This window comes from Terrapene carolina, unplaced genomic scaffold, assembly GCF_002925995.2.
Source record: "Terrapene carolina triunguis isolate 2854851 unplaced genomic scaffold, T_m_triunguis-2.0 Scaffold130, whole genome shotgun sequence".
Classification (NCBI taxonomy): Eukaryota; Metazoa; Chordata; order Testudines; family Emydidae; genus Terrapene; species Terrapene triunguis.
Window position 1 is genome coordinate 17100905 of NW_020664481.1, and position 72089 is coordinate 17172993.

The window sequence follows — 72089 nt, forward strand, 5'->3', positions numbered from 1 at the left end:
ACCTTGCATGTCCTCTCGTCTTTCTATCTACTCTTTTATCTAACCATTTCCCACCTTTTTTTGGCTACCGTGAACCGAGCAGCACAGCTTCCGCTGCAAACTCTGCTCTCCTGCTCTTGCATCGCTAGCTAATTTTTCCATGTTATCAGTCCTGGGCTCCCATGGAAGCTACAGACGGCAACAATTCCCCACCGTTTTTTGACCATCGTGACCTGAGCCGCACAGCTTCTGCCGCAAACTCTGCTCACGCCTCCGCCACAGACTCTGCTCTCCCGCTCCTGCAGCTCTAGCGAGCTTCCTGACTCCATGAAAGCTACAGAAGACAACCATTTACCGCCTTTTATCTGCCATCTTGAACTGAACAGGCCTCCTACGTTTCGCGCCCTTTTTCCAGGATTACCCGTGCAGGCGCCATAGCACAGCAATCATGGAGCCCGCTCAGATCTCCGCTGCAGTTTTGACCATTGTAAATACCTCGCGCATTATCCAGCAGTATGTGCAGTACCTGCAAAACCGAGCGAGGAAGCGACGACAGTGCAATTACTATACTGATGAGGACATGGACTCAGACATTCCTAGAAGCACGGCATGTGGCGATTGAGAGATCGTGGTGGCATTGGGCCAGGTTCATGCCATGGAATGCAGATTCTGGGCCCAGGAAACAAGCACAGACTGCTGGGACTGCATAGTGTTGCAGGTCTGGGATGATTCCCAGAGGCTGCGAAACTTTCGTATGCGTAGGGCCACTTTCATGGAACTTTGTGACTTGCTGTCCCCTGCCCTGATGCGCAAAGACACCAAAATGAGAGCAGCCCTCACAGTTGAGAAGCGAGTGGCCATAGCACTGTGGAATCTTGCAACGCCCGACAGCTACCGGTCAGTCGGGAATCAGTTTGGAGTGGGCAAATCTACTGTAGGGGCTGCTGTGCTGCAAGTAGCCAATGCAATCATTGACCAGCTGCTATCAAGGGTAGTGACTTTGGGAAACGTGCAGACCATTGTGGATGGTTTTAATGCGCTGGGGTTCCCTAACTGCGGCGGGGCGATAGATGGAACGCATATCCCTATCTTGGCCCCGGCACACCGGGGTGGCCAGTACATAAACCACAAGGGGTACTTTTCCATGGTGCTGCAAGCACTGGTGGATCACCAGGGACGTTTCACCGACATCAACATGGGATGGCTGGGAAAGGTGCATGACGCTCGCATCTTCAGGAACTCTGGTCTGTTTGAACAGCTGCAGGAAGGGACTTACTTCCCAGACCAGAAAATTACTGTTGGGGTTGCTGAAATGCCTATAGTTATCCTCGGGGACCCAGCCTACCCCTTAATGCCATGGCTCATGAAGCTGTACGCAGGCACCCTGGACAGTAGTAAGGAGCAGTTCAACTATAGGCTGAGCAAGTGCAGAATGGTGATAGAATGTGCTTTTGGACGTTTGAAAGCGTGCCGGCGCAGTTTATTGACTTGGTTAGATCTCAGCACAACCAATATTCCAATTGTAATTGCTGCTTGTTGTGTGCTCCACAATATCTGTGAGAGTAAGGGGGAGACATTTATGGTGGGGTGGAAAGTTGAGGCAACTCGCCTGGCAGCCAATTTCGCAAAGCCAGACAACAGGGAGATTAGAAGAGCACAGCAGGGCGTGCTGCGCATCAGAGAAGCTTTGAAAGCCAGTTTCATGACTGGCCAGGGTACAGTGTGACAGTTGTGTTTGTTTCTGTTGAAGTTACCTGCCCCCTATATATATGAAAGGAAATAAAGTCAAAATTGTTTAAAAACTGTTCTTTATTATTTGTTGCACAACACATTGAGAGAAATCCGAAGGTAGACCGGGGGAGGGGAGGGTATAGTGTTGGGGGGGTGGAGGAGGAGGAAAGGACAAGTCCAGAAACCAAATTGAAAGTTCGCATATGCCAGCTTTCTGCTGCTTGGGCGATCCTCTGGGGTTGAGTGTATGGGTCCCCGTAGCCTCCTGCCTCGTGTTCTTGGGCGTCTGGGTGAGGAGGCTATGGGAACTTGTGGAGGAGAAAGGGCAGTTATACAGGGGCTGCAGCGGCAGTCTGTGCTCTTGTTGCCTTTCCCGCATTAAATGCACCATAGAGCGGAGCATGTCAGTTTGCTCCCCCATGAGCTTGACCATAGCGTCCTGCCTGCTCTCATCACGCGTGTCCCTCCTCTCTTCGTGTTCCTGTAATGCTTTACAGGACTCCTCAATTGTTTGCCTCCACGCATTCAGCTGGGCCCTATCAGTGCAGGAGGACTGCATGAGCTCGGCGAACATGTCGTCCCAAGTTTGTTTTTTCCGCCTTCTAATCTGGACCAGCCTCTGGGACAGAGTAGATAGGGGCCGCGTTGAAACATTTGCACCTGGGGGAGGAGAAAAAGGGAGGACAGTATTTTAAAAGATACATTTCAGAGAACAAAGGGGACACTTCGGTGTGAATAAGCCATCATACACGGCCGGGCAACAGAATTCAGCTTGCAGGCAGCCTAGGGGCACGCGGGGTTCTGCTTCTTCTACATTCATTTCAGTGCTTTCAAACTGCTGGGCCCCCTTTCCCATATCAAGCAATGCCTGGTGGGTTTGCCATATAAAAGGAGGGCCTGCGGGCTCTCTGGGATGATTGTTTCACACAACCCCCCCGCCCCCCCCCCCCCCCCGCGTGGCTCCAATGAGGCTCTCAGCAGGGATGAGCCCTTTAAACTAAACGCGAACAGTCCAGCATGGCTGGGTTTCCCCCCCAACCCCCACCACGTGGCTCCGATCAGGCTCTCACTCACCAGAAATACTTTCTCCAGGGTCATGGTCCGGGAGCCCGCCTTGGGAGTGGGGGGGAGGCTATTGGCTCCAGCCTTAAGAATAGTTCCTGGCTATTCCCCACTTGCCGCCTGTGCACTGTCCTCCTCCTCTTCGTCCTCCAATGACTCTCTCCTCGCTCCGTGCAACTCCCCCCTTGCAGGTGTCCACGGACAGTGGAGGGGTAGTGGTGGCGTCACCCCCCATAATTGCATGCAGCTCACGGTAGAAGCGGAATGTATGGGGCCGTGACCCAGAGCGCTCATTCGCCTCCCTGGCTTTTTGGTACACTTGCCTGAGAGCTCCTTGATTTTTGTACGACACTGCTCGGTGTCCCTAGAGTAGCCTCTTTCCGTCATGGCCCTGGAGACTTTAGCGTACGTATTTGCGTTCCTTTTTTTGGAACGTAGTTCTGCCATAACAGACTTGTCTCCCCAACATGCGATGAGATCCAGTACCTCCCGTTCGGACCATGCTGGAGCTCGTCTGCGAATCCGGGACTGCGTGATCTCCGGCGATGGTGGACTCTGCATGGTCGCCTGTGATGGTGAACTGTGCTGATGGTCACCTGTGCTGATGGTGACCAAACAGGAAATGAAATTCAAAAGTTCCCGGGGCTTTTCCTGCCCACCTGGCTAGTGCATCGGAGTTGAGAGTGTTGTCCAGAGCGGTCACAAGGGAGCATTCTGGGATAGCTCCCGGAGGCCAATAACGTCAAATTGCATTCACAATACCTTTAACCCGGGATTGCGATCTCGATTTAAGCGCTACTCCACTTGCCAAGGTGGAGTACAGAAATCGGATTAAAGAGCCCTTTAAATAAAAAAAACGATTGGTCATGTGGACGGAATCTTTTTTTTTTTTTCGAATTAACTCGGCTAATTCCGAAATAACAGACTAGTGTAGACCAGGCCTTAGAGATTCAGCATGCCTTCATCCGAGGTCTGAGAAAGCACACATACCTGTTTCCTGGTTGTCCTCATCCAAAGAATCTGGCAGCAAAAGCAGAGGAGACAAACCCTGTATTCCTGCCATTTTGTAGGTAAAAACAAGTAGAACAAATGTTTGGAGGGAGAAAGTCAGGGTTTTTTATATATATTATAAAAGATAATCCTTCCTGCATCATTAAAGTTAACTTAATTACTTTAAAACATCTTGCCATATAAGGTTCTCCTCTTACCCGAGATTGTAAAATCTTTGAAGCAAGGAACCTGTTTAGCTATTTTGTAAAGCACCATGCAAGTTATTTTAAGGTTATTTTCTCATAACAGTGGTTTTCAACCTGTGGTCCGTGGACTCCTGGGGGTCCACAGACTATGTCTAAGGGAATGGTTGTCATTACCACAGAGCAGCAGTTTTCAACCTGTGGGCTGCAGACTCCTGGGGGTGTTTAAGATTTCCAAAGGGTTCCACACCTCCATTTGAAACTTTTTGGGGTCTGCAAATGAAAAAAACAAAGGTTGAAAACCACGATTCATGGCCACTTCAGTGGCGTAGGCCGACAGCTTGAACCATGGAGCTTTGGACAGATGTGGAGAATGAACAACAATTTCTGTACAAGTTTTAATTTTTAATTGAAGAATGACGACCTCTCAAGTACATTGTTAGTTTGGTAAGCCAGGCAAGTTAAAAACAACTTGCAAATTATGCTTCACACAGCTTACATTAGCACTCTTGCATTATTTTTATATATATATATATATATATATACACACACACACACACACACACACACACACAATCAAAGACCTGCCTAGCCCCATTTCTGATATAAGATTATTCAAAATAGACTGCTTGGAAGTGAATATGATGCATGGTTCCTAGCTTTTGTCAGGTTATTGTTTAATTGCCAGGCCATAAAAAGGAAGTATAGTGTTGTGATTAAAGCCCAGGAGGGGAAATGAAGAGACCTGGGTTCTATTCCCAGCTGTGTTACAGATTCACTGTTAGTCTTGGCAAGTCACTTAATCTCTTTGCCTTAGTTTCTGCAAGAAACTTTGGGGGGGGGAGGGAAGAGAGAAAAAAAGTGCCATTGAGAATCAGTTAAGTAAAGTGATTTGAGACTTTTGGATGAAAGGTGCTACAGAAGTAAAAACATTAATATTTAAAACCATACACAATCAAAGTGTCAGAAACACATTGTGGTTTTAACGCAACATAACTTTCATAAGTTCATAGATTCCAAAGCCAGAAGGGACCATTGTCATTATTTTGTCTGACCTTCTGCAGAATAGGCCATAGAACTTCCCCAAAATAATTCCCAAGGCATATATTTTTAGAAAAATATCCAATCTTGATTTAAAAACGGTCAGTAATGGAGAATCCACCACAACCCTTGGTAAGTTGTTCCAATGGTTAATTACACTCACGGTTAAAAATTTACACCTTATTTCCTATCTGAATTTGTCTAGCTTCAGCTTCCAGCCATTGGATCATATAAATTCCTCTGCTAGATTGAAGAGTCCATTATTAAATATTTGTTGCCAGTGCAGGTATTTATAGACAAACTGTCACCCCTGAAACGTTCCTCTTTGTTCATATAAATACATTGAGCTGTTTGAATCCATCACTATAAAGCACATTTTCCAATCCTGTAATAATTCTCGTGGCTCTTCTCTGAGCCCTCTCCAGTCTATCAACATTCTTCTTGAATTGTTGACACCCAGAACTGAACACAATACTCCAGCAGTGATCACACCAGTGCCAAATACAGAAGTAAAATCATCTCTGCTCCAATTTGTGATTCCTATTTATGCCTCTAAGGATTACATCAGCCCTTTTGGCTTTGGTCTCAAAGAGGAAAAAACAAACAGTTACAAAACAAATAACCAGACAATCTAGAAACTTCTAGAAGTGGACATAATTCAGATTTGTTGAAACACAGGGATAACCAGATCAAATCAGTGTTCCATCTATTCCAATATACTTACCATTTTCTGTACTAAGTGCAAAGCATGCCTCTTCAAAATTTGACTTTACAAATTAAATCACACAGCTCCTCAAAAAAAAAAAAAAAAAAAAAAAAAGTCCATCCCCACATGCAATACTCCTCCTGGGAGGGTGAATGGAGGCACCTCACGTAACATCTGGTAGTCACATTGTTTATGCATCATTAGCACTTAGATGGATGCAATACAAGAACTTGGATAGAACTGTATCCTGTGACAATACCCAGTACCAGATGATTCAAGAGGTAGAAGCAAGAAGCTATGAAGTAGGCAGGTTTATTCCTGTCCATAAGAGAAGAAACCCCTTATCGAAGGTTGCCTTGTGCCCCAAAAGCAGGAGGATTTATTATCTTATCCAAGGTATTAAAAAAAACTAAAACTAGTATTTCCATGTTCCTTTAGTGAGTGATTTACCTAGCCACTGTGGATTCTTCAGGAGAAATTTTGCTTTCAGTAATTTGCCACCAAGCATAAAGGCCCCAAAATTTTATTTTATTCCTTAAAAGTTTACTTCCTCCCACCCCCTACCCCAAGACATTGTTAAAGCTCCGAGGTGTTCTCTCTGGTTCCTTTTTGCAGAGTTCCCTGATCCCATCTCAGGAATTCAAAGCCAGTTTTATTTGTCTCACTACAGTATTAGTGCTCTAAGGGCCTGATTTTCAGAAGTTATGGGCGTGCAAATTGGGCATTTGAGAATACAAATGAGCGGAGCATTTAACCGTACATTTGCATGCATGATCATAAGTGCATGTCAAAGTTAGGCATAGACTGAGATGCACCTAAAATTAAAACCCCCAAATTTCAATTTTTTCAATATAAATTTGAAGGGATGGGAAAAACACTTTAATCAAGTGCACAAGAACTGTTTTATATGACTGCAATTTTAGTACAATGCATTAGTAAAAACCCATTTAAAGAAAAGAATCTACTAGTTTTATTTAAAATTTTAAGATGGTGGTTTTTGTTATGTTTTTACTACATTATGCTATTAATCATCGCCGAAAAAGAAGGGGTGCTTTATAAGCACAATTACTGCTTCCTACTTCTATTTTTATTACTAAAAGAGCAATACCTTGATTTGAATTTTCCTCCAAATATATTTTTAGTTTTCCTCCAAAAAAACCCCAAAGAAACCTCCAAAACTTTGAAGTCCCACTATTATTATCTGTACTAAATTTTAGTTATTTTCTGATTATTAGATTACCTTACAACAGTAAATGCACAGTTCTAGACATTTTAAACAAGTGTTTCTTATTTATTCACAATTTAGACAGTTTAAAGAAAGACACAAAAGAAATACAAATGACAACATCAAAATGAAAAGGAAGTTTAGTGACAGAAAGTGAGTTTCTATAGCCAGTGCTTTCCATACATTTCAAAATATTATCCAAACACTGCAGATGCAGAACTCAAATCAATGCCACACGATAAACTGCTGTTACTATTCTCTTTGAAATTAAAATGGAAATGGAAGTTAGCTGCCTCTTTATTTATGATCACATGAACCACCTAATTTTCCATTTCTGCTTAAAGCAACATTTAATATCTTTTACAAGATGAATTCTGCAATACATTTTGAAGTAGCAACTTCATTTTGTCTGAGCTCTGCTTAAAAGAAAGTCAGTGTCAATTTTCTTTTTAAACAAACAGTTTTCCATCTTGCTTGTCAAACATGCAATTCAGAGCAGCGTTACACTTGCGGCTTGGAGGTATCCTTGGAGATACTGCAAGGCTTCTGCATTCAGACTAGTACTCAGCATTGATGGAACCTTAAACATAAATAAGACAGAGGCATTAATATGTGTATGCATTAACCAAATACCACTATATTTCAGGATTGCATCAGTCTGAGGGTATAAGGTACGGAGCTAACTGAAGTCCTGACACAAGGAGTTTTGCAATGTGAAAGCACTTCTTGCAACAGACATGCCAGTGTCTGCCAGCAAAAGAGATTAGTATCAGAGATCTTAATTCCCAGCATTTTTCAATACTGCACCTTGAAATTGAAATTAATATGAGCAGCTTCGCTTATATTGTTGTATTACCAGTTTGAGTAGAATGTGAAAAATGAAAACAAACCAAGTACAAAAATCAGGTGCCTTACACAGTAGGCTGTACCCTGATCTCTCTCCTCCTCAGAAATCTTGAAGACTACTAAGAGTTATGAAAACTTAAAAATATTATATGGTCTAAGGTATTTTTAACTGCAGCCTATTAGTATGTCCAGGCACGAGACTCTTCATCCTGAAAAGGTGTTTTCCATGCCAACAGTAACACAGCTTAGTGTTTTTCAAACCGTGGGTCGTGACTCAGGACTGGGTTGCCTTGCTCTGGTCAGCATCACCGACCGGGCCGTTAAAAGTCCCTTCGGCAGTGCTGCCCAGCTAAGGCAGGCTAGTGCCTACCTTTTCCAACACCGTGCTGCACCCCGGAAGCAGCCAGCAGCAGGTCTGGCTTCTAGGCAGGGGGGACACAGGGCTCTGCATGCTGCCCCCACCTCGAGCACTGGCTCTGCACTCCAATTTCCAGCCAATGGGAGCTGGGGGGGAAGGGTGGACGGTGCCTGTGTGCAAGAGTTGTGCACCTCCGCCTAGGAGTTGGACCTGTTGCTGGCTGCTTCTGGGGCGCAGCACGGTCCGCGGTGCCAGGACAGGCAGGAAGCCTGCCTCTGCACCCCGGCTGTGCTGCTGACCAGGAACCGCCGGAGGCAACTCCACGCCCCAACCCCGTGCTCCAATCCCCTGCCCCAGCCCTGAGCCTCCCCAAACCTTGAACCCCTTCTTGCACCCCAAGCCCCCCATCCCCAGCCCCACCCCCACCCCAGAGCCTGCACCCCCAGTCCAGAGCCCTGACCCCATTCCCCACCCCCTTCCCCAGCCCAGAGCCCCCTCCCACACCCTGCACCCCTCATTCCCGGCCCCTGCCTGCAGCCCTCACCCCCGCACTCCAACCCTCTCCCACACCCCAAACCCCTCATCCCCAGCTCCGTTGGGTTGCAGGCATCAACAATTTTATTCAACTGAATCCCCAGGAAAAAAGTTTGAAAACCACTGACATAGCTGAAGACACTGATTTGGAGCTTTACCATTCTATTTAATTCATTAGTGGCATTTTTTCTCTGGATTCTGCTTCCAGTCCAGGCATCATCTTCCCCAGAAGATCAATAAATGCATTAGAATCTAATTCAGAATAGTTCCCCCCCTCCCCAAACCCACCCTTTTCCCAAGAGAAGATAGTTTACCCTAAGAGGTGACAACATTTTAAACTCTTCTCAGAATCCAACAGAAGTATTTGGGCCCTTATTAGCCTAGCAAAATATACCTTACAGAAAAATACTTCAGTTGCAAACTAAATGAAACATTCACTCAGTTTTTCTGGCTAGCAAGACAACTTGCACAAAAGAAATCCGTTGTCAAAAGGGTATCTTCTCTCTGTAGAAACGGAGATTAATGTGCCTTACATTAACTGTTACCTACCCTGCCTGGACATGCAGTAGATAGTTTGTGAAGAGACTGTGCCAGGTGGATTTTAGGATTGTTCACCATTTGACCCACAGGATCATGTTCTTTTTTCCCAGCAAAGGCAAGCTGAGAGAATGCAGTCTGGTATCCTGGGGTATCTTCTATATCAATGAAGTGTTCTTCATCAGGGATGGTATCATCTTCAGGCAGTTCAAAGAGACCAATTAGAGCCTGCAGTAAAGGAGTCCTACAACAGGACGAAAGAAGATAAAACCAAAATAGACACACATTATGTCAGCATGGATGGATTTTAAAAGAATACTGAAAACTCAAATTTATCTGAACCTGAGTGAGAACTAACAAAGGGCCAGGTGTTCATAGATTGCGTCCTGACTTGTGCAAATATGGGCTGTGTAGGTGTAATGGATGTGCACAAAAATTTACAGGCACAACTTGGATGCTCTTATTAAAGAGATGGAGAACGTATTCATCTTGGATTGTCTCAAGTTCTCTTAAAGTGTCTAAGGAAAGCAACTCTTTTAGACTACTCCATTCATGCTGCCATTTAATTTTTTCCTAATATTCTAACATTGAGATCAAATCATTTTAAATATAACTTAAGTTACTTGCCATTTGGACAATGGAATTTCTACGAGGCTTGATGGCAAACAAGAATTTTATTAATGGAACAATGGCAACATCAGAACTAAAGTTATATATAGGCTCAATTATATTGCCATTCTGAAGACCAATGAGTAAAAACCTGGCTTGATTTTTCATAAGTAATGCAAAGGTAAAGGAAAGTAATATTCTCTCAAGCAGGGTCCTAGCTGACCTGTCCAATGCTGCATCCCTGTCAGATAAGTTTCAAAACAATACTGACATCTGCTCTGGAAGGAGCAGTATAATATCTCTCTTGGTAACAGCAAACAGGCCTGAACACTCACTCCATATTGCAGCAAGCATATCTAAGACCACAAAAGACATTTTTATTTTTTTTAAAAGGGATTTGATTAGTTCAATTGCATAAGCAACACTCCGTATCTTCACCAACAAACCTTCAGGAGTTGTTCTGCACTTACCACAGTTTTGTGTATTCTGTGTCCATCATGGGAGGACACTCCGTTAGTATTTTAGTAATACCAACAGCACAGATTTTCTTCTCTACTTGTCCAGATACTTTCTGTATTTCAGGAATTATAATTTTCTCCAAAACCATTCCAAACATCCTATTGTGATGTTATAAACAGAAAAATAAGTATAAATAAAAATGGTGAAGGGGAAAAATCCGCCAATTATATTTAAAATAAACATATACTAAAGCTGTATGTAATCTTCAGGGAGCGATCTAAAGAAAAGCAATGCTATGCCATCACTGAGGTGACCTGAAATGGGTTCATTCAAAAATCCAAACCAAGCCAAGTTTAATTTCCTAACAGGAACAGAATCAAACTTCACAATTCCCCACGATCATCAGTGAAGTGATCTAATTTCTAGTAATAGAAATTACATGGAAAAGTAGGTTAGATACACTAGGAAGAAAAGAAAGACTAGAGGATATGAGAACTACCCAGTCTTAGAGAACAAATAAGGACAGCAACAAGAGGCATCAAAAAACCATACAAAAATGTGGAATCTAGCATGACAGAGCATTCCCAGAGGACCCAAGCTGGAAATTGTGTGTAGGCAGCACACTCTTCCCATGGATCGAGGTGAAACAGGGAATACCTCTTGCCCTCTTCAGGAGATACTCAGACAATCAGAATGATTCAGGAGGAAATCACAATCAGCCAGTCTCAGAAGAAGAAAGTATTACTGCTACATGGAGCCTTTGATATGGTAGCAGAAATCTCAGCGGATAACCCCTCCTCCAGGATGGGGGGGAATAAAATGACTATTTAGTTGAAGGGACAAGTACTTGTTTTCTGATTTTTAAGTAGCAGACCAACTATTTCCCACTTACAAGTAGTAAATATACAAAAAGTCTTAAGTAAGAATGATACTAACTTTGGCTGTATGCTGTCAAATATTTCTTGAAGTGCTAACGCCCCATATTTTACACAGTACAAATTAATGAAGACTAGGAAACCTATTGAAAGAAAAGGATCAAGTTAAAAAACTATCTAAAGAATATTTGTACATACTATTGTATAACAAGAGAATTCTCTGAACTAGCTTTAGAATGAGAAACAGACTGCACCATTACTACTCAACCTGGCATAAAACATCTGATTTCAAAAAGTGGCATTTTTTGATAGGATTAGAAATGGTGATCCAAAGAATGTAAAATTTTAGTTATAGGAACTAGATTCATTCCAGTTATCGAGATTTGTTCAAAAAGTTATGCACAGGGTACAATTTTAGATATCTAAAAAGAAATGAACAAAGATTGATTTTCTCATGCAATGTGTTCAAGCTCCTGCCATAATTAGATAAACTAAGAATTATGGCAATTGTAACACAACAACTGTCAACCCTCTTTCCTATGTGGCTGTTAGGAAAATCACTTAATTTCAGTTTGATGTAGGTTGTTATAACAATCATACCATTCTCATTCCTGCCAAAGACACACATTTAACTACAAAACTAAAGTTTTTGTGGCATATTGTATTTACATAGTGAAAGAACACAAGATTTTATACTGAGTAACTATGATACTCTCTAAATTATGGGGTAAATCACCAAAACACATTTCAGTTATTTGCCACACAATTTGCTTGTGCAACGCAAAACCCTAACGATGACCACAGCTGTGTTAAGGCAGAATAACGTCCCAAATGCATGAAATGTGAGAGTCCTATGTGCTGATCTGTTGATATAATTGACATACAAGCACATCGGGTCACTGTAAAATTTCTGTATTTAGAGTGCAAGTTTGATGAAGCTGAAATATATATTGCTTCTCAGTATCAATTTGAGATGAAAATGAAAAGTCTTATGGAGTGTTTTATCAATAGTGGTGTCAGCAATATGAAGGTGGAAAGGAACACACAAAAGTCTTTCCCCATAACTTCTTATTTCCCTTATTTTGGATGGATGGAGTGCAGCCTTAACTGCCTCAAGATGTAGTTTTTGTTCGCTAATAGAAATAAGTTGGTATAAATCACAGAAGTTCGAGATGCAAAAGACCTGTTAGGTCATGTACTCATCCCCCTTAGCCACTGCAGGATTCTTCCCTATGGTAAGTTCATCCAGCCACTTTTTGTGTTCCAAGTTATAGGGATTTCTGTATATCAGAATTCATATATGGCACAAAACTTACTTTTGATAAACTTTGTTGTTTTGGAATTTTGCAGTCTTTGGAATAGTAGAATGAAGATTTGCTTCCTGTACTGGTCAACTGATTCTCTAGAAATTTAAAACAATTATTCAAGTTACAACTGTATCTTGCTAATGTAGTTTTATAGAAAGCGTATATAAGAGTTTAATTTAAAATTATGACATTTGATTGAATTTAGCACTAGTATCTTTCAAATTATATAAATATGTCTGGTCTTCAGTAATTAGGCTTGAACCTAGTTTCACGCAGTTATACTCACGGAGGCATATGCTCTATAATACTGTTGAGAAGATAGAATCCTTGATGGTCATTAGCTTTAGAGGCAATCAGCTTCTGGAACACACCTAATAATCCAGGCTGTAAGTGAAACAAATGAAAGACAGCATTTTTCTCTGGTGTGACTTAGCAGATATGATGAGAACTAGCAAAAGTCATGCACCTATTTTCCTAAAAGTATATCAAGGAGAATCAAATCAATCTAATAGACAATTTCATTTTTGCAGTTAGGGACAAAAAGATTTAGCAAAAGGACATTGATGGAACCAAGTGTTCAAGAGTTAGAGCTAACTTTGAAAACTACTTGAAAGCCAAAGCTAATTCAGAACATGGCTGCCTGCCTGTTCAATGGCATTATCTGCTCAGGCCTGACTCTGTGAAGCTGGGTGGTGACGGAGGGTCAGGACACGCAGAACAAAGCTGCTGCTGGAAGTTGCAGGGAGAAGCATGGGGGGCATATTTGTTCCTCACCATTCCAATGCTCTTTCTGGGAGAAATCTTTGTCCTTTCCTGTTCCAGAGCTCTACTGAGAGGCAACAGCTTCTCCCATCTCACCAGCAGAACTGGGAAAATCTATTTGCCTGCCAAGAGCAGCAGGGTCTGGGCACAAGAATTCTGCATCTACAGTGGTTAGCTGTGTGATGGAGTGGTTGCCATCAATAAAGAAAAATAGAATGAAGAGGATGTGCAGTGTACATTGTGTTGTGTACATTATTCTTCAGTTTACTATATGAGAAGTTTGAGTTTACAAAGGGAGTAAAAACTCTGCATTAATCTTGCTACCTACTAAATTTGTTAAGCTTTGGAAAGTGTGTCAGTATCTCATTTGTCTGAATTAAAAAATGCAGTGATAGGCATGTTGCAGTCAAATTAACCCAACTTACAATTTTGTCAGCTGCAGCACTTGCTATTGTATTGGCACCCTTCTCTAAGTATGCCTGGAGGAGTCTCACCAAAGGAGGAATGTTTCCTGTCCTTTCCCACAGTACTGGCTGGAGGAGATGAGGAAACAATGCCATGTAGGATGACGGGATGTCATTTTTATGTATTTCCAATAGCAGAGACATCACTTGAAACACGTATGGAATAAATTCTGTTATGAGGGAGTAGAAAATGACATTTACACACAGTTGAAAGGGTCACTATCAATTCATACAAACATATTTCTGTCTAAATTATTTTAAAACCTACTATTGTTACAAGTAACACCTAAGATCCCTGTAATGAAACCTAGGAAAAAAAGCTTTTCTGCCCCCACATTTACTTATTGTATACATTTGCAAGCACTTTGTGTATAGTCAAATTCAAATTTTCTCCATTTGTCAATCTTTCACAGAGAGGAGAAAAACTTGAAGACTGTGTAGATGTTAGAAAGCTGCAAAAACTGGTAGGATGATTCGGGGGTAAGAGTAGTAAGTAGGGCTCTCAAACAATTAAAAAAATTAATCGCGATTAATCGTGCCATTAAAAATATTAATCACGATTAATCGCACTGTTAAACAATAGAATACCATTTAAATATTTTTGGATGTTTTCTACATTTTCAAATATATTGGATTACAACTACAACACAGAATACCAAGTGTACAGTGCTCACTTTATATTTATTTTTGATTACAAGTATTTGCACTGTAAAAAAACAAAAGAAATTGTATTTTTCAATTCACCTATTACAAGTATTGTAATGCAATCTCTATTATGAAAGTTGAACTTATAAATGTAGAATTATGTACAAAAATACTGCATTCAAAAATAAAACAAACAATGTAAAATTTTAGAGCCTGCAAGTCCACTCAGTCCCTCTTCTTGTTCAGCCAATCACTCAGACAAACAAGTTTGTTTACATTTTGGGGAGATAATGCTGCCTGCTTCTTGTTTACAATGTCACCTGAAAGTGAGAACAGGCATTCTCATGGCACTGTTGTAGCTGGCGTCACAAGATATTTACGTGCCAGATCCGCTAAAGATTCATATGTCCCTTCATGCTTCAACCACCATTCCAGGGGACATGTTAATGACGGATTCTACTTGGTAACGATCCAAAGTTCATTTTCATTATCTGAGTCAGATGTCACCAGCAGAAGGTTGATTTTCTTTTTTTGGTGGTTTGGGTTCTGCAGTTTCCGCATCGGAGTGTTGCTCTTTTAAGGCTTCCAAAAGTATGCTCCAAACCTCGATCCTCTCAGATTTTGGAAGGAACTTAAGAGTCTTAAACCTTGGGTCGAGTGCTGTAGCTATCTTTAGAAATCTCACATTGGTACCTTCTTTGCGTTTTGTCAAATCTGCAGTGAAAGTGTTCTTAAAATGAACAGTGTGTGCTGGGTCATCATCCGAGACTGCTATAACATGAAATATATGTCAGAATGCGGGTAAAACAGCAGGAGACATACAATTCTCCCCCAAGGAGATCATGCAGAAATTTAATTAACGCATTTCTTTTTAATGAGCGTCATCAGCAAGGAAGCATGTCCTCTGGAATGGTGGCCGAAAGATGGAAGGGCATACAAATATTTAGCATATCTGGCACATAAATACCTTGCAATGCTGGCTACAAAAGTGCCATGCAAATGCCTGTTCTCACTTTCTGGTGACATTTTAAATAAGACAAGGGCAGCATTATCTCCTGTAAATTAAAACAAATGTTTGTTTTAGCAATTGGCTGAGCAAGAAGTAGGACTGAGTGGACTTGTAGGCTCTGAAGTTTTACGTTGTTTGTTTGAGTGCAGTTATGTAAAAAAAAAAAGTCTACCTTTGTAAGTTTTCACTTTCATGACAAAGATTGCACTACAGTACTTGTATGAGGTGAATTGAAAAATACTATTTCTTTTATAATTTTTAGTGCAAATATTTGTAATCCAAAATAATATACACTTTGATTTCAATTACAACACAGAATACAATATATATGAAAATGTAGAACAACATCTAAAATATTTAATAAATTTCAGTTTTTTTTTAACAGTGCGATTAAAACTGCGATTAATTTTTTTGAGTTAATCATGTGAGTTAACTGCAATTAATTGACAGCCCTAGTTGTAAGTTAACTATTTTTTTTTAAATTGGTTAAATTTTCAGTTGGCATGTCCTGTATGAACAAGGAGATGTTGGGATACTGTATTTTATAAATAAAGCTCTTTGGAACTGTAGATATAATATGTAACTCAGAATTACTACATTAACAGATACGTGTAGTAAGTCATTGCACATTCCATACACTACAACACAGGATGGGAACACAGACAGCTACTTGTTGCTTTTAGTTACCTTGCACATCATTCTGTAGTATCTCAGTAAACACCATAAACAAAGCCTCTTCGAAGCTTCCAACAGCAGCAGGGTTTGCTTTGCAAGTTATCCTTATCGACAAGCATATTGATTCAAACATGTAATGGTTAAAGTGAGGTTTGCTTGGGTTCTAAAAACAAGTTATGAATAAACAATCAACTCAGACTTTGAGCCAAGTCAGTTATTTAACACAATGTAACTTATATTTAAATAGAAATCTACAGCTTCTTAATCTAATTTTAGTCAAAGAATAAGTGCATTATGCTATATTTTTCTAACAATAATTCCACTGACACCATGGGATAAAGCAGCAAGATCCACTAATATTCGTTGTCTAAGTTCTTATCAGTTTTGGAAATATACAAATACGGTTTTCATAACTAGACAAACCAAACAAATATAAAAAAAGAAACAGCATGGGAAAACATCTCCTGAAAAAAATAAAAAATATATTTTGCAGTTACGTAACAATGTTCATTCAATTCTTTATCTATACAGAATGGCCTTTATTCCCTGCAGCAAAATGTAGGCTTTAAAAAAAAAAAAAAGTTTATTTGGTTAGCAGTTGAAGGTGGTCTGTAGTCTTCACAGGATTGTCTACATAAAGTATAGCAGTCCAACTTGAACTGAAAAAATCTGTTAGTGATCAAGAGATTTAAATATATCAAGAGTTAATTTCTTCTTTTATAAATAACATTTACAGCCTCCATATTTCATTGGTTTAAACAACTGCCTGAGAAGTCCCCAATACAAAGGAAAAACAGACAGTTTTAAGATCTATGTGAATATCTGTGAAAAATCCAGATTTATATACTCGCCGTTTGTGTATATACAAAAGCTTGTACTAAAATAATTGTTATATTATAAATACACTTAAAAAGTTTTTTATAAAGCTTGTATTTCAAATGAAAGAGGGGAAACTTTGCAGGAACCTGTGTCTACAAAAGAGGATATTATTTCACTAGGTATGAAGAATGAGTTCCTACCAAATGTAAAAAAGCTGCTTATTATTATTTTAATTGGCAATTTGTTGTGCAACAACCAGTATTTTAACAAACAAAAAAAATCATTTTTAAGAAAAACAAAACAGATTTCTGCCTTAATAAGTAGCAGAAGCAGCTAATAGCGAAGTGAACATTGTGCTCAGATAGCCTTCTGTTTACCTTACTGACAGCCAGCAGTTTCTGTGTAAGCTGAGCGATGAGAGAAGGGATGTATGGGATTATAGCTTCCTGTAGCAGAGAAAAACTTCTCATGACAGCTGTAAATAAATTGAGATAGAGAATTTTACATCCATGAAGATGCGCCAGCTTGCCAGTTATACGTATAAATCCTTTGATCTTGTATTATAGTAGAGCCTAGAGGCCCCAGCTAAGATCAGGGCCCATTGTATTAGCTGCCACATTCCTCCTCTGAGGCCTTGCTACGTTTTTGTCACATACAAGCCTGCTATAGATACCATATTTCCTGGGTTCCACATTTGGGCCATGGCAAAATTAGCTTTGTTAACTTGACTAATAAGCACCTGCATTTAGAGTGTGTATCCACTTTTTTAAAAAAAGCTGCATAAAACAGGCGTTTCAAATCAGACTTTCAGAGGCCCATAGCTAGAGTAGCTTCTTACCTCAAGTTAAGTCAGTTTCTCAGTGCACAGTATGGAATTTCTTACCTTTCATAATATACTCATTTTCAGATGAGCCAGGAAACGTCAGGGCTTTAAAAAGGTTTGTCAGTAGCACTTCTACAAATGGTGCCATTTCTGGAGCTGTAATGCTGTAGATGAAAAACACAGTTTTGCAACACTTCAATGTTTTATTCAAAATACAATTTCTGAGCAACTTAGGATACTCTGATATGAAGAGAAAAAAAATCCCCTAAAATGCTGATAAAAACCCAGAGATAAAATTACTTCTAACTGAAAACTTACAGTGTAGCATTGTTAGTTCCTCTCATGGTAAACAATCTCTCAAGAGCATGGGCTGCATAAGTATGAACCACAATACTTTCTGCTTGCAGATGATTGATTAAGAGAGGGATAGACACCAAAAGTTGTTCTTTAGGTACCTACAAAAATAATAGTGACAACATTTATATAATATTAAAATTGACATTTTAGAATCAGACACCTGTATTTTGAGAAAACATTCACCTTAGAATCTGTTTCATTGAGACAACGCAAGTTCTGCAGGAGATCAGAAAGAATCTCTCGCAGGCTTCTCCAGTAGTTAATATCACACCCTGACCACCTGATATCCATAACCTTTTTTCTGTCATCACCTATGTATTGCTCCCTATCAATATAATATGATTTTTTTAAATAATATTTTTCTTCCGCATTTTATTATGCAAAGAATCTCTAAATTAAGATCTCAATATTTTTTCTCCTCTTAACTGTCTGTATGATGATCATTTTTATAGACTTCTCTAGCAGCATTTGATATACCTAAAATACTTTTCTCCCCCATTATTAGATGAAAAATAGCTCTCTGATATCCCCTATGGTATCAATTTGACCAGGAATGCTTGGGGAATAAGGTACTACTCACCATGACTAAGGTAGCAGAATCAGGCTGTCTGATTTTATTTTGGGGCCCAATCCTGCTCCCATTACAGTTAATTTAAAAAAAAATAAAATCACATTGACTCCAATGGTGTGGAATCAGGCCCTTTTGTCTTCTGAAATAATACATAGCTGTGATTTGAAAAGCTTAGCAAAAATAGAGTATACAACTGAAATACCTAATGTCTTCTCTTGCTACATCTCAAAAGTCAAAGGAGAGAGCGGAAACATTATTGTACTTCCTGTAACAACAGATGTCATGACAAAGGCAACTGGGCAAGCCCTAGCTAAAAGTCACTTCACTTCTCTGTGCACATGGAAGCTTAAGAGTGGAAAAGAAATCCTAAATGTTCCCTATTCTAAGAGTAACTGAACATTAACAAGCTTTTTATACCACTAATATTCACCTTCAGACTTAATTTATCATGGAACATGAGGTTACTGAATATCTGTTGAAGTAATTTATTATATGTTGTGTAGAAATTAGTTCATTAGGCTTGGTAAGTATAAAATGACTGCAAGCTAAATGACACTAGTAATGGAGGATTAAGAAAACAACTTACTTGGTTCCTGAAAATCATGATATACTTGATGCCATCAGCTTTAAGCACAGGAAATTCATTCACTACAAATGAATGGGATGTTTAGTGAGCTTTTGGGCATTATTGTATATGGAGATTATTATTTAACATAAAATTACATACAGAGTTGACAGCAGCTCAAAGAATTCTTCATGAGTTATCTGTACAATATATTTTCAAAATTTTATAACGTGGACTTTGTTGTAGGAGAACTTACACAGCATGTAGCAGTTGTAAGAACATAATGCTCTCTCCACATTTGCTTCTTTTTTGCTTTTTATAATTTTACGATCAGATATGTTAAACTCTGGATTTTGAGTTGGTCTGATCAGTTATTCATAGCCCTGACCTACAACAATATGACATGGCACTAGCCACCACACTGATCCTATTAGGAACCAGGAAGTGGGTGGGCAGAGCCCGCCCACTGCTAAAGGACCCTCCCCCCAGCTTAAGGGGAGGATCCACAGGGCCTGGAAACCAAATAATTCCGGGGGACAACTAATGAGATAACAGGGACGGGAGTGAGGTCAAAGGGTCAAACAAAGGGAACCTGACGGGGACACCGAGCACAGAACCCCGGACAGCGCCCACTGCTCCTTGAAGGCGTCAAGGGAGCCAGCGGACGCGGCCCAGAGGAACTCTGCCCGGATGTGTGAACGGACCACACTGATGGTAGGCCATGAAACTGATCAAGGTAACCTCGTGACACAGTTTAAAGAAGTACTTAAAAAAAAAGAAAAATCTGAGGTAGTTTGTACATGAATAGCTAACTGTATTTCTAGGCTGAAGACAGCAGTCTATCCTGGATCAAATGGGAATATGAAAAACCTCCCATCCTCAGCCCCACCAAATACTTCCACAGAATAAACGGTTGCAGCAGAATACAAAACATTCAGTCTCCTATAATCAAATTTTTGACTTTGCTACCTTACTCAAAAATGGGTGGGTATACGCTGCAGGCAAGGCATCAGTATTGTTACTCTTAAAACTTTTGTGCATCTGAAAAATCATCAATAAAAGTTAACGGCCACCAAAGAAGTTTTAGGTATGCTACAAAAGGAGCGTTATGGCATACGTAACCCTGAGCTTACCATTAGCAGACTTTAAGTCGGGTTGAATATGATTAACAAAGAATTCTGTCAGATTTACAAATTCATTGGCTTGCGTTATTCCATGCTAGAAAAAAGAAAAATCTTTATAGACATCAACATTCATCTATTTTTCTAACTTATTTCCAAGTGGTTATACAGAAGGCACCCAAATTTATCTAGTTATTTATAAAGTGCTCAATCACCACAGTCTAGGTGCTACATAGGTATTCTCATTCAGAACATCCTCTCCAATTATTCTGCACACATTTGTTTTGGCATCATTTCTAGCTGCAATGTTAAAAGCTCAACATAAAATAGCCCCTGAACTGAGAAAGTACTTATGACACTTGCTAATCCTATAACCCCTATATAGAGGTGAAATCAAGTTCCTCTTAAATCAAGTGGAGATGTGTTCCATGGCAGTTTCGTAATCCTTGTAATCCTTATCTATAGCACAACCATCTAATGTATCATAATTGAGCACTGCTATTCAGATGCTCACAACTGGAAAGCAAGAGAGCTATAGAGCAGAATTGGGGTTCTTTGGCAGAACAGCAAGAAAGAAGCGTGCATAACATTTTTCACAATGCTTGATTGCAGACAATTGTATTAGTCTCTCATAAGGCCATTCTAATTCATATACGGTGCGCCAAATTTTGATCATCCGCATAATGCCCTTCCCTTTAATTAATTTATTGCCAGTATATACCATGTAACAAACTCAATCAACCTGTGGTACATAATAGTTTAGTCTCCTGTGGGCTGTAATACTTTAAACTCAAGGACCAAAATTAGACCAATGTGCAAGTGCTGGGTGATGGTAGCGGTCTGTGATATGTAGGGGGTCAGACAATCCAGTGGCCTTTAACTCTATGATGTGTGTATAGATACATTATGGTTTAAAATAAAAGGCATGTAAAAGTACCTTCTGTGTCTGAGCTTTGGATGCCAAAGATGTTACAAGGTAAATGGCTGCATCTTTATGCTTCCAGTTGACAGATGGATTCTTTGCATATTCTTGCAGCATGGAATTAACATAGCCAGAGAAGATCCCTGTTACAGGTCCTTCAAAAAACTTGCATAAGCCTCGTACTAGATCACAGGCTGCTCTGCGTCTGGTATCAATATCTGTATAAAAAAGAAATAAAAATATTATTTGGATATGAAAGAATGAATGGATCTAGGTCACATACATACCTAATATAGTTTATACTGACTACCAACAACTATTGCCATGTACAGTATTAAGTCAAATATTTTATTTACTGTGATGAACATAGAATGGATAAGTTTAAATCCATGCAGAAAATTTAAGCAGTAGATTAACAGAGTGTTAAACAATATTCTAGGATACAGGCAAAGATATGTAACACTGCTGATAGCATGCACTCCATATTTAATGCTCAATGAAAATTTTTTTTGACAGGCATGCAAGGAGTTTTCTTCTTCATCATAATTTTCTCTTTACCCTTACAATAAAGTGCCTGGGCTAATAAATTTGCATGACAATTTTGTAAAATTTTTCTTTTTGTTTCCAAAGAGGACATATACACACTGGAGCTTATTCTAGACAAACTCGAGATATGGAATGAGCTTTTAAAAAAATGGATTAAAAATTTAAGGTTTCCAACTGGACAGAACAAGTAACCACCTACTTTCCATAACTGTTTGCAGTTTATTTGCTCAACTGGTCTCCAACATAATATAACTGAGGTAAGGGAAATCAGAACCAGATTCAGATGCATCAGGCTGTCTTCCTAGTATCCCAAGTAGCCTCAAAGTTCATATAAAATGTAACCAGTTGCCTAAATTCGATAAGAGTGGTATACTAGTTCATAAGAAGTCTCTCTACAGTCCTGGGACCAACATGGCTACACCACCACTGCATATTACATCACAGAACTTCAGGATCAGCATGAATAAACGCCAATAGTGGAGGCAGTGTTGCCTAGTAGATAAGCGCTCAGAAGACCCAGGCTCTATTTCTGGCTCTGCCATGGACCTGTAAGGTGACCCTGGGCAAGACACTTCACCTCAATGCCAGTTCCCTCTCTGTAAAGTGAGGATAATGATATTGACCTCATTTGTAAAGCATTTTGAGATCAATGGATGAAAAGCACTACATAAGAACTAGGTACTAGGTATTATTATTATTGTACATCTGAAGTGTGCCTAATTCCAGATAAGAGTGGTAGTATTTAAAACTCTGCTATGTCTTTCAATTGCAACACATTGACTTTTAGCCACTCTCTTTCCTATTATAGTTTAAGAAAAAACTGAACAATTATTCTTTTGCATGACAGTCAACTTTCTCAAGATTTGGATAAAGTCTCTTTAGAACTGATTTTGGAAAGGACCTTCCAAGTGTAAAAATAAAGATATATAAACTTCAGTAAACTACTTCAGTTCTTTGGCATTATGTTTAAAAATGTAAAATATTCCCACTATATCTGTGCATTACCAGATCCTTCCAAATCCCTTCTTATATATTCTTCAGAATTATCTTCAAAAGCTTCTTCATCAGCAGCTGCAGAGAAAATAGACCATTTATGAGATACACTAATGAATTCATTTGTTTGTTTGGTTCTTGGCAAAGAATTGAGATAATTTGTGTCAACAACTATGGTTTAACAGTGTTCTGTGATATTAATGGGATTAAGAGATCTTGCCAGCTACTACACAGCATATTGTGCTTGATGCATAACAAGTGACACAATGAGCTTTAACTGACAAATGTAACTCCTTTTCTTTCATGTTCATGAGCTGTTATACATTGGATGTAGAAAAGATGGGGCACAGTCAATATATTTTAAGTGTATTTGCACCAAGAGGCTTTCAAACTCATGCATTAGAAAGAAGAGAAGCTTCCAATTGCTGCAATAAATTTTCGTTACAGGTTAAGTCTTGCTGGCCCCAGGATCAAAATGATTCAGATGAGCCAGACAGATGAACCACTAAAGCTTGATGGGGTAAATTCTCCATGCTCCACCTCGTTACACAGCCTGAATTATTCTGGTGTTTGCTCTAATAACTTTAAAAATTCAAAGTAATAGCTCAACTTGAAATTACAAGAGAAAGGACTTCCATCATTCCTTCCCAAATTGAGATTTTCCTACATGATCATTTCCACAGCAACTTAACAGATGAGCATACTATTAGAGAGACTTGGTTTGACTCTTGTGCAAGGGTGCATAGGGTCCAATCATGTAGCCCTTACATTACTATGCAGGTAACAAAACCACTATACCCAAAGTTATCCTTTACTGGTCATAATTGCTACTAATATGCCTTAAAAAAAATTAGTTACCTCTAAATTCCATGTTGGGAACAATAACTTTTTCACAGATGCTTGTCAGGGTATTCTGATCTTCAAACAGATGTTTATAATGTGGTCTCTCACAAACTGAGGCCAGAAACTGGATTGCATTGCTTACCAACTAGAACATAAAACGGACCATTTTTAGCACAACTGAACCGTTTATTCTAAAACTGGATGGAAATATATAACAACTTACCAAGTCATATTTAACTTCCTGGCCTGTCGTGACCAACAAATTCCAGATCGCTGTGACAAAACGAGGCAGGTAAGGCTGGAATTCTTCGTCATATTTTTGAGCATACAAAGCAGCATTATCACAAATTTGGGATTTCAATAGCTCCAATAATCCAGCTTCCTCTTCATCCTCATATAAAACAAAACTAAAAACTCAAACATGCAAATTTCAACACTAATGAACAGTCAGCTACCAAAAAAAAAAGGAAAAAAGAGGCAAGTATTTTATAATGCTATTGTATTGGTGTTTCACAATTCTAAATACAAGGAAATATAGGAATAAATGTACAGTTCTCACAATGGAGAGAAGTAAATAACAAGGTCTCTCAAGTATCTGTACAGGGACCAATGTTGCTTAATATATTCATAAATGATCTGGAAAAAGAGGGTGAACAGTGAGGTTGCAAAGTTTGCAGACAATACAAAATTACCCAACACAGTTAAGCCTAAAGCTGTCTATGAAGAGTTACAGAGAGATTTCAGAAAACTGGGCAACAAAATGCAGTTTTGATAAATGCGAAGTAATTCATATTGGAAAACAATCTCAATTATACATACAAAATGATGGGGTCTAATTTAGCTGTTACCACTCAAGAAAGATCTTGGCGTCATTGAGCAATGTGCAGCAGCAGACAAGCTAACGATGTTAAGAAACTTTAGGAAAGAGATAGATCAGACAAAAAAGCATCACAATGTTACTATATAAATCCATGGTATGCCCAACACCTTGAATACTGTGTGCAGTTCTGGTTGCCCCATCTCAAAAAAGATATATTAGAATTGGAAAAATACAGAGAAGGACAACAAAAAACGATTGGGGTATGGAACAGTTTCTATATGAGGAGAGATTAAAAAGACTGACTGTTCAGCTTGGAAAAAGAGGCAACTAAAGGGGGATATGATAGAGGTCTATAAAATCCTGACTGGTGTGGAGAAAGTGAACAAGGAAGTATTATTTACCCCCTTCACATAACACACAACAAGGGGGTCACCCAATGAAATTAATAGGCAGCAGGTTTAAAACAAACAAACAAAAAAGTACTTCTTTACACAACACACAGTCAACCTGTGGAACTCATTGCCAGGGGATCTTGCGAAGGCCAAAACTATAACAGGGTTCAAAAAAGAATTAGATAAGTTCACAGAGGATAGGTCCATCAATAGCTCTCTCCCAGCGCTGTGCCGTGACTACACAAGCCACATTAAAGCGCTGCCACAGCAGCACTTTAACGTTGCCAGTGTAGACAAGTCCTTAGTCACTCCTTCCCACTGCAAACAGATTTGAACAGAGGCAAATTTTATGGAATACTTACATCAGTCTGTAAAAGTTTGTTATCTAAAGTTAAAAGACTATGAAAATTTGTCATCCAGGTTTCCATGTGATCTTCAAAAAACTCAGGAAGATCCTGTGAGGGGAAAAAAGTATGAAAGAAATGCACATTTTAAGTTCATTCCTGGTTATACTAGTTTGGCAGCTTTATACAGTTACTGTCCACTGTTCATTAATTTATTTTCTCAAAAAGGAAGATGGACAAGGACATAAGAAATCATGCAAGACCCTGACATAGAGACGTCACATTATAGCTTCTATCTCTAGTATTTGTTTGTAGACGCCACTTCAGGGGATATTAGGAGCCATGAGAGATTTTCTCCTCTGAAAGATGGTCAGGGAGAGGCAACTCACGGCCCTTTTTGTCCTAACTAAAGACACTCACTCCTCTTGCCCCCTTAGACTCAAACACGAAAGCACAGGCCGCCCCTTTTGCTCAATCCTACTCTTCAGTCCAAAAGAAGGAAACAGGAGTGGACTCCAACAGTCTACGGGGACGTTTATCAAACTTCAAGGGCCTGTACTCACATGAGTGCTTTGCATTGCATAGAGAGTCTAAAAGTTTGCTTTTTAGCATGTTTTTAAACACAGATATGCTTGTTTTATATCTTAGCAATTCTATGGCAATAAAAAAATAGTGAAATTATGTTGCTATCAAACTTAAAGTTAATAAAATCCCTTCTCATTTGATTTGCTTGAAACTGTTTACAACTGTTTTCTGTCAATCCTTATTAGACATGCAAAATAGTTTGACACTTGGGAAACAATGTCCATTGAACCTTTACCACCACCACTGCTCTTGTAATTAAGGTTGAACATTCCTAACAAAACGAGAAAAGGCCAAAATTGACATTTTGATCGTTTTCATTATTGTTTACTTTACTATAAGCAACAAAAGCTTTTCAGGCTCCTTTATGCATTATGAAGAAGCAGAGTGGTCACAAATTCAGGGTTTTTGTTTTTAAGAGTCTTTTGCAATTCACCTGTAACTAGCTACCCTTGTATTTTTGCCTCTCTGATCTGCTACTTAGAGTTTACCTAGATCAGGAAGACAGACTAAAATTAACAAACACATTAGTCAATCTCAACCTCTGCCTATTCCCTCGTGTAGGCACAGGTTAATACCTTTTACCTTGACCAGATAATATGCTCCAGAGGGGACCTTTTAAATTGATTCTACAGCAAAAAGCATAACAGCTTAAAGCATAACATCTCTGTCTCCTTCATAGCAGACCCAATAATTAGGAACAATAAATTAAGATTCACCTGAAAATTTAAACTGTAGAACAATTTTGCAATCTGAATTAGAGAAGAGAAGAGAACCTTCAAAGCACTGGCATCATTTGCATGCGTACTGCAAAGTTCAATGGTGGCCTAGAAAAGAAGAAAGGATTAATAGGAAACATGAACAGAAATGTATTGGGTGTATTGCAAATGCCATGTAATGTTACAATTTTATTGAGAGCACATTACAGAGTACTGATGACTTTAGTTCTGTCATCCTGATTTCAGTTTAAAATTTAGTATGTTTCTAAACAACTATTTCTAAGTAACTTGCATTCCACAAGAATTCACAAGTAAGTCAATTTAAAGTGTTAAATCATCCTTAAAAGAAGCTCAAACAACTCTCAGAAATAATCCTGTACCTTAAAGAGATTTGTCAAGGGCTGTGCAAAGGCATCAAGGACAAGTTTGATTTCTGTCCACAGTTCATTTGATTTAAACTCATGGCGGTATCTGGCAAATGAAGGGAGGGGGAGGGAAAAAAATGGTAATAGCACTTCATTCCAATTTAACTTGCATCTAATTATTTATAAAGGAACTCTGAACCTTGAGACAAGTCAATTCAAGCAAATGCAAGAACTAAATGCTATAGTTAAAACTGTCCATGTAAGGTATGAAATTCAATAACCACTTAAATAAAGCTACCAATCATTATAAAGTCAGTAACTTCAATTAGAAGCCACAAACGAATAACACAACCACAAAATTCAATTTAATAAGCAAAGGTTTGTGCATTTTAGTAGAAATTTTGGAATCCACACACTAATCCCTTAATACCTTTTAAATAAGGAGTGTGCAGTGCGAAGGACTCCATTAATGACATGGAAATCTCCACTCTGAAAACGATTCACCATTTCGGTCAGCAGGTCTGGCCATTTCTGAGGGAAGTCTTCCCTGCCAATAATGCTAATGGCGTCACTTAACTGGAAAGGAAATGTAACCATTATATCATACCATTTGTCAGCAGCATAGTGATCAGTACTTACATACAACAGTTACTCCTGGGGGAATTTTGCACCACTGATGGTGGCTCCTACCCTGCTCCCCAGTCCACCCAACCCCCATGCATCCGGACCCCCCATATCCAGAGCAACCCAGAACACCCCCTCCCCCCAGAAACCCCTCAGTCTCCTGCACCCGAACCCCCACCATGGTGATTCTTACCCTTCCTGCAACCGGACCCCCACCCCTGCACCCAGACCACACCTGCTGAGCCCCAACCACCTTCATCTGGATCCCCCCCTCAGAGTCCCATTCCCCCAGCACCAGGAACCCCCCAAACAGCCTCTGCATCCGTATCTCCCCCTTCAAACCACCCACACAGAACCCTCTCACCCCATACCTGGATTCCTACTGGGCTAACCCTGCTTGCCTCACACCTGGATCGGGGCCAGGGCTAGGCATGCAAGACTCTGTCCCCCTCTCACTTGCTATCTTGGTACATATGGCATGAAGGGGCAGAGCCCTGGGGTGTTTCTGGGGCAAGCCCGGCCCTTGCATTGTGTTAGGGACTGGTGCAGCCTCACCACTGAGTCTGTGTCCTGAGGGGCGGGGGAGCTGCAGGGTGATCTCCCACCTCCATGCTGCCAGTGGCCTGTGCTCCCCACTGCCATGCTGGAGTCTCCACATTTATTGACTAATGAAATATGCAGAATTTTAAAATACTGTGCTCAGAATTTTTATTTTTTTGGTGCAGAATTCCCTTAGGAGCTACAGTGACTGACATGAGAAATTCCTAGATGCTCACTCACTTTAAGCTAGTTAGATTGAGAGGGATCACAAGTTAAAGAAAAAAACATTTGTTTTATCCACTTGTTCTCATTGGGCGGGGGGAGAGGAGAGAGAGAAAGAATGAGAATGACTATACACACACACACACACAAAACTCTTTGGGAGACCCCAGAACACGACTCTGATCTCCCATCAGGGCTTGTAGGCACAACAGCCTCCCCAAGGTCTCAGTGAAGCAATCTAAAAAACCCCACTTCATTCTGTCATCTTACCTGTTTTTGAATTTGTTCTGGACTGCTAAGCATCAAGTGTACTATGTTGCCTTTAATAGCTATCCTGTCTGTTTCACATATTTTGTTTGGTTCATCTTCAATCTAAAAGTAAAACATTAGTTAACTATGAGACACTGTTACTCCTCTGTGCAATGAAAGGAAAAAATACTCCACATATTTTTTAGTGTTCTTTACATAAATTGAGCATGTTGCACCACAATAAGGAAACCCAGTGTAGAAAACTGAGTGTTTGCCAACATCTTTATTTTTAATGATATACCTCTGCTGGAACTATAATGGCAATCTCTGCAGATAAACCAAGAAAATTAAATGCTTCTATAAAATTAGGGACTACACTTTCTCCTTCAGAATTACTGGTTTGAAGAGGCTGACCAACCACTTCAAAATAGACACCTATAGGTGAATTGGAATTAAATGAAAGTATTTCTCTGTTGGGTGGGTGAACTTAACTTGGAACCCAGCGAACTTCAAACAATGAATAAGTAATTTCAAAGCACTGCCACATACACAAAATAAAACTGAAAACAACTAGAGAAAGGTCCCCCCGCCCCCTTCTCTAATCTGTGATTTATAGTTATTGACCCCTTGCTGAGTAGTAGCAGAACTCAGGACCGTGCAAGATCAGCTTCCTATTTGGAGCAGAAATAAGTGAGAGTGAACCTCTTAATGTAGTTTGTTTATTTACAAGATGTACAAATCCTGTTTCCTTGAACAGGACTTATAATGAGCAACGCATAGGCATCTCCCTCTTACAGCGGCCTCAGGAAAGGTAGCTTTGCCCTGTCTTGTGCCTCTAGCTCTCTTCTCCAAGACCTATCAAGTCTAAAGCCTGGTCTACACTAAAAAGTTATGTCAACATCAGCCATTTTGCATCAACCTAGTTGAGTGTGTCCAATTTTGTCTCCTTCCGACATAAGCTCTCCATTATGCCGACATAGTAATAGCACCTCCCTGAGCAGCACTGAGCCATGGTCGATGTACTGAGGTTGACGCAGAGTGAATGTAGACACTGCATTACCTATGTTGACCCTAACAGTCCTCCAGCAGCTGTCTCATAATACCCGACACTGACCATTCTGGTCACAGTTGTGAACTCCACCGCCCAGGCATCACAGAGACCTTAAAGCCCTCCACATTTTTGAAATGTCTTTTCCTGATTGTCCATCTTGGTGAGCACAACTACCAGTTTTCCATTGTTGTGGACAACTGCCCAGCTCACCACATCAGCTACATGCTCCAGACGTGCTCCAGCCAGGAGCAGACAGGATTGGATTTCCTGGGCCTGAGAGCATTCTGTGCAGTCACAGCTACAGACCATCCATAGAAATGTGGACGTCTATGAGCAGATGGCACAGGGGAGGCAGAAGGGGTACGACAGGGAGCAGCACCAAAGCAAAGAAATGGCGGCAGGCAGACCAGAACGCCAACGAACCCAACGGTCGATTCAGTGCCAAGCTGCAGACCTGCTACTTTTACAAAGAGCTGCATGACATACTTGGTGGATACACCACCATCCCCCATTGATACCACTGAGGAGCGCAAATCACAGGCCCCTGGTATGAACAGCAAGGATGAGGACGACAACGGGGGACATACAACTGGGGAGGGTGTCCAGCTATGCCACAAGCCAGGACCTATTTGAGACTTCACTGCAGTCCAGGCAGTTGAGCAAAGCAAGCCCACGCCTGTGTAAAAATGGTGCCAGTATTCAGTGCCATTGCCCTATACTCATAATTTTATGCAACCGAGCAATTCCCCCCTCCATTTCCCTCATCCCTGGCAGGGCATACCACGGCTGAAGCTGTGAGTGATGCTGCGCACAATCACTCTGAAGCAGAAATGTCAACCTCTTGTTTAACATTTTAGGGGAACAAGGGAAGGGAGTTCTGAATCTTAACTTTCGTTTTCCGTTGTGACTATACTGACAACGGTACCTCTGTGTGTTTTATCTGTAGCTGCTGCAGTTGCAGCAATCAGGGGTTTCCCTTCCACACCGGTGAGTGCCTGAGCCAGAGGAGGACTTGGGATAACATTTTCAGTGGGATTCTGCAAGCCAGTGCTGCATCAGACTGTGAACAGAGGACCTGGAGGATGAATATAGCAAGACTGTAGGGAGAAGGAAAGATCAGACAGGGGAAGGGCCCAGGAGTCAGAAAGGGAGATGCACCAGGTCATAAAGGGGCTTCTCTATCAACAAACACAGATGCTGCAGACTCTTCTGGACCTAATGATTCAACAATCCCAGGCTCGCCTCCCTCTGAAGGCCATGGAGAACTCCAGTATACTCCACATTCCATGTGGCATCAGGGGCCACATCCCTACCTCTACCGCTTCACACTGGGGGACATTAAAGACAACCACAACTTCACATACACTGACCTGTTAAGAGCCATGACTGCTGTATGTGAAGCTAAAATGGACATGAATGTTCCTTCTGCTTCTTTAAGCTCTGTTCCAGAAGTCTATTAAGGTTTTAATGTATTTAGTTTTAACTTGAGTAAATGAAAACACTTAAAAAAAAAAAAGTTTGTGCAAGAAAACAGTATTGTTTGGAAAATAATTCATCTTTATTAGTTCCCAACATACGCTGCAGAATGCCTGGTGGCACTGAACGCACCCACTTCGTTGTTATTGTACATTGTAAGACAATTCATAGGCTCGGTGAACAAAGTATAATCATCAGATGTGCATCAAGCACCACACAATTTGTAACAAGCCTCAAAACTATAGGGCCAGGTAGAGCACTGTACACCACAAGGCATTACTGTGGCTTGCTGTTAATGTGCTCTTTCAAATCCTCCTTGAGCTATATTGCTCCATGCTGAGCTCTTCTGATAGCCCTTACGCCTAGCTGCTCAAACTCAGCGGACAGCAACTGCACCTCTGCCCTCTACCCCAGCAGGTACTATTCCCCCTTTGCTTCACAGATATTATACAGGACACAACAGGCAGCTATGACAATTGGGATATTTTTCTTACTGAGATTCAATTGTGTGAATAAACGCCAGCACCCTTACAGTCTACCAAAAGCATATTCATTCAACTGTCATTCTCCAACTGCTGAGCCAGTATATGGCTTCATGACCCAGGGGAGTAAAGAATAGGCTGGGTCCCTCAGGATCAGTATTGGCATTTCAACATCCCTAATGGTAATCTGCCAATCAGGAAAGAGTCCCTGCTTGTAGCTTTCCGAACAGTCCAGTGTTCTTAAAGATGCAAGTGTCATGCACCTTCCCTGACCAGCCAACACTGATGTCAGTGAAGTCCCTGGTGAGCCACCAGCGCTTGCATAACCATTGAAAAATAGCCCCTTCTCATGATGTACTCTGTGGCAAAGTGGTCTGGTGCCAAAATAGACACATGCATGCTGTCTGTTTCTCCACTGCAGTTCAGGAAACCTATTGCTGCAAATCCACGCATTATGTCCTGCACGCTGCCAAGAGTTACAATCCTGCATAGCAGGAGATGATTAATGGCCCTGCACACTTGCATGACAACAGTCCCCAAAGTGGATTTTCCAACTCCAAAATGACTTTGCAATGATAGTAGCAATCTGGCATTGCAAGTTTCCACAGTGTAATCACCACTCACTTCTCCACTGTCAGTGCAGCTCTCATTCTTGTGTCACTGCTCGGGAGGGCTGGGGCAAGCTCGCCACACAGATCCAGGAAAGTGGCCTTGCACATCCGAACATTCTGCAGCCAGTGCTCATCACCCCAAACCTGCATTACAATGCGATCCCATTAATCAGCACTTGTTTCCCAGGGCCAGAACCAGTGCTCCACCACTTGCACCTGCTCCATGTACACCAAAAACAATCTTGAACTAGTTCTCACTATGTCCCACAGCAATCTGCTCTTCAGAAAATCATCACGTTCTCCGCAGCTCTTCAAATACCAGAAGACTGTGTCTCCTGTGCCTGCAATACTCGGGACAATAGTTCAGAGCTGTGCATGCTCCATGCTTGTGTCAGAGATGGCGAACAACAAGTTCCACGTTGGTTCATAGAATTTTCAAAACAGGCATGAAAATTATGGGATAGATATGGCATTATGGGGTAGAGAAAGTCAAATGATGAGAACTTGAACCCCACAGTCCCAGTCACACCTGTGCGACTCACTTACGCACTACCAGGCAATGCCAAAACTTTCCAAAACACAGTGCAGTGAATGACGGGGAGGGGCACACTGGGATTACCTACCCATGGCACACCACATTGTTCATCGGAACAAGCATTCCTGGTGCATACATGAAGTGCTCACATAAGGAGCCAAGAGTGCATGTGCACAAGTGATAGAGTAACTGTGGCGGCTTTATGCAAGCAGAACTTGTGCCGATAAAAGTTTGCAGTGCAGACGTGACCTATGTGCTTGATAAACTCGGTGCCTTTTTCCTCCCCTAGCCCATGAGCTTTATATCTGGGGAATACCTCCTAGCCCAAGGCTGTTCACGAAGACCACATGGTCTAGAAAGGTGAACCTGGACACATACTCTGTACAGCTGCTCTCCAACATAAGTGAATCTCAGCATTTCAATTGCCAGACAAAGGGAGTGCTTGAACCCACATGGCATCCTTAATGACTTTTTGGATGCACCTACTACATGGCATCTTTATCCTGAGTGCTTGTACTAATAAGGAAACCATTAGCAACTTTTGCTATAACTGTATGCTGGATACTAATTATGACAACAGCAAATACAATATTTCATATAAAGAAGTGTGATATGACAGTGTCCATTTAAATTGTAGTAAGAGACACCAAAGCCCTAAAATTTTACATCACCAATACAGTCATCCCATTTGTAATGGGAAATTCACATTCTGATTTAACAGCTAGTTTGCATTAATCCTAAAGCATTTTTTCCAATATTATAAAATTTATACATTGAAGATTTTCAGAGACACAAATGGCAGTTAGGCATTTAACTCCCATTAACTTTCAGTGGGAATTCAGCATTTAGCTGCCACGTGTCCCTACAAAAATCTCCACACATTGTCAGGATTGATAGGTCCCCAATTTAGTTGTTTTAACCATAAATTAAATTTCACTATAGCTGAATATTTTGAACAAAGAACTCTCTAGGATCTCCAAAATAAGAACAACTTTAAGTTCCAACATCTCTGTAAGTGAGAAACCAAAACAATATAATGCCCATGTGTGGACACTCTTTAAATTGGTTAGCATAAGTCAGTTACAACCTGACCTAAGCTAAATTGATTTAAAGAGTGTTTGCATACAAAGTTGTATTGGTTTATATCAATTGGTTTAAAAAAAAAAAATCACACCTCTAGTTGAAATGAGACAACTTTGTGTTTAGACCAGGCTTGTGCTACTGTCTTCTGTATTTTTTGCAGAAATGTGAATGTCAAATGCTATATTCTTCCTTCACCATTTCATTATCCTGCTCTATTCTTATGATCCAGCAAGGGAATGAAATTAACAAGAATCCTACCGTCTTCTCTCAGGCTTCAAGAACCCAAATATTGTTAATTCCTATCCCATCAATAAGTCAAGATCTGTACTTGTTTTCTGAATGATCCATCTATCATCTCTCAAAGCATGGGTATGCAAACATTCTCCATGATTACTGTTCACATAAGAATAATTTACTGCATATCAGAGAGCTTATATTACATTTTATCACAACTATTCACCAAAATACCTACAATTCTCCAGTTTCTTTTAATATAATTCTTGAAAGTTACAGAGGCACAGACTTTGATGACATTATCTTGTGACTTCTCCAGCAGCGTTAAGAGTAACAATGGATAATTCTGGTTTCCTTCAACTGATTCGAGAAACTTCTCCGCTGTAAGAGAATATGCTAAGTTTAACAAAAAATGCATTAGCTTTTACACAGAGCCCTATCATTCTTCCACAATGAAATAGAAAACAAAGCTCCATTTAGTAATTAGACTAATATTCATATGAGTATGTCTCAAGAAGAGAAGTATGTAAATAGAATGCATTTTTATTTCCACAAAAATTGACAAATATTAAGTAATAGTGGTGCTAGAGCGTTTCCACTACAAACAAAGTTTTGAATGCAGAGCAAGCTGTGGAAATATTGCATTCTCACCATTTCTAAAAAGCCATGAACACCCAGAGGCAAATCCTGGATTTTTAATTAGCATTATCCATGTTTGGAAACAGCATTGCTTCTTTTCATTGACAACCATATGAAGATATACAAGAGAATATGAAATTAGGAAAAGAGGGAAATGGAAGAGAAGGAAAACAGGGAGAAGAATTATGGATAGCTTTTATTTACACACTTTGTCACAGGGCTCCTTCAAAGACTCAACTGCTTTAGAAACTAACCCAAAACAGCTTAAGGTAGGAAAAAGATCACATCTAACAAACTTCAGTGGCAGTTCAGGCAGACAGAAGAGCTAAGCAGATACTATGCTTTTCAGCCAAGCGCTATGCACTTTTTAACCATTTTACCTGGACGCCGTATAGAAGGATCTGGATCTAGTGTCTTCTTTAGGTATTCTGTTAAAGTCTGTAAATTGGCATCACTGAGCTCCATAACTGCAGAACCTAAAGATGCATAAAATATTTGGTTAAGAATTCAGAGTAAAAAATAGTTTCTATGCAATCTATTTACCAGCCCAATAGGCTGTGCATACACTTATTTAGGATTTACATTTTCATTTGGAATTTCAAAAAGTGCATTCATAACCTGTATTATATCCAAGCAAAGCTGATATGAAATTAAATATGCATCTAAAGCAGAAAGCATGACATTTTTCTCAATTATGTATGACTGCTAACAGCTGTTTCAAGCCAAAGCCAACCTATGTTACTCTTCCTCTCCCCTCATTGTCCTACACATATTTCCAGGTTCACCTCGGTGAGCTGTTACCTTCACAACTTAGTTGAGATCATTCAAGTGAATATCATCTCTCGACCAGAGTCAAGACACATTCAATTTTGTTCAAGCTCTTTTTCTCCCTCTCCTTTTCCCATGGTGGTCTGTTTTTCTTTGCTGTTCCAAGCAGCACTTTCTTATCCTATTGTTTAGGCAAAAATAAGATTGGGCTTTTCTTCAGTGAGCCATCCTTAGATGTTTCCCTTCTCAAAAAGGAGATAATTTTAATTGTTGCTACCAACTGCAGAATTTGTAATCTGCTACGAGAACACACACTTTTCCACTGGAGTATCAGCAGATACTTCTGTAATCCAGACTGAAGTCTGGGTGTCCCATTTTAGTATTGATCACCAATCCACAACAACTTCTAACGTATCTACAAATGCATCCAGCCTCCATCTTGTTGAGATAATTTTTGCCTGATGGTATAGTATGTACTTATATAGCATTTTAAAGAGACAGTAACACCACAAGAGTTTCATTTACCTTACTGTGGATAAGTATGCGAGTGACCATTGCATGTTGTAATAGAATACAATCCTGCCCCAAAACAGAAAGGTCAGAGGCATCACTTTTTCCTGCAGTTTTCAGCTGACCTGACTACAATCACATTCACTAGCTCATATCAGCTAACAAAACCCTACTAAAAGGTAATATTTAATATGAGAGTTTACCAGCTCTACGACAGAATGCCCTCATCCACCATTACTATGGTAAAACAAATATTTGATGCATCCATAATTAAAAATTACTTACTCCAGGCAAGTATAATTTTGCAAGGCCAGAGAATCAACCAATACATAAGTCATTCAGTTTATCTTTTGAGTCTGAATGAAGTTCAGTGCTCATGAAACAAATGGATCGCAAGTACTGGCTAGGGAGAGCCTGGCCTTGGTAAGCAGCTGTATAATATAGGTATGTAGACATACTCCACCCTAATTAAACTCATGTCACTTGTGAATTATGTAGACTTGATACATGGCTGCAGTGGTAAGTAATGAATCCATAACACACAGCCCCTTTCCCACAATCCTATAGTGGATGGAATTTACATTAGCAACAAGAATGTTGCTGATTTTTCATCTTTACAACTTGTTTCCTCTATTTCTCACTCCACCTCTCTACTACTTTCGTCCTTTTTCTGTTACAATCAGGAAATAAAAGACACTTTAGCCAAAAAATATGTTAGCTACTGAATTAAGATTCTATTCTCTTCAGTCTCAATCTATTTGCTTTCTTATCAGAGATTTTCTTCTCTGGGAAACTGTCGGTTGAAACAACTTTGAACTCAGATGACTATGCTTTCCTTCTCTGAGCTCAGAGCAGGAGTTTAGAATTTCAAAGCCCTTTCAGTTGCGTCTGGCATGTCAGTCAGTACCTGGTCCTGTAGGGCCACAGTAAATCCCATCTCTCAGCCTCTCTTATTTCCACAAAGATAGAATGGGCTTTTCTCCCTGGAGGGCTTACTATAAAGTTATAGAAAAACCTCAAACGGAAAGAAACTGAAGTCTGTTTTCACAGTCCTGTTTCAGACTCTGGACTAAATCTTGCTTACTTTACATAAATAATCCCACTGAAATTAATGGGCCCATATCTGCTCCAATCGAAGGCCAATGAACTCATTCACATAAGTATTGTGAACAGGTGCAAAGTTGGTAGCTGTGGTGCTATACTGCCAGCAACTTTTCCCCCCTTTACATGAATACACACCAGAAAGCCATAATAATGCATCTTCCTTAACAGACTGCAACTTACTCTAGAGAGAGTAAAAACGTTTTTGAGTTTTGACCCAGGCAAGTGTCTATGCTGACAGACACTAACATAATTCACATATTAAGGAGGGAGACAAATTAACTGAGGGAGAGGATTACTGTGTCAGAAATAAGAAAAAAGACATTTCTCCCCACTCCACTTTCATGGAACACTATAAAGAACTTTTGAGAACACTGCATTTCTGCTCTAAATTGTTACATCACTTACCAAGCATGAGTTTCATTCACAAGAATACTTACTGTCTTTTCACTAAATTAGGGAAATAAGCGGAATAACAACTGACTAAGCAACAATACTTTGGAAACAAGTACTAGCTGGAATTTTACCTGAAACAAGACAAAGTGAGGGCAAAGTCAAGAGGTAGAAAGAAGTACCGTGTGCTATGATTTACTGTTCCAAACACCCATCTTCTCTGCAAACTCCTTCTACCACAAAACCCACTGTGCGGGCAATAGAAGGGGTTTTTCTATCCATGTAGTAAATCCACCCCCTTGAAAGGTGGTAACTTGGTTGACAGAATTCTTCCATTAATCTAGCCGTACGTACACCAGGGTTTAAATTGGGTTAACTACGTCCCTTCGGAGCACGACATTTTTCACACCCCTGAGCAAAGTAGTGAGGTTGACCTAAATTTTAGGTGTAGCCCAGACCTCTGTTGCAGATATCAGTACATAGAAGAGCACGAAGCCAATACACATTGAAGTAATGGCTGTCTCATGTTCTGGAACTTTTCTCTTCCCCCAGCAGCTATCACCCATTCTCTTAACCCCAACTTCTCTTAAGATTGTAAGTAACCACAGTTACTTTAGCAGCAGAGCTTTTGTACCCACTTTATGTGGCAGTGAGCAGGAAAGAGATGGAGGAAAGAAAGGAGCTAAACACATAGAAGTCCACGTATGTTTTAGAGTAATTAGGCCTATGAAGTGGGTATTCACCCACAAAAGCTCATGCTCCAATACGTCTGTTAGTCTATAAGGTGCCACAGGACTCTTTGCTGCTTAGGCCTAGTATGTTTTCCCAATCACCACCACTCCTTCGCCATCCATTCCAAGTTTCTAAATCCCTGTTTTTACTACAGTGCCCAGAGTATTACACAGATGTAAAGATTGCTCCTCCTTCCTCCACAAACCTCAGCTCATTTTCACTCCTTTTTAATGCATCCTAGCTCCTCTCTTCCCTTTCAACTGCAGCCAGTAACCAGGGATAGAGTTAAATTAGAACAAGGACTAAGTGCACACAAGTATTTTGCAGCAAAAGCTGGTGCCTTCCAACAGGTACAGTGCTGGGAAGTGAACCCAGCTTACATCCAGCGACGAGTGCCTGAGTTTCCTCCCTTTGGTTGTACTAACCAGTGAGTGTATAGCATGCACAAGGAAGGGGGGGGAGAGAGGGGAAAAGCACACAACCCAACAGTGAGAGGGAGAAACTCAGTGCCAGACTTCTGCAGCAAAGACTGAAAAGATCCCACCCATGTGGTGAGGCTTCCTCCAGTTATCACCCGGCTACCTCCGAAATACTGCTGTGCAAATCACCTCCTGTGCTCCTCTACCCATCATACCGCAGTAAAACCAGACCACGTGCCCGAGAGACAGACGAGCGAGAGATGCCCGTCAGGGAGGGCAGAGGCTGCCCCCTTATCTCCTCCCTGCAGCGATCGGAGGACGGCGGCTGCTCCCTCGCACTCAGCCTGTGCAAGAGGGGCCGGGGAGACTGCCCCCCTCGCGATCCCCGAGCGCGTGCCGAAGAGGGGGTAGGAGGCGACACCGCCACCCTCAGTCGCTACTGTTAAGTCGGGGGTCGGGGTAGGCTGCCCCTAGGCCCTACCGCCAAGGGGGCGCGCTCAGGGCCTCGGAGAAGAGAGACTGAAGCAGCACCCACCCTCCCTCAAACTAACTCGCTACCCGCCAGAGACTGACAGCAGCGCAGACCAATCAGAGAGGACCTTTCCCTACTACTTCGGCCTAAGAACCAACGCTCGCGGGTGCAAGCGAAGAAGGTGGGCCCAGGTGGGCCCAGCACGTTCAGCTGCGCCTCCCACTGGGCCGCGGGCCCAGAGCCCATCCCCAGTCCGGAATAAACAGGGAACCCCCATGTAAGCAGCGAAGGGGACCCGGCCTACGAGCCTCGCCCGCGGGGGCCCTGGCGCTGCGCGCGCGGCTGATCCTCACCTGGAGGGTCTCCCCGGCGGCGGCGGCAGCTCCGAGAGCTCCGGCTCCGCTTCACATTCAAACCACGGTGAGAGGGCGCGACGGCGGCGGCGGCGACGACGCACTGACCGCATCACGCTACGCGCGCGGAGCTCAGCCAATCAACAAAGCCTTAGCGCCTCCCGCTTGGGCCAATCGCCGACATCTTCGCTCCTGAGGCTGCCGGGCCAATCGCCAGCCTCTTCCCACAATCCATCCTGCGCGGCCGGGCTTGTGGCTGTGTGGGGTCCAGGCCTGAGTCAGCTCTGCCCCCCGGCCTGGCTAGGCAGCCGCCGCTCCTCATCCCCACCCCCCGCAGGCAGCCGCCCAGCAGGAGAGCGGCTCTACGGGGGCCGTGACGGTGGATTTCTCTTCCGAGTTCACGTTTTTCAGCTTTTCTCTGCGACCCCCCAGGGCTGGAAATGTACATTACCCCCCCCCCCCCCCCCCCTGGGAGGCTCCCCCTAGTTACATGACCCCCCTCCCCCCCCCGAGCGTTAAGCACCAACTGTCCCCTGAGTTGGTGCCATTGCTGCTGCTCCTTCCAGGGCAGGGGAGCCAGTGCAATGTACCCCTCCCGCAACTCATTTAATCTCCAGCTTCTGGACCCAAGGCCTGCCCCCGTCACGTCTCCGCTAAGCAGCAAGCCAGCCAGAGCTCCTCCACAACCTTCATTTCTACCATCATGCTTCAGGAATAACGGGCATGGCCTCTTTGTGGACAAGTGACTAAGGATTGCATGGAATTTACAAGCACCTGTTAAAAAAAAGAAACTGACAGCATAAGCTTCCCACTTGTGCTCCACAAGGGCATTTAGTCAAACCTGCCACTGTAAGTAGTAGGGTGGGGGAGGGAATATCTTTTATTGGACCAACTTCTGGTGGTGGTAGAGACAAGCTTTTACATTTACACAGAGCTTGTGGGGGGAGAGAAGAGAAGCTTACTCAGTGTCACACCTAACTACAAAGAGCAACATATTGTTTAGCTTAACTACTTAACACATTTCAAGGGACCATTCAAGGTGAAGGGGCCTGTTAAAACCCCTCTACTCAAAAGGGGGGGAAGGAGGTTACAGATTGTTTATCCCGTGTCTCTATTGAGTCACTGCTTTTTAATATCTAGCAGAGTTAGGAATTTTAGCTCCCAAGCTCATCTTTTGAAAGTGTATGCAGGTTTCCTGTGCAAAAAACTGATAGGTCAGATGGAGTAATTGCATTGTGAAATATGTTCACCCACAGATGATGTTTTTGTCTTATTTTCCTGTGTGAGTTTATTTGAGAGTATAGTGATTGTCTGGTTCCTCTCCCCCCCCCCCCCCCCGCCTTCTATGAGCGCATTTAGTGCACTGGAGGAAGTACACCCCATGCTGCGCTAGGCATATGTGTAAGAGCCATGCATCCAAAGCAGCACAGAAGATACTTCAGTCTCACTATGGGGTAGCTTAGACTCCTGACCATCTTTCCTCATCCCCTTGCCTTTCCCAGTGCCCTAACACCTCTCTTGGAACAGCCTAACAAAAGCAGGGTTAGTATGGGGACCTTTGCCAAAAAGGAACTAGTTCGAAACCTAATCATAAAACTGGATGCTATAGAAATCAAACTACACACAGTGTTTGGATACAGACCACTCTAGTAACTTTACAGCAGTATTAAGGAATGCTAGAAGAAACTAATAGCAGACAGTAAGCACTGTCTTAATTCCCCCAAAATGTTATGGGTTATGTCAAACTAAGATGGTCATTCAATGCATTTCCCACAACATGTTACTGATTCCACACACTACTACACCAAACATTAATTTAATGTAATTTTGTGTACTCTGATTAAGAGTGTATATTAATGTTCTCCCACTTGCACTAAACTCTAATCCCGGGCAAAATGTTTAAGATGAGATGCAGACCCATGGCAACATGGTAGTTTGTGTTATACCCATCGCGGATATTCTATTTCTCAACTTCCATTTGTATGCAATAATTGTTACCCTGTGGTTACTGTTACACCTTTGGGTCTCATTTTCCTTGAGGGAGAGGTGTTTTTCTTGACCTTCCAATTCTGGCGCACACAAAAGATCAGTCTGTCAGCTAGTGGCAAAATAAGAAGTCAAAAGAAAACTAGACTGGCCATAATCTAAAGCTAATAAGGAAATTCACACTCAGGCAAATCACATCAAACTAAGCCTCATGGTTCCACCTCAGCTGACATTGTGCAAGCTAGGCACCATTTGTCCAGTTTGGACAGATTATAAAATGTTATGGCCTGAATTGTTGCAAATTAATATAGTAGGAAAAGTTTAAGACTATTGTAGAGGTTTTACTATAATTGCAGTGGTACTAAAAAGCATAGAAAGGTCTATACTACACCCTAATTTAAAAACCCATACATCTATCATCAGATAACCCAAGACTTCTATTCTCTCTTCCTACAGGAGACGAGATTGTTGTAGTTCATAGTTGTGCCCCAAAAATATTTTAAATCTATAAACAAACATCAGATAAGCATCAATGAGGACTAAGTCAATTTATTTGACAAACTTAGCTGAGCATACAGTGCTAGTTATATTATGAAAGCTACTTCTATTATTCTGCCTAACCAGGCACTCCTAGCTTCTGAAAAGCTACTATTCAGATGAGTAGTAGTGGCAGTTAAAAATGATTGTTGTGGAAATCAAAGTGATAATATTCTGATTCCTGAATTACCTATTCTCAACTCTTCCCCCCCCCCCCCAAAAAAAGTAGTAAGAACAGTAACAGGTACTCTATGGAATAGTAACCTGGAAAAGGACTCCTCTAATCATGGAAGCATACATAAGAACTTGTACTTCATTGCTCATAGAAGAATTATAGGGAATTCACAATAATGGAATGGAATTCTCCTGCCAGTGACCACACACACACTTAACAAAACAAGAGATATGAATAATAGTGGACAATTCTCTATGTTTTATAAGTTGTCACTGATAGGGAACTCCCCCAATGAAACTGCCCCAATTTAAAGTTAGCACATTTTTTCCTACATATACCATTACATTAGTGTTTAACCAAATCACTTTGGGTAACAAGACTGCATAGGCAACTTTATGTGAATAGCCAAGATGTATCTGCCTTCTCTGAAAATTTGTCAATTTTTTTTGTTTTGTTTTAAAAAAAGCACATTACCACCATTTCTATTTGTTACTCACCATACACCAAAAGCTTTGATGTTCAGAAGTTTGAAAACAAGAGGAGTGGTTACATCTCACAAACTGGATATACCACAAAATAGTTTCACATGAGTTTTAATTACTACATTAAAAACCACTTCACTTTTTAAAACTTTATTGATTTACCACCTGATTAAAGCATGGATTATAACAGTATTATACACAATATTTTTATGTAGAAAACTTTACATAGTTTTTATTATATAATTATTTCTGCTATTCTCTCAAAAATGTATACATCCATTGGGCAAAGAACGCTTCTCATTAAATTACTGATATTAAATGCACTTAATATGGAGATCTTTAAGAAAAAGTAACTAGTTACTAACTTAGGCATTTTACATACATAAAACATACATTGTGCACAGAAAGTACATTTTGTTTGAAGTGGCAGAAGTGATTGAACAAAATTTAAAGACATTTTAAGTGAGCTGTACCTTAGAAAGCTTGTAAATTTACTGCAGGCCAAGGATAGAATATTCTTTTAAAACATTCATCAATATATCACTACAATGTTAGATTTTTTAAGCTAGAGAGTTGTACTAGAATCTTGTTGTGTCTGCATTTTAGAAGCTACAAAAAATAAGTGAAATCACATAGGGAGAAAAAAAAAACCACAAGGTTCAATATATTTTACTTGCACCATAACAAGCAATAGAAGCACCAAGATGAGGGTAATTTTGAGGGTTTATCCGAATCAGCACATTAACAACTCTCCCACTGTCCACCACCTTCAAAAGGTTCCAGTAAAAAAAAAAAAAAAAAAATCATAAACATGCAGGTACTCCACATTAATACCATTAAATTATAAGACTGTCATTTGTTTCATAACATTTAAAATACAACATCTGAATACAACTGTGTACTGCACACGGAGGCCTAGATCCTTATCAGAATATGCTAACATGGACCCCTGTTCTCATGCATAGTCCCACTGAAGCCAGTGAGACTCCACGCAGACAGTGGGAGTTTGTGCCAGCAGACCCTGGTTTAGGATCAGAGACAGAAGGTAATTACTCTTGGAGTTTTGACTGAGCGCTCTTAGCTTTGTTATTATGATGTCCATGGGTTATGGCCTTTCCAAAAGGTACAGAGAAGCAAACAGCTGGTGTAAAATTAAGGGCTTCAGACATTACATTTACTAATGCACCATTCTCTATACAATCAACTTTCAGAAACCTCTGAGACAGGAATAAGGCTGTTATAGTCTCTCCTCACCGCATACACTACATGGTGAAGCTAGAATGTTTCAGATGTCATGTATGATCAAATAATTTTAACTGTTTATAAATGGCATATAGACCAGTCAAATTCTTTCATAAGGAATCAATCTAAGGAAATAGTCACTCAACCCTCAGGCTGTGTTAAAAGGCTCTCCGACACTGATCAAGGCTCTTAATTTCATTATCTTGAGTATCCATATATGTATAAAGACATGTTTATTAAAACCACTTCAATACTATTTTATAGTGAAAGAAAACCCATAATTCCATTGTTGTGAAAGAATTTGGAGAAAAAATAAAAAGCCCAATTCTCATCATTCAGATCTTAAGACATTAGTTGTATTGCTTTCATGCTGCCTAATAGGGATAGAAAGCATGCAACCTGAAAGGTAATGTTTTAACAGGAGACAGGACTAAAGTCATATACTGTACATTCATTAACAATGAGAGTGACGTTCAAACATGAGAAATAAAATCTAAATAAATAGTCCTATTTATTTATTTTCTAACTGTAGTTGATGAAACAATACAGTAGAAGGGAATAAGTGACTGCTACACTTTACAATGCCACATAAAGGACATATACTGACTTCAAATGTAGCAAGTTAATTATATGCAATTACTTATTTTTCAGTCTTTATTCATGGTAAAATATAGCCATATATTATTTTCTACTGAAAGAATTTATATATTTCTTCTAATGTATACTTAAAGTAAAAACCCATTTACTTTTCTTTGGTATTAAAATTAAAAAGACAAAATAAGGTAAGTGAAAACCTTAGAGCACTACTGGCCAAAACAAACTACGTTAATATAAAGTAAGAGCACCATTCTGACTCTGAAGAAACCCACAAAAAATGAATCCCCATCAAATCCAAAGTTTGGATTTTCCAATGCTATATTAAACTTTGATTGCATTAGCAGGAAAAATCTCTATTTACAAAGCAAAAGGATAAGTACTAAAGACACAAATGTTTTACTTCATTCAATTAACACTTATATAGTTCTTGTATGCAAATATGGGTGGCACAAACAGTGCTTGATAACACTTTTCCCACTTGCATCCTTAATACATTAAAGAAGGTGGCGATTTTCCTCCCACCCCTCCACATGGATCCTATACTGTCTTTAGAGTTACGGTTTTAAGTCACTTGCAAATACAGATAATCCTATGGACAGGTTCAATTCTGTTGAACTTCAGTTAAAACTGAAAGTGCATCAGAGGAATCATTGTAACAAGAACACTACAGTCTGGCCTTTCAAAAAAAAAATAAATAAATAAAATGGAAGTCACTAGGGCTAATAGAATTGCAATGTTAAATCACAAGTTTGCTTCTTGGTTGCCTCCAATAAATCGGAATGTATTGGAAGGTGTGTTATAGTGTGTGCTTAAGTTAATTTTTTTTTAACTAAAGCAGTCCTGGTGGGAATTAGACTATTTCCCCAAGCCATACTGACAGAACTTGAAAGTTGAGGCATTAAAATAACCAACACTCACAAATTGGCAGTAAAAACAGATATGTCCTGATATGTACTAAAGAGATTACTTCTGGCTAAACAGACATCTTTGCTATGAAATATATATTCAAAATGGAAGAGGCTGACAAACCAATGTTATTTTTACTTAATCTGTTCAGTGTGCACTTTAAAGAAAATCAAATAAATAACCCTATTCTTGCATTTTACCATCTCATCTAGATAATCAGGCAAAATATAAAAGGCAATGAAGAATTTAAAAAGCTTTCCAATTCCTAATAACTTGAGATTTTTCTGAGTTCATTTGAGAGTGTGTGTTACTATGTACTCCTGACACAACTAAACCTTCCATGAAAGCTGATCTTGGAAGGGTAAACACTGCTACTAAAGTGTTTTAAAATGGCTCACTACATAACCTGCAGGAGGAATGTCTTTCCCCCCCAGCTGGTGTATCTACAGCCACTGTACAACAAACTAAAAAAACCACACTAACTGTTCTAGTCATGTGCATACAAAGAAAAAAATCCAGCATGATCTTTTGGTGGCCACTAGCCATTGCAATATATTTTATTATTAACATATGTGCTAACATCACAAGCCTATACAACCATATTCAGTATTTCCAACGGGAATAATTTCCATTGAGGAATCATTTCCAGCAGATTTATGGGAATAAGCTGGAAGGTACAAGACCAAACAACTGAAGTAACTGATCTGCAGAAACAGAATTAATCGTAAGAATGACTAGCACTGAAGCAGACTTTACATCCACTATGTTAACTCTGTAGGCAACAACTTAAATAAAATCATTGAACTGCTGATAGCTATATTTTTGTACGGTGGGCAGAACAAAAATCTGTTTCTCCAAAAATAGCATCTTGATCCAGATGATCTGCTGCTCTCTTGGGTTACAGAGAGGTACCAATGACTTTTGTTCCTCCTCTTGAATCCATTCCTTGAACGTAGCATGACTAAAGCTTTGTGAATAAGCAGCAATGGCCAGTCTTACTTGGGGCTACCATGAAGGCGAACGGGTCCCACTTGTCCGTAACGGCTCCTGTGGTATCCAGATTTTGAACACTACACCTATACGCAGGAAGAACTTCCGTAACACAGCTCGGAGCTCAGGAATCAGGTCAAACTGCATGATTTCACAGAGGTACGGGTAATAAGTTGAAGCATGTGCTTTAAACTTTGGTGGAAAAAGAATAAAATGACTTAATGCAAGACAAAAATAAAAAGAAAGTTACTCCCATTACCTAGAACGTTACAACAGTAAAACTCAGGAGTTGGCATTGTTTTTCCCAATGAAGAGAAGAAACTGTCATCAAATGCTCATGCCACCACTAAAGCCAATTTCTGAACTCTGTAAAGCAGCAATATGATATTTCAGACAATGTGACAGTGCACTAGTTCAATGCCGGGAATTTCCTATTTTGATAACTATGCATAGTTAAGTAAAATATTTTACAATAAGATAAAAGGTTTAGTAAGTTCTGGCTTTATATTTATTTCTAACTATCAACACACTGATGTGGCAGCTGGTTTAAACAACTCTTCAAGCAAAACTGGGCCACTTGTAACCTTCCCTGGGTGAACTACACTGTAGTGAGTACCAATAGCCTCATCTTACTTCACCAGTTTACACTAACCTTCCTCTGCATGGTCAACATCCTGGGGGATGCAGGAAATCCAGGAGACTTTTACATTTATGGCTACAAATTTTCTCCACAATTGCCAACTTAAATTATATGGAACTAACGTAACATACACAATGTAAAACCAAGTATTCTCATAACCTTACATTATTCATTTGTATGTAAAGCACCATGAATTTCTATATTGGTATGTAAATGATATTTCTCCACCATATCTTTGTGAATAAGTACATTTCATTGACAGTCCCCTCTGTGCACTGTGGAGCACTGGCAAACTAAATTTAAAAAATCCTACATTCAGCAAAGAAAATTTACAAGTTAACTAATAAAAATACTGAAAAACAAAAGAATTCATAACATGGTTTCCTTTTAGCAGTAGTTAAGATCAGAGAAAGTATATTTGGATGCAAGTATGAATGATTTTCAGGTCTATCTTACCTTTTCATCACTGATTTTAAGTGTTTTTGTTAAAAGCAACAATAGGAGATTGGTCCAGGCCTCTCTGTGGCTTTCTGAATTTACTGTTATAAAATAGGCCAGTGCTTCACTGCACACACTAAGAAAAAATTACACACATTAGTGCAGATAAGGGTACAGCAAACAAAACAAATCAAGTTTATATATGCGTCCGCCATCTGTAACAGCAGTATTTTGTGTTTAAATGCGAGCTGCACTTTGAGCTTTTTTCCCCCCACTCGTATATCTATGTTTTTAATAGATTTTCCTAACTTTAAACAAGTACACTGCTATGTCTCTCTAGGTTTTCATTTATCGAAATTGTTACTGATAACCAACTGGCATTGAGACTTGCATTAAAACTGATGGCTCTCTACTGGCAGGATGGGAAAAGGTTTTTTCCCCCCTCAAATCCCTCCCTCCATACTGACATTTTTAAAATACATTACTATAGTAATCATTAAAGAGATATCAGTTTGATAACCCCATGAAGAGAAATCCTTTCCTGATCCTCAGAACAGGTATAGCAGTGCAAGATTCCCCCTCCAAACCAGCATCCCTTTAACAAAGATCTGTCAAGACCTTTTAGGGACAGAAGCGGAGTTTTTGGTCCCTCTGGAAAGACTGCCAACAAGAGGCATAATCAGTGCCATTTATTGTGGTGATTTCTGCTATGCTGACTAGAAATTGATAGAGACCTCCTGTTACACACACTGATTTAAGAAATCAACTATAAGCCAATAGGTAATGGTAACCAGACTGCTGCCAGCCTCAGCTGGATTTGAACTGGCAATCTATAAATTCTCCCCACACAGACTCAATATGAATCCTCTGAGCCTCCAGTCAGCAGCAAGTCATCTTTGGGGTAAGGATGAAGTTGATCTCTTTATTACCTCTTGTTGCCCAAAGTTCAAACTGTGATGCAACAGATGCCTGAAAAAGTTCATCAGGAATTGGGCTATATGGCGATTGGTGCTCACACCCTACCAATCCCGCCGAGCCGGAAGGGCTATTTGGCCACATAGTATCCATTCGGAATGGACTTACTTCTGGTTGCCAAAACCCCTTTATTAGAGTGCCCCCTTTTCTATCCCTAATCAATTTATGATCCATCTGCACAGCTACTTTGAATGGCAACATGATTAATACTGCACTAGCACCCAGAAGTCCCAATCAGGATCAGGGACCCACTATGCTAGGTGCTGGAAAAACTGTACAAGACACTCCCCCCAAAGAGTCTTCTTGAAGCCCAAGATTCATTAGGTAAAATACCATTCTTACTTTAGGAGTCGCTGTTGTATAGCATCCCAGGAATCTCTGCGACTTTCATCAATGTACATTCGGAAGAGGATTCTCAAGCAACAAGCCAAGCTGCTGGTCTCTTGTTTTAAAAGATTGGGTTTTGACTTACCCTTGAACCCTAGAAATGAATTCCAATTTGATACATTCATACATCTTTGCATATAGTTTAGAAACAGTAAAAAGTATAATTAAAACTTCAAGATACCAGCTAGGCAGACCAACTTATTGTAGTGCTGCCTAAATCATTTTAAGGGATAACTTAATTACACAGAAATGTTTAAAACAACTAATCCTGTAGGCTGTTGACATGACATCTGAGGGGAGCACTGTCAGGGTTTGTCATGGAGCCTTAGGTGGTGCAAGTCACTCATCATTGAGAGGTTTAGATTTGTAAACTACATAGGTTTGGATTTGCCTCTAAAATCCCTGTGTATTTTACTATTCAATCCACATATGGTCCCACAAAACTCAGTTCAGCACACACAACTCTCCTTGCATATTTTATATGGTGTTTTATTCAAGACAGACCACACACACACACACACACACACACCCCCCAAAGTCAGAAGCAAGAGCCTTCCAAAACTGCTTGATCTAACTTTGTTTTTTTTGTTTGTTTGTTTTTATAATAGCTCCCCAAGTTGGTACAGAATTACCACCAAGTAGCAGCATTGGTCAAAGATACTGCCACAAGGTAGCCCAGTGATTAGAGGTAAGCAGGAATCCTAGAAATCCATTTGCCATGGAAAAAGGCAGAATTTGCGTTTTTACAGAGAATCTTCCGTTTTTACATTTCGTGAAAAAATAAAAACATACAGTAGAACCCCATTTATCTGAGCCTCCATTATCCGGCTCTCTGTATTAACCAAACTGAAAGTGACAGCCCAAGCCCGGCTGCCACCCAGAGCTGAAGCTCTCCGGATTATCAAAATTTTTGACTATCCGATCTGACCTCGGTCCCAATTAGATCAGATAATTGCGGTTCCACTGAACCTATCTATATTGTGGTTAGGGAAACTGAAGTTCAGAGTTTTATTTTAAACATGGAAAAAATGTAGATTTTTACACCTTTGTATCAGATTTAAAAAAAAAAATTATGGAAAACTGGGATCCCTGGTGATGAGCACTTCTGTGCAAGAAGAATGGATTCCATTGCTCCCTGGGCCAACTCCCCTACCATCAATAACAACCCCCTTCCCCCTACCTACCCCCCGCCTCCAAGTTATTTTGACAAAACTGAATTACATAAATAAAATCCAATGTTTCCCATCATGTTTCTATTTTATTGTAAATGAAGTAGGTCTTTTGATCAATATTTCAATGTTGTAATTAAAGGAATCAGAAAAGTGACAAGTCTAATATAGAGCAGTTAAGTAGCACTATGTGATTAAAAACTTTTACTATATAGTACACTTGGAAAAAGTCACTTTTGCTATACTACACATTCCTACCTTAGGGTAAATATCTAAAAAAACCCACAAGCAAGAAAGCTCAAAACCATTACTAAGTAACATGCTCACCAGCTCTCCATAGGACAGTTCGCTGCTCATAATTTGAGTTAAAGGCTTTTGAAAATGAATGAGACTCTTGCAAACAATCCAATAACTTAAAAAGATGTTGTGAAGTTATGTACTTATACATTCCTTGCTCTTCTGTGTCAATGTGGATATCTGCATCCAGTGTGTCTCTCTACAGAGAAAATCAAGTTATTAGGGGTGGTTAATGGAGAAGGGGTCAAAAAACACCCCACAACCACCACCAACTCAGTTGTGGTACACAGTGAAGTACCTAAATCCAGAATAATTCCATTGTCACAGATGTAAGTGAAATTTACTCAAGAGTACCAGAGCAAAGTTTGGCCCACAATATCTACACATCTGTTTCCATCAGACCAGTGGGTTTGGAGAATGTTAGGGCTGTGTTCCAGTGATTTAGTGCTTTCCTTCCTACTAGTGTATTTCCAAAAATATGTGATGTAATTTTAGCAATTAGCATAAGATTAAACCAAAAAAGAACACAACTTCTATTTCAAGGCACAGAGAGGTCCTGTTGAGTGATACAAAGCACTTGCCTACCCACAAGGGCTGATTCACTGCCTCTGCAGAGCTCTGAAGACTGTCAGACAAGTTAACTAGTCAGATATGTAGTTCCACATGTTTAAGTAGATGCTGCGCAACATAAGAGTTCAGCTTCTTTGCCTTAATTAGAGGTTGCATCAATAAAATTTTATTCTCTATATTTGTAAGATGTGTACCCATTACACAAGCTTCTGGACATAACACATTAATAACAGACCTGCCAACTGTCAGGAAGCAGACAATCCCAAAATATCAGCTTCACCTCTACCCCCAAGCCATAGAATATAGGAGTTAACCATCCTCACCAAACCTGTTAAGACAAACCCCGATCCAAACCCCTAACCCCGCCCTCTACTGGAACAAGCAGGTGGGCTTTGCACAGTGCCCTCAAGATCAGGGTATTTGGACCTGAAACATGGAGTTTCAGAGTTAAGGATTTGTCACTGAAGACAGCCTGCTATCAGCCTCAGAAGTTAAGCCTTGCTAAACAAAGAATAACTTCTCCCCTCAACAGAGCATGCATTCTAAAAGAGATGTCCCTTTCAGAAAGTACAGTGTTCAGAAAGGGGAAATCGATACAGGAAGTTACACTCTATTGAACCCATTTTTAAATTAATAATAATATTATTATTATTATTATTATTATTATTATTATTATTATTATTATTATTATTATTATTATTATTATTATTATAGTCTTAATGGTTGGAAGGCCTTCCACAAACTATAAAGCACTACAAAAAGTGCTAATTATTACTATGATAGTAAGATGCAAAGACAAAAAGATTATGACGTTCAGAATCTAAGATATGTTACCTGGGCTGCAGCCATGTGCTCAGCATCCTCCTTCTTGCTAGTTGCTGGGTAGAATACTATGTTGTCAATGGTCTGTATCAATTCCAGCTGCACCACACATTTAATAAGGAGGCCAGCAAACAGTTTCTGGTCTAATAGAATAGAGGAACTCTGGTTTTCAGTCTAGTTTTAGATGCAACTTATGATAAAGTATGTTAAACTAGAAGACTAAAACTCATATTTCTACCAGCATCTCCATGTCCAGTTATTTTGTGTGCTATCTTTGAAGTACAGTACCATATTGCATAGTCAAACATTTTCTCGATTATAATCATGGTAGAAATGGGAGAGTAGATTATGTGCTTTGGCTAGTAAGTTTTCATTAAAACATTAGGGCACCTGAAGCACAGATTTAGGAACCTCAGCAAGTTGTTAGGTTTAAAACAAAAAACAAAAAAACCCAGCAAGTTAGTAGAGCAATTATTTTGTGTTTTTAATTAAATGACTTGGGTCAGTGATTAGAGGTTGTGTTGAAACTAAAGAACTTTACAGTGAAATGCATCCTTACTTGCATAAGGACCACCTTTCCAGCTGTCATCTGTGGGATTTGAAAACTGACTCTGTCCCCTTTCCGAAGCATTTTTATCAATACTGCTTAGAGACTGACGATCTAGGTCCACATCCTAGAAGTGACAATCGAAGATATAATTCTGTTTATCCAATGTACTTAAAATTTGTCACAACTCAGTTTTCACATGACGTAACTAATGTGGCTTAAGTTTTCTACTATCGAAGTACTGAGATAGTCTTGCATTTGACTTTATGATCAGTTGGCCCTAGCATACAGAATAGTCTGTATTTAATTCCAGTATGTGTCTTTACAAACAGATTTACCATATAAACTGTTCTTCTTTAGAAATACTTAAAGTCTTACCAAATGCTTTTCAGATGAATCATCGTCCATTCCTGCTGGCCTCCATGTCAGCAAGCTTCACAGAGAAAAAAAATATAATAAATAACCTTAACATGACAGCTGGCCTCAAAACAAATTTATGTTGGACTAACTTACGCATGAGGAATGGTGGTTTTGAAGATTTCTAGCATACAATTACATGTTTGGTCCCAGACTTCAGGACTGAATTTCTGTCCATTTAGTATCACCAGGTTTTCTAGACAGTTCGTACCTGATCGAGCCAGCTGTTCATTATCTGTAAAATAATTATCCTTATTTATTAATCTCTGAGCTCTTCTAGTCAAACAATGTGAATTAAACATCTACTGTGCTTGACAGTCATTATGCATGTTTGATATTATGATGCAATTGGTATTTGTACCGAATGTCCAATAGCTCAAAGCATGCTTAGAGTGTAACCATTATTTGTGTGACAGTAAGCACCAAGATCAGGACCCTAGTGTACAAAGACAGTAACAATCCCTATTGTGAGGAACCTGCAAGCTAAATAGACAAGACAAATGGTGAGAGAGGAAAGAGGCACAGAGAAACAAAGCATCTTGCCAAGGTCATACAGCAGGCCAGTGACAGAGCTGGGAATAGAGATTAGATCTCCTGACGCCTAGTCCAGTGCCCGAGAGGCCCCAAGTCATTTTCCCATGAAATAATAAACTAGGCACCATAGAGGATTTAAGGACAGTTTGCGTTCAATTCACAAGCCACCCTTTCCCTCCCAGTCTTCCCTACACACACTGTGCTGTCTGCATAAAAAGGTTACATAATATAATATTCCAACACAAAGATATGGTAGCTGACCCCTGATGTCTCTTGTTCAAGTAAGTATTCTAACTTTTTAGAATGCTGTCTATATAGATATAGGGACAATTTTCTAAAGTGTGAAAGCAATGTGAGATTAAATGTTATTCATGCAGCAAATAAAAAAATGCTGTTTTTTGCCAAATGAAGAAAGGATAATGGCAAAAAGAGTGTTAACATAATTCAAGCAAAATAAGTTAAAGATCTTTCGTAAGTAGCAGCACACATTTGGCAAAAATTGCAGAGACAGAGAAAAGTCACTAATGGATTAAACGACATGAAAAAAACATTCTTGCATCAGTTTTACATATAGAAATAGTGGTTTATTTTCCTTGCTTTGATTACCTCAAGAAAAAAAGTTAAAGCATGCATTCCAGACATTGTACTTTAAAAACAATGTGTATATGTATGTAAATAAGCTACCTTGTTTTACACACCAGTGTAACTGTGCAAATATGTCAGGAAGAAGGATCTCATTTAAAGCTTCATAAAACTGCGTGAATACATCACAGATTGCATAAAGTGCATGGTTACATGTAGTTGTCATCCATTCAGATTTCTGCAAGACAAATGACAGGCCTTTATTTTTGTTATGGTAAGTGCTGAATGGAAAGAACGGGTTTCCATCTTATGGTGGTACATGGCATAGGATTGGCTATACAAAAAGACATGAATTGTAAAGAGAGGAATGTAGTCTGGCTTTGGAGCAGAGCCCGGAGCTGGAGCGCGGAGCAGTGGAGCTCCAGGTTTTTGCCTGGAGCCGGAGCAGAGCCAGAACACAGCTCCAAAGCCCTGGTTTGGATAAAAATTGAATCATCTTGTAAGTACCTTGAGTCAGGGGCAATTAGAAACTAGTTACCATTTGGGTGTGGGAATACACAATATACCACTGTCCAGGCTGAACCAGTTTTGTTTTTTGGGTTTTATTTTATTTTAAAAAAGTTACCAGACGTCAGTTTACCAGGGCTAAGAATCTGGCTCCTTCCAGGAAGACTAGGATTTCACTAAGTGGAAGTTTGGGGGTTTTATTTCACAATTGTATGGAAATCACTTATTTTGTCACAAGATCCTTCAGAGGGCTTTCGTTACCTCCGTTTGTTGTTCAGGAAGCTTCATATTGTCAAATATCCGAAACACAATCCTAAACAGATCTTGCCACCAGTGTTTTTCAAAGGTATGGCCATAGCTCTTCATTATTTCAAACATCACCGTTAGGCCTCTACAATAAGGAAACAGGAATACAAAAATAAGATGCTAAAATGGTTGCCTCTGATCAGAGTTTCAATAACTGAATGCAACTTAAAAAAAAACAAAACAAAACTCATTACCTTGTCCGAACATCTAATTTGCATCGATTAATAATGCAGGAAAGTTCAAATAAAATAGGGAACCATCCTCTGACCCAGACCCTGTCTCCAGGAGCAACATTCATATCATCACTTGTATATTCTCGCAATACCTGAAAGCCATTTGGAGAAAGATTACCTCCTATTAAGTTACATCTAAAAGACTTCAGAATTAAACTAAATTGCATCTTCTAAACAGAATTTGGCTACTCAACATTTAAGTAAGTAGTGACAGGTCAAATGAGATATTTGATTAACCCTTTCCTAATTTGTTTCTCCTTAACACTTCTAAATAATAAAAAGATTCATCTAGTTCTATTCCTACTCTAGGTTTAAAAAAATATTTGGCTCTTTTGGTACATTGGAGACAAGATTTCAGATCAACCTCTTAACTGCACCCACATTTACACACAATTGCTCATCCAAATAGATGTGTGCACACAGTTCTGCATAAGTCAATGCTGTGCTCGTGCATGTAAGAACTGATGAACCTGCAAATCTTGCAAGATTAACTAACAATGTTAATTAGGTAACTTCAGCCTACATTCTTTTAAACAGAATTACTGTAATATTACATATTTATACAATAGGGATTTGATGTTAAGCTCTAACAGGATAGGAAGTGACATGCAATATGAAACTTAGATTACAAGAGTCCTTATTTAGAGTTTAAAAGTTTACAATTTTCGTTTAACAAAGCTGCAACAGCCAATTTTATCCAGCTATTTCCACACCTGATTGAAACAAAATTTTCTCCATTTTCTAAAGAGGATGGTTGACTAGCATTAAGTGTGTGTTCTGCTAATGCTAAACAGGTGTCTAATTTGGGGTAAACATTTTAGCATGATATTCACTAAGAGCCTAAAGTCTACGTTTAAGAGCAGAGTCTTAGCTACAGGAGTAATCACAGTTTAAAACTAAAAATTATTACAAGAACAGAAAATACCTGTGGTCTTTCTGAAACATATTTAGCACAATAACGGATAAGTCGGATTGCTTCCATACTGGTGTCTGGAAATGCTGCATTACAGGCAAATTCAGATAAACATTTTACAGCATCCTGGAATGAATCTATTGCTGCTGGAAAATGCTGCTGAAAAATATTGGCTGGGGAAAACAAAGGAAAGAGAAATGTCTTAAACATACTAATATTGTATCAGACTTTTTGAGTCAGAGCCTCCACTGATGTAAACTGGCATACCTTCACCGAAGTCAATTAAGCTATACCAATTTGTATCAGCTGAGGATCTGGTAATTTGATTTTATCAATATTAAACACTGAACAGTATTACAGAATCAACACACCACAATTTCTTAGTATGTACTAACAGGTAAATAGTATTAATATTAAAAATCCATTCTATGATAATGATCATTACTATTTCATAGTCTCATTAAAATGGTTCAAGTCTATTTTTTTTTAAAAGCCACAGATACTTTTGTTAAAGCTCTTTAGATGTATTGTTAAATTTCAAATCATCTATCTGTATGCAAGATGCACAACCTTTCTTGTTTAGGTCAAATAACCTAGAGAGTCCTCAGAGGTTCTGTAGTAAAAGAAACTGACTAGTGTTCAAAAACTGAAGGGACAGTCAGATTTGTCTGAAAGTTTTGTACCTAGTAGTTGTAACCATAGTAAGGTCACTATAACTGATGTTGGAGGGGGGAAAAAAAAAAAAAAAGAAAAGAAAAAAAAAAGGAGAGAAAAAAAAAAAAAAAAAAAAAGAAAAAAAAAAAAAAAGGAGAGAAAGTTATTCTGTTAGTTTATAAGCATAATGCTATTAAATACAAAGAGCAGTTAGGCCCTGGTCTACACTACACATAAGGCAGCTTATGTCGATCTAACTATGTCAGCGTACAAACTACAGCTTTTCTCCCGCCGATTTAAGTGCCCTACTACACCGACATAATAACTCCACCTCCACGAGGGGTATAGGGCTTATGTCGGTGTAGTTAGGACTATGCAGTGTCAATGTAGACACTGAGTGACTTACATCAGTTATTGGCTGTCTTGTCAATTTCACAGCTCTGCTGGAGCCCTGAAATTGATAAGAAAGTCCAGCTCCCCAGCAGGGCTGCTGCAGGGTCTCCGCTCCAAGCCGAGCTGTCACCCAGGCTCCTGGTGATGTTGCCTGGGCTCTCCACTCCCTGCTGGGAGCCTGGCGGTCTCCCCCTCGGATCCCAGCTGGGAGCCCAGCAGCACAGAGGCTCCCGGCTAGAAGTTTGGCTGCCTGCCACCCCAGGCTCTCTGCTTCCCATAGGAGGCAAGAAGCCTGGGTGGCTTCCCCCCCCCTGCCCCCTACTGGGAGCAGGAAGGCGAGAAGCCCCACAGGGTAGCTGGGCTCCCAGGGGGAGAACTTCACGAAGCTAAGAGCCCTGGCTCTCAGCCCCACCACACTGCTACTCTTCAGTCGGTGGAAGCACTCCTGGTGAGGACGCGCACCACCACCATCAGCCACCACAGTAATTACATGTAGTGTAGATATGCCCTTAGTTTCACTTTTTAACTCATATAGTCAATTTATCCCTTGTTGTAAAAAGCATTTAAACAGCAACAACGCAGAATAACTTCTACAAAAGTGTACAGAGAATGCTTAAAAATAAGTTTCAGGACATATATTGCAAGTAATATGCCATCAGAAACTAGAATTACTTCATTTCAAAAATTGGAGTACACAGTGTCCCTCCTTTTTAATTAGCGCATCAATTTACCCAAATATCTTTTTAATAGAGGAGTAGATGGCTCTGTAGGGCTAACTCAGCAAGTAAAATATGTAGGGCAGTTGATTAATCGCAGTTAACTCACACGATTAACAAAAAAATTATTTGTGATTAATCGCAGTTGTAATCGCACTGTTAAACAATAGAATATCAATTGACATTTACTATAAATATTTTGGATGTTTTTCTACATTTTCAAATATGTTGATTTCAATCACAGCACAGAATACAAAGTGTACAGTGCTCACTTTATTTTTGATCATTTTTACAGAGCAAATATTTGTAAACAAAAGAAATAGTATTTTTTCAATTCACCTCATACACGTATTGTAGTGCGATCTCTTTACCGTGAAAGTGCAACTTACAAATGTAAATTTTTTTTGTTCCATAACTGCACCCAAAAACAAAACAATGTAAAATTTTAGAGCCTACAAGTCCCTCGGTCCTACTTCTTGTTCAGCCAATCGCTAAGACAAACAAGTTTGTTTACATTTACAGGAGATAATGCTGCCTGCTTCTTGTTTCCGATATCACCCAAAAGTGAAAACAGGTGTTTGCATGGCACTTTTGTAGCTAGCATTGCAAGGTATTTACCCGATGCGCTGAAACTCCAGCATGTACTGTTTAAAAGACAGACTGGAGTAAGCACTGGGTTTAGTACAATGCAACCCACCCATACCCCCACAAACAATCTGACCTGACAAAGGGCGGGGGGAGAGAAAGTACTACTGCAACATCTAATCCAGCCTTGAAATCAAGTCATTTGTAGTTTTTTTTTTCTGTCTAAGGAGAAGCGTGACGGTGGAGTGTCTTAAATCGCAGTTAATTATGATAAAGGACTGTGAATAGATTATGCTTGGACTGGGAAGAGTTTTCCTCTAGCCATCCATGACATTTCTAAGGCACCCATCACTGCCTTTGCTTGAGCTATATATCAGAGACACAGTACTTAACTAAATCTGTAAGGCTGGAGAATTAATCTAGGTGCCCAGATGTATTATACAGGGTTGAGAGAACACTTTCATATTACTATTAATAGTATTTCATATACCCGATTGGATTCAGATTATATACAATGATACTTACAGATCATGCCATAAACTATTAGGCACTGTACAATAGTTTGGTCTTCCATGATACAGAATTGTTTAGAGCCAGGGGAGCAGGCAAAACGTAACCACATACTTTAAACAATTTGGACATTTAAAAACACAACCCCCTCACCTACAATAGAGTTTATTATGTAAACAGGCTCTTTTAGCATAAGAGTATGTTAGTTAAGGTATTCCATCTGCCAACCACTACTTACTAACTATATGTCCTGTTGTTTGGAAAGCCAACTCCACAATATTCCCATCATGGTCTGAAGCCGCTTGGTGAAATACTGCAAAGATATTCTTCCAGCCTGAGCGAATGTTACCAGCCTGTGAGTTCACCATCTGAGCAATACAGCGTATTACCATGTCACGAATGGTAGGAGATCTTAAAAACAAATTAACCACCATGTTATTTGCCATTGCCTGCACACCGGAGAGCATCCCACCCACATTAGCATCCCACCCACCGGAGAGCATCCCACCCACCAGAAACCTGGTCACATTTTAAGTTGCTGCATAAAAAAACCCAAGCCAAGACAGAAGTTTCAGTGCACGCACACCTGTTTTTCTTCATAATGTGCTCAAAGGGCCTCAAAAAGTCTTTCTGGAAACGGAAGTTGGCTAATTCTCCCTTCTCGAGAAACTTCATTGATAGCTGCCTTAATGAATCAACTGCAAAGATGGCCACATCTTCATTCGGGTTACATCCAACCTAGTAATAGAGAAGGAAAAGGGGTGTATGCGTGTCTTAACGTACACTACACAAGCCCATCATGGGAGTTTCATTTCCATGACCCAACCTTTATACACCTAAATGGTTTTTACAAACGTATAATGGCTGTCTAAGAACCCCAGGGATTCGTTTACTAAGGGGCATGAGGGAAGGGGTACATCAAACTATCAGACTAGGACATGCAGAATCATTTTATGTTAGAGAATTGGCATATTTAAGTTTGCAAACACACAGTTTCCCTGTATACTATTGTTCTAGTTTCAAGAAGATAACATTTCATAGCAAGAACAAACCTCATAAGCTTCAACATTTTGCTTAAATGCCTAAAGATAGGAACAGAGATGATAATGAGCTGATTTTTTTCAGAGATCCTGACCACTCAGTCACTGACTTCAATAGGAGCTACGGGTGGTCAGTATATCTTGTCAGGAGCGGAAGGAAGTCAGGCAACTAAATCGCAGTTAACTTTAGGTACCTACATCTGAATGCTTTGGCAAGGATTAAGTGTTAATGGGGAAATATTAAATTAAAAGATTCATTTAGAACTATCCAGATATTTATGCTGCACATCATCGATGTTCTTAGGCTAGATGTTGTGGTTAGACCATGTTTTTCTGAAGTTGACATGTGTGCTTTTGCTCATGTTCAAACTAAAGAAACAGACTCCTGAGCTGGTAAAACAAATTGAGAATTTAGATTTAAAGAGGAGAATCAGATGGGCATTTTTCTTGCTTTGATTGATTGTGTGGAAAAAAGGATTAGCAGCGGAGACTACCAGGAGAGACAAATAAATTAATCATCCAAGCATGTCATAAGGAACACATATGGTTGCTGTCCCTCAGTCTACACACATTTTATAAGATGAAACCTAACCAGGCATTACTGATTCCAAAAGGAAACTGCCTACATAGTTTAGAAAGAAGAGGACAACATAAATCATGTCTTGACGTTCTCAATAAGGGGGGAAACAAAGGATGAAGAAAGCAGTAATATGATTTCCAAAAACAAACCAAAAAAAGGGGGGGGGGGAAGAAGGGGAGACGACAGACATCTTTCCCCTCCTCAAGATAATACGAATATTATGGCTCAACACCACGGATTCAATTAAGATCCAAACACATATGAAAGACTTAGGACTTCTCCAACTCAAATATAAAGAATGTAGTAGCTTCAACTAAATCCATGTTGATCAATACATGTCAAAACCTATGATGTTCTGAATCAGGAAAGCCCTCCAAGACATAATCTTGGGCATCTTACTAAGGGAAAGCTAATGAGCATGATTCCAACTGGACTCAAAAAATAGTACTACAAAAGCATGTTGTGAAACCTTTAAGTTTTGAATTACCTTATTGAAATGATCTCCAATCACTTGCCATATCCTTGACCATTGCAGTCTAATTCGATTCATATTGTAATACGAGATCTCTACTATCTTCTGCAGGCTGAACATGCGAGGATGGTGTGGGGAAGCCAGCTCGTCCATGGAAACGGCGCACAGCCATCGGACAAAATCAACTGAATATTAAACAGATTTTACAAACCATGAGTTTTGGGTATTCTACTGCAACACAGTCAATTTCCTCATATGTTCAGCATACATACCTATTGCATTTCCATCCAACCGGGTTGATCCTGTAAATATTCTGTAGAACAAATCAAGATGTGTGATAAAATATAAGTTCTATTTAAAAAAATAAAGGAGAAGAACATAACAGACTAAAGTATTTCCAGGTAAAAAGGTGCAAGTTTATAAAGAAACCTTGATGCTGCAAAATAGACTAGCAAAGTAATGCTTTGGATTTCCACCAGTGACTTACGGGTGGAAAGAGTGAACTATGTACAGGGAGGAAGTAAAAATGGAAAGCTGAAATACAGAAGTCAGCATGGTCTAATAGACTGAGGACACTGATGCATTTCAGACACCTTGACCTGGGTTAGTTACCCAGCAATGACAAAAAGTCTAACTGTAAAGTAGTGGCTCATGGCCAAATATTAACAGAACAAACCCAGTGTAGCAGAAAGCCTTTATAAAAATCACCAAGTGTGCATTACAAAGGCACCAATTTAATGAATTCTGGTCGCCATTTCTCCAAATGGAAAGAGTTAAGAATACTCTCTCTCCCTCTACCTCCCATCCTCAAACTAACTTGCATACGTTCTTTTTTCCAATTACCCAGCTATCAATGGTAACACCAGACTAGTTTACTGGAATAGTCTTTCACTCTCTTTAGTGTTGCAGGACTGAGGTTTAAAAACAAAACAAAAAAAACCACCCACCAGAATATTTTATCATCATCAGGTCCAGGAGATTTGGCATCATTCAAGGTGAATGCCAACCTGTTCTTAAACTGGTTTTAAGTTAGGCTTTTAGAGCCAACCGCCCTGTCAGTCTGCAGGGGGAAATCAGGACAGTTTGGGTAACTCTTGATTTGCAAGTCACTACAAACAGAAAGAGAGAAAGCACTATAGTACCTGTCCACTGCCACCACCACACTTTGCGAACTGGTCTCGCCCACAGACTCCTGAATGCTGGCCATATGCCTTTTATCAACTCCACCACCAACTAGGTTACCTGTAATAAAACATTCAGATCCAAACATTTAATCTGAGGAAATATTCATAGTTAAATACCAGCAATATGCTCAATTTTATACAAAACAGGAATTAAGATGGGTCCTGCTCCCAAGAAGCTTAGAATTTAGATAGGACAGGTGCTATAAGTCAGAAATGATGCACATGATTATTCTGCATTTGAAGGTCCAGTTTCAAAGCAGTGTACCGCTTAAAAACATTAACTGCCTGAAAATTATTTCAGAAAGTTCATAACAAAAGTTATGAGCATGTGAAGATTTTGTGGGGGAGGGTATAGAGATGTTTTAATGGATACAGTTTTGCATCCTGAATTTTGGTGGCTAGTTTCCATTTTAAGAAAGCAGGCCATCAAGATTACAATAGGCTTACAAATCATCTTTAACATTTGAGAAATGCATTAGTAGTTAAGTAACAGTTGTCATGACAATTATGCCTAAAGCTACAATAGAAACATTTGAATGTAATATTTGTAATTAACCTACAGTAACACTGGTACTACATAACCATTTATAACTGAATATGAACAATTAGTACTGGGCACATGTAGTTTAATTACATTAATATACAGAATGTGCTACTGTCTCAGTGGAACTCTAGAGTAGTTCTACATTAAATGTTTTTTCATGGAGAGTGTTTATTTCTTTTCTCAGGTAAATGCAGACTACCATCGTCCCCCTAATCCCCATTTACAAACCAGATTTTAGACTATGCAACGTGCATTGGGGTGAAATATCTAACTTGAAAACCATCTATTGCCACACTCAAGGCAGAAAATTGTTAGTATCAGCAAAAAAAATTTAGCATTCAGACAGATTTCAGTAATTTCAACATTTTTATTTCAAAATGGAATGAAAAAAGTAGAGCTTTTAATGTCTAACAAGACTATGGCCATACTAGATCTGATGTAACAGAAAGTTATGACCACTCAAGTTCCTACAAGGTAGTTAATCTGGGTAGTCTATGAAGTAATTTCTCATAGCTGATTTATAGAAACTGGAACATGTTCAGATGTTTAATCATTACCAAGCTAGTTGAAGTAATGGCTACTTTTATTAATTATGTAGTGACACTAGTCTCCACACAGTTAAAATGAAAGCAGGTAAATATATGACCCAACATCACGTGAAGAACTGATCATTCGTTCTCATAGCGACAAACGTTTAGGTTTAATTAACTTGTAAATGCAGGTTTGTGAAGTGACAGAGCTATTAATCTTACCTAGTCCCAGGCCCATGAATTCTTCTCCTCCAGATGTATAGCTTTTAATGCTGCCTTCCCTTTCACGCCCAGAGCCAGATAAGTATCGAGTTTTAACCCCAGTCCCTATAAGCTGTGCTAGTTCCAGCTGGCTGATGCATTTCAAGATCTAATAACAAAGGCACATTTCAATAATGTAAGTGACCGCTACCACGTTTTACCTTATGAGACTTCACAGGTTCGCAAACCATTTTACCAACACTAAACCTCAACACTTCTGTGATATAGGCAAATATTACTGCTAATTTACAATGGAATTAAGCAACTTGCCACGGATTACAGTGAGTCAGTGGCAGCTGTGAAAAAGAACCAAGAAGTCCAACTCTTAGTTCTCTGGTCACGAGACCAAGTTTCCTTCTTAGGGTGTGGTTTAAGAACTTATACATTATGGGGCTTATTATCCAATAGGTTCTCTTCCCCATACAGATACATAAGTGAGCTCCCATTACTACAAATGGCAGCTGCAATGAAATTCCCACAATGCGTCAAGTGAAGACGATCACAAGTTTACAATAGGATCATGATTCCAATTTGGTTTGACAAGTCTTGTCTTCTACTTCAGTTCTAGCCCAGTCTCTCAAAGCCCCCCCATGCACTATCTACTCTCTCCATGATAATGCAAAATTTATTAGATTAATCTCATGAACACAAACAAGAGACTAGATTTAATATCTAAATGCAAAATTGTTCTCAAGAGTTGAAGTAGTTGTAAAGATCAGGGGCGGCTCTATGTATTTTACCGCCCCACGCACGGCAATCTGGCAGCTTTTGGCGGCATGCCTGCGGGAGGTCCGCTGATCCCACGCCTTTGGTGTACCCGCCGCCGAATTGCCACCGAAACTGCGGGACCCGCCAAAGGCAGCCTGACTGCCGCCCTCACGGCGACCGGCAGGCCACCCCCTGCGGCTTGCCGCCCCAGGCACGCACTTGCTGCACCGGTGCCTGGAGCCGCCCCTGGTAAAGATCACTGGCAACATATACATAGATACCAGATACTGGCATATGCCATCAAGGCAGAATTCATGGCCTTCTACTCTAAGACAGGCCTTATTCTGAGGAGCTAGAGAAACTGCCCTGCTAGCTCAGCCGATAAAAGAGTACTTATAATATCTTCAACTAGTCAGATATCCTTTCCAGTAGAGGACAGTGCTGCACTCATCCATTTACCTAGGTACTTATATGGTCTCTATTGATGTAGCTTCCAAATACCTCCCAACTACGTGAAGACAGAAATGACTCTTTCCTTCCTTGATTGTAGGGGACAGCTTGATTAATTTATTGTGGGTTAGGGGAGATCTGGTGCTGGAGTTTCAAATCCTGTGGGCTGTGCAAACAGGCAGAGCTCGGTGAATAAAAGTTTGGTAAGCTGTGAGTGCACACTGAAGCCTCACGTTTACTATTCAAGTTTTTACCTCATGCCAGGAATTCCCAAGATAGTTGCCATCTGTATGGGCCACGGTAATAAGTGTCTTAATGGTGTCTATGTTTTTCTGTTTCATTTCTGTGATGCTAGAGCTGGCAGTCAACAGTGAGAAGCGAGCAAGGGCCTGCACATAGGCATCTCGTTCAAGCTAGAATGCAGATACAAATATGAGAACAGAAATAAGCCTGAGAAATTGAGATGTCTGCAAATACTAAACAAAAAGCACCCTCTACCCCAAAATGCACACAACCCCCTCAGGTTTGGGTAACTTCCCTTCCAAGTATGGCTCTGTGATTGCAATTATGGCAAAGTATTTCCCAGTCAATATAGTACAGAAGAGCTGGAGACATACTAGCAAATGATCTTAATGGGAGCCTCAGAAGTGGGAGGCATTTGAGGATTAAGAATAAACCCCCACTATTATCTTTATTTATGATCCAGAGCTCTGGACAGATTAAAACTAAAACGGTTCTGCAAACAAAAACATTATGTGTGTTGATTAGCAGAGCAAGTTATTTTCACTTGCTTGAGATACTTTGGTGTAAGCTAACACACTTTTATAGTTTTACTATTACAGATGTCAGAGTCCATGATGACCTCCAGTGACCTAGACATAGCATGTCTAACATATACAAACCTGCATTCCAAAAATGCAGGCTATTCGGATTGCACATCGAATTCCTTCCAAACACAGAGATGCAACTTCAGTGTCATCGCAGTTCTGAAGGCCAACGCTGTAAGCTGCCAACAATGGAGTCCATACAAGCTAGCAAAAAGGAAACCTTTGTAAGTTTAGTTTCATTACCACCAAATCATGATTCTCCCTAAAGCAGTGGCTAGTGTAGACACTGCCCATGCCAACACTGTATCCTCCTATTCACATAATGAAGTACCAGAATGCCATTCACATACTTTTTCTACAGCATCTAGAGCAGGGGTGGGCAAACTATGGCCTGCGGGTTGGATCCGGCCTATCAGGGCTTTGGATCCGGCCCGTGGGATTGCCACCCCTGTGGCGCTGCGGGGCTAAGGCAGGCTCCCTGCCTGCCCTGGCCCCGCGCCACAACCCAGAAGCGGCCAGCACCACATCCCTGTGGCCTCTTGGGGTGGGAGGGGTGAAGGGAGGCAGAGGGCTCCGCTCACTGCCCTCACTTGCAGGCACCACTCCCCACAGCCCTCATTGGCCGGGAATGGTGAACTGTGGCCAATGGGAGCTTTGGGGGAGATACCCGCAGGTGAGGGCAGTGCACGGAGCCGGACATGGTGCCGGCTGCTTCCGTGAGCGGCGCAGGACCAGGGCAGGCAGGGAGCGTGCCTTAGCCCCGCTACATGCTGCTTCCATCCCAGAGCCGCTCAAGGTAAGCGGCGCCAGGCCGGAACCTGCACCCCAACCCCCTGCCACACCCTGAACCCCTCCCTGCACCCCAACCCCCTGCCCTGAGCCCCCCCACACCCTTCCCTGCACCCCAACCCCCTGCCCTGAGCCCCCTCATACACTCCACACTCCTCGAGCCCCTTTCTGCACACCACACCCCCTCCCACACCCTGCACTCCCTCCTGCACCCGAACCCCCTGCCCCAGCCCTACATTCATGGCCCTGCATGTAATTTCCCCACCCAGATGTGGCCCTAGGGCCAAAAAGTGTGCCTACCCCTGATTTAGAGTATATTAATATCCCCTATAAAAAAAATAAAGGCCCTTTTCTGCCTCCAATATTCCCGGCTCTTCTCTTCACACTCCTGAGCCACAGACTCTCATGGCAGAATGCAACACTTTTAGTCACATCAGAATATTGACACCTTCATAAAAGAGATGCACTGCTGCACTCTATGGCTTAGTTATCACAGCTCTCAATGAGGCATGTTATGGATTGAAGAGGATTACGTGCCCTAACAGATACGTGACGGAGAAATCCATACACTCACTTTGAACATGGGTCTGACGTGATCCAGGTGAGTGGCACTAGTAAAAGGAGCCTTTGCATGGCTTACTGCCTCCATGAGGGCTTTAGCTGTTTTAGCCATTTGCTCCATCTCCAGGTTGTACAATAACCGCCGCTGCTTCTCATTGGCTACATCTATGAAGAACACCACAAAACCTGCATCATTATATGTATTTTTGCTATCAGGCTCCATTCCTTAGTTCTGGGTATCAGATGCTGAAGGGAGATTTTTTAATTTTTAATCTAGAGACTGCAATTTAAGGAAGCTTGTTCAGAAGCTTTTGAATTTACTCAAGATGCTGTCATGGGACTTTGCCTTTCATATAAAGTATAAGCCTTGGGGTGAAAAAAAACAAACAAACACCATGTCTAGTACAACAATCCACATATATCGTAAGGTACAGTACTGCAGTTATACAGCTCTTCCCTTAACAGTCTCACACACTTTATGACCTGCTTCATAGAAAAACTAAAATCCAGAGGCGTATTTCATTAAGTCATTTAGTTCATGTGAACTACTTAAGAATGCTTTAAAGTCTCAAGTTTGCAAAACAGACGCTATGGCTATGTCTACACTAGAGAGCTTATAATAGCGCCACTGTACTGATGCAGCTGTGCTGCTGTAAGATCTCTAGTGTAGCCACTCTATGCTGATGGGAGAGAGCTCTCCCGTCAACACAATTAATCGACCCCCACCGAGTGGTGGCATTTATGTCAGCGGGAGAAGCTGTCCACACCAGCACTTACGTTGGTGTGACTTATGTCACTCAGGGGGGTGGTTTTTTCACTCCCCTGAGCAACATAGGTGGTAGTGTAGACATAGGCTATGTCTACACTGCCAATTGAACGACAAAACTTGTGTCTTTCAGAGGTGTGTAAAAAATAAACAAACAAACCCTGAAAGACAAAACGTTTTGCCAGCGACATGCACTAGTGTGAACAGCGCTTTCTCAGCAGAAGAGTGCTCCTGCTGACAATGCAAACACCGCTCATTGGGAGGATGAACGTTTTTTGTCAGCAGGAGAGCCGACAAGCAGCAGCTACACTGCGCGACTTTTAGCGGTACGGCTGTAACAACACAGCCATGTCGCTAAAAGCTGTGTAATGTAGACATAGCCATAGCCTATTAAAATAATGAGTGCTGTTTCTTTATTCCTGTAGCAACACCATCTCAGTCAACTCTCAAGATAAAGAGTCAATACCTGAATGTAAGACCTCGAAGGAGCATGCAAGCACCGAAGGAGGTAGTGCTGATTATTTGGTACTTGGTTCTCTTCCTTCAGTTGGCACTACATTAATTGCCCAATATGCTATTAAAAGTACAGTGCAGCTGGAGGTGCTGTCATTTGGATGCGACATACCATTTAAGTCCTCATCTATTTTAGGTACAGAAAGGTCACCTAACTTCAAGAGACTTTAATGATGTTGCCAACTGCTAAGCCCTCCCTGTGTTATCACCTCAGGCTGGGTCTACACTACAGCGGGGTTCCGACCTAAGATACGCAACTTCAGCTACGTGAATACCGTAGCTGAAGTTGCGTATTTTAGGTCGGCTTACCTGGCGGTGAGGACGGGGGAAAGTCGACCGCTGCCACCGACTCCGCTGCCGCCTCTTGCCGAGGTGGATTTCCGGAGTCGACGGCAGAGCGATCAGGGATCGATTTTACCGCGTCCTCACGAGACGCGGTAAGTCAATCCCCGATAGACCGATTGCTACCCGCCGGATCGGCGGGTAGTGAAGACATACCCCCAGATTGCAAACTCCTTAGGAACAGCAATCAGTCTCTCTGAACTATGAGGTGCCATTGTTAAACATGGCACAACATGAGATAGTTATATAAAACTCTGAAGACGACGACTGTCAGCTCTTTTCTCCTGGCCAAGCACCAACTTAGATTATTACATTCTGCCTCCCTTAAGTCCCTCTTCTTTTTCAAATAGCTACAGCATTCTTCACTTCTTCTCCTTAACAGTGTCTAGTGATGCCAGGAGCTTTTAGACGGAGGTGGCCACATACCAGTGGCCACATTTCAGTATTGGGTGAAGTGGTCCCCAGATTGCCAACACTTGTATGAAGTACACAAAGGCTAAGCTGAATTAATGCATTTTATAATGTTAATCCTTGAATACGAGATACTATTAAAGAAAAACTGACCATTATATTGAGTTTCTAATTAAATCTTACTTGGCTTAGTAGATTTAGTTGTAATTGCATATTCTTTTGTCTCTTTCATTGCAATTTTTTTCCCTTCTATTTCTTCATAGATAGTGGACAGATACTCTTCTGGCAGGTCTTTACTGTCATTGATTCCTCGATTCATTTTAATATATTGCTCTTTTGTCATTTTGTTCTTTACCTGTCAACAGGTGAGACGGATAAAAATTCAGGTGTCAAATTTTGAGAACAAGTTCTAGAGAAGAGCACTTGTAACAGTTCTATAGTGATTTTTCCCTACCTGGGGACTGTGCAAGTCTGTAGTCAGCATTATAATAGAATATGCTAAAACATAGGCAGTGTCAGCACTAGCAAATAGGGTTTGCCTGAAACAGAGAAACATGTTTTAGAGTTCTAGATCTTCAATCCATTAGCTCTCTCTGCGCATGCAGGGAAGAGATGCAGTTCAGAAGCATTACACACTCCTGACACAGTAAAACCTGACAAGGAATCTCATACTTTAGCCTTTTATATTAAAATAAGTTTAAAATTAGCCCAGCTACTGCTTAATATGTACTGAAAGCTACAGCAAGGCCAACGAAGGGGAAAGGGAAGAATTTGTGAAGCCATACATTTACAAGATTACAGAAAAAGGCATTTAAAAAAATGCTATTCATTACTATTCTTCCATCTTCTTCCACTGTTTTCAACAAGCAACTAGAATAAGATTTATCCACTAGTGTATCACTCACATCCAGGTTTCCTTTCTAAATATACTCATTTTTATTAAAACAGTGATGTGTGACTGATCTGGGGAGTGGAAATTGATTAAGTCTGGATTCTTAAGCAGACAGTGTCAAAGTTTTCAAGCAAGAATTGCATTTTCAAATTTGTTTTAGAGTAAAATGGTCTATATCATCCCAAATTGGCCCATCCATGCACATTTGACTGGCTGAAGGCAAGTGGGAAAATGCCTCATTACACAGAGATACATTACCAGGGCCGCCCAGAGGGGGGGCAAGTGGGGCAATTTGCCCCAGGCCCCGGGCCTCGCGAGCCCTGGCCCGGCGGTGGTCCGGGCTTCGGCGGCATTTCGGCAGCAGGGGGCCCTTCAGTTGCTCCGGGTCTTCGGCGGCATTTCAGCGGCGGGTCCTTCAGTGCTGCTGAAGATGCAGAGCGACTGAAGGGTTCCCCGTCGCCGAAATGCCGACAAAGACCCGGACCGCCACCGGGTGAGTACAAGTGTCACAGCTCCCCCACTTTGCCCCAGGCCCCCTGAATCCTCTGGGGACCCTGCACATTACTTACCAAACTAGATTTTTAATCTTCCACTAACAAACAATTAAGGCTCACAAAACTTTGATTTTGTTGAACTGATTAAGTACAACATGGATAAATAGGATATGCAGTATCTGAAGCATTCTTGCTCAATTAGATCCCATGCACTGGTTAGAAAGTGCTCTCTGAAGTGCCAATACTGCCACACCTACTGTCCAAGACTTCATGATGATTTAGCAGCTGCCTACAGGAACATCCCACGGGTCTTCCATTTAGCTATAGAACAGGTATAGCATGGACAGCAGCAACAAAATCTGCCCCCACACATCCCTGCAATGTGCCTTGCCCCTTGTGGGGCAAGCGCGAGTCAAGCCTTACTTTATTGCCTAAGGCTGCCAACAAAGGTGACCATTCCTAAGACAGTTTATCCAATATTATGTTTCAAGTTACCTTTGGTTACATTCAATGTATCTAGCTGCAAACTTCTCCATTAATCTATCAATCTTCTGCGCTTCGCCTGGCAACCGAAAGCCTTCCAGAAATATACGTAGAGCAGAGACAAAGTCCTTCCCGCAGAAATCAAGCTGGTCTACGTAGGCATACATCACCTCCTTGTTAAACCTACTGCTCTCCCCTAGAAATTCTCCAACTTGGGTCTAAACACAAGAGAGACTTATGAATATTACATATCAAACTAACTGTACCATCTCCCTTTTATATTTCAATGAACTTATTGTATAACAGTTGCACTGCAGTCAATTTCATAATAAGGTTGGTATGTTGCTCATGATAAGCAGAGCCACTGTGGAATATGGAAAGTCAAGTCTGGTCAACTGTCACAACATTTCATTAAGTGTCATTAACACCACCTTTAGAAGTCAATGCTGTAAAATAACCGGCTCCAGTAAGAAGCCAGCTCGCTCTTCTAGCAGATCTAAAAAGCAGCATTAGAAGGCAGGGCCGGCGCAACCCATTAGGCGACCTAGGTGGTCGCCTAGGGCGCTACAATTTGGGGGGCGGTGACCACGGCAGTATTTCAGCGGTGGGACCTTCCGCCGCCTCTGTGGGGGGCGGCATTTCGGGGCGGGACCTTCCGCCGCCTAGGGCGGCAGAAAAGCTGGCGGCACTCCTGTTAGTAGGCATGAAGGGAATCCCACCCCGTCCTCCATTGCCAAAAGAAAGGATCTGTAAAGAGCCTAAAAGGAGTATGTAAATTGGGAGTAGTGGTGCGGAGGCATAGGCGCAGGCACCCGGGGCTTTGCTCCCAGCCTCAGCTGGGGGTGGGGGAGGCTGGCTTTCAGCACCCCCCTATTAATGTTCCAGTGCCACTGTGCGGCAGTGGTTTGAGATTAACCTGGGGGGAGGGAGTTGAGAACCTTCATTAGATTCTCTACGATAAAAGGCAGTTAAAGTAAGGTGGCATGGAATATGAAAGAAGCAACAGCTGAATTGCTGGGGAGAGGGAAGGAATATCTTCGTAAAACAAATTAATCACTTAAGTAGCATTCAGTCTTACAAAACACAGACGTTCTTCTTGGTGCAGAAACTGTGCAATGTCTTCTGTTGTAGTGCCAAGCATGCCCTGTTCTTGAAGATACTGTATTCCTCTTTTTGACTTTTTGTTAAATCTATTCATACAGACAGAATATAAAAAAAATTAAATGAGAGGCAGAAAAGTTATAGCTTACACCTGGAATATCATTTCCCAAGACACTATGGTGCATAAAGTTTACTTCCATCTGCAGAGCTCTTACAAAAGGAAGGTATTTAAAAATGACGTTACTTCCACCTTAAAAGGTGAATAGTTAAGAAAAGACGTCTGGAAATTTGGGGGGAGGGGGGAGATTAATACCTTAGCTAGGTAACACTAGACATTCCATCCTGTGTATTATGTGGTATATTCAAAGACCACTATTTTAGAATTAAGGATGTCAAGATGATTTAGGTTTACAAAACAAAACACAACTGATTTTTCCAAATGCTATTAATAGAAGCTTTTTCATAAAATAAAAACAGTTTTAAGGAGGTTTGTGTGCATGTTTGGATGTTTTTAAAAGGAACATACTTCTACAGCATTTGAAGCATAGCAATATCTAGGATAATTTAATTTTTTTAAGTGATTATAAGACAAATGTAATTGGACCAATCATTTTATTCTCCCAGTTGTGTGTGTAACACAGGCAGCACGAAAGGCGAAAGCACTTGCAGAATTCAGTTTTCATTTAATATTATTAGTAATACAACTAAAGAGTATTTTTTTTTTTAATATAGCAGTTT

General features: G+C 40.5%; 2 protein-coding genes across 3 annotated transcripts in view; both read right to left on the bottom strand.

Annotated features, from left to right (window-relative positions):
- Positions 1 to 6982: 6982 nt before the first annotated feature.
- On the bottom strand, positions 6983 to 39394 carry CSE1L (chromosome segregation 1 like). Of its 2 annotated transcripts, none has more exons than XM_024207413.1 (25): positions 39294 to 39394; positions 34926 to 35021; positions 34145 to 34287; positions 28456 to 28557; positions 27230 to 27375; positions 26815 to 26905; positions 26435 to 26542; positions 25152 to 25244; positions 23801 to 23968; positions 23593 to 23722; positions 22747 to 22812; positions 21211 to 21413; positions 20286 to 20370; positions 19174 to 19235; positions 17978 to 18114; positions 17720 to 17823; positions 17214 to 17311; positions 16030 to 16180; positions 13650 to 13858; positions 12749 to 12846; positions 12472 to 12557; positions 11217 to 11298; positions 10292 to 10438; positions 9225 to 9456; positions 6983 to 7517 (listed from the first exon to the last, which is right to left on the bottom strand). In XM_024207413.1, exons 2-25 carry the CDS (start codon positions 35008 to 35010, stop codon positions 7428 to 7430), a joined length of 2916 nt encoding a protein of 971 aa, XP_024063181.1. In that variant the 5' UTR covers positions 35011 to 35021; positions 39294 to 39394; the 3' UTR covers positions 6983 to 7427. The 2 variants fall into 2 exon arrangements, with proteins under 2 accessions (XP_024063181.1, XP_024063192.1); XM_024207424.1 differs by lacking the exon at positions 39294 to 39394 and adding an exon at positions 38632 to 38650.
- A 3186-nt stretch (positions 39395 to 42580) lies between these two features.
- ARFGEF2 (ADP ribosylation factor guanine nucleotide exchange factor 2) overlaps positions 42581 to 72089 on the bottom strand; it is a 59294-nt gene continuing 29785 nt past the window's right edge. Inside the window, exons 15-39 of the mRNA XM_024207436.3 lie at positions 71329 to 71440; positions 70263 to 70468; positions 68836 to 68920; positions 68565 to 68736; positions 66363 to 66514; positions 65075 to 65203; positions 64427 to 64585; positions 62976 to 63123; positions 61638 to 61737; positions 60768 to 60808; positions 60511 to 60680; positions 58990 to 59141; positions 58642 to 58814; positions 55558 to 55718; positions 54594 to 54724; positions 54355 to 54484; positions 53689 to 53824; positions 52567 to 52705; positions 52432 to 52486; positions 52066 to 52180; positions 51519 to 51649; positions 50145 to 50313; positions 48604 to 48742; positions 47305 to 47422; positions 42581 to 46400 (exon numbers count right to left, since the gene is read on the bottom strand). Of these exons, the coding sequence (XP_024063204.2) occupies positions 46224 to 46400; positions 47305 to 47422; positions 48604 to 48742; positions 50145 to 50313; positions 51519 to 51649; positions 52066 to 52180; positions 52432 to 52486; positions 52567 to 52705; positions 53689 to 53824; positions 54355 to 54484; positions 54594 to 54724; positions 55558 to 55718; positions 58642 to 58814; positions 58990 to 59141; positions 60511 to 60680; positions 60768 to 60808; positions 61638 to 61737; positions 62976 to 63123; positions 64427 to 64585; positions 65075 to 65203; positions 66363 to 66514; positions 68565 to 68736; positions 68836 to 68920; positions 70263 to 70468; positions 71329 to 71440 (3400 nt within the window). The 3' untranslated portion in view covers positions 42581 to 46223. The remainder of the gene's footprint in view (positions 46401 to 47304; positions 47423 to 48603; positions 48743 to 50144; positions 50314 to 51518; positions 51650 to 52065; positions 52181 to 52431; positions 52487 to 52566; positions 52706 to 53688; positions 53825 to 54354; positions 54485 to 54593; positions 54725 to 55557; positions 55719 to 58641; positions 58815 to 58989; positions 59142 to 60510; positions 60681 to 60767; positions 60809 to 61637; positions 61738 to 62975; positions 63124 to 64426; positions 64586 to 65074; positions 65204 to 66362; positions 66515 to 68564; positions 68737 to 68835; positions 68921 to 70262; positions 70469 to 71328; positions 71441 to 72089) is intronic.

Excerpts from the sequence above, each read along its gene's own strand:
- CSE1L (XM_024207413.1), bottom strand. The coding sequence starts at position 35,010 with ATGGAGCTCAGTGATGCCAATTTACAGACTTTAACAGAATACCTAAAG. Across the intron at positions 34,288-34,925 it reads TCCTTCTATACGGCGTCCAG|CGGAGAAGTTTCTCGAATCA; the intron begins GTAAAATGGTTA and ends ATTCTCTTACAG. Across the intron at positions 10,439-11,216 it reads TTTGACAGCATACAGCCAAA|GATGTTTGGAATGGTTTTGG; the intron begins GTTAGTATCATT and ends ACATCACAATAG.